Here is a 60945-nt window from a genome sequence, read left to right as displayed (position 1 = left end):
TATGTAAATTTGTCGAATTCTTTCTCCCGCTGTGTCGGCTTCATGCAACTCGGCCCTCTGCCTCAGTAAGGCTGCTGACCCCGATATGGAAGATGCAACTCAATCTATTAGTAACTGAACGGGCGACACGAGAAGAAAAATGCATTTGAGAGTGGAAGAGAACTGAATATATACAGACAAGTGACAAAAGAAAATAGTAAGTGGATATTGCTACAGTTATAGCAATATATATGTACATAACATTACATCATTTTAAATTCCTCAAAGACCCCTTGAGGGGTATTACATAAGGCGTGGGTTAACAGATAAAAATTAATTTTTATTGACACGAGTTTTCATTGTGAAAAATATGCACCTAGACAGTTGATCAAAAGATACTGATAGGCAGGAAATGGCGACAACATCATGAAGAAGGTCATTCCAGTCTTTTGCAGTCCGTATAAAGAATGACACAGAAAAAGTGGTCATTTTAATACGTGGACCAGTCAACTTGAAGTAGAGGACTAATGTGGTGAGATATGCTGGGCTGGTGGAATAATGTAGGAATGATGGAGTGGGCTGTGAAAAAATTTGTCAAAAAGGCAGAGGTTGGAAATGCGGCGGTGGACTGTGAAGGGTTAAAAGAACTGATGTTTCTTTTTGAGGGGCTACACTTAAATTAATAGGGTCTCATTAAATGTTAAAAAAAGATTGAAATGAAAGTGGAAAGAAATACAATGATAACAAAGCAACAGGAGTCATACTGAATAACACAGTCTGACATTATGTCCTCATGGCAGGCTAGTTTCACCAATTGGCTCTCCTAAACCTGTCCTGGTTTTTGGAATGTTCATTAATATATTGCATATGTACACTTTCTGAGAAATATCAGACCACTTTTACATACTGAATATTGCAGTGCCCCTATCCATAACCTGGCAACGACGAAGACAATGACCAACCTGCTTGAGAGCGCGAGCACTTTCTGGAGAAGAGGAACACGTTCTCGCAAACTTGGCTCTTAGATCTGTGTCTCCAGTATGATGGAATACTTCTTTTACTTGTGGTAATAAAGCCCCTGCACTCAGTGAACAGCCGCACTGGCGGTGAGCAATGATGCTGTTTGGTCTCTTTCGTGTTTGAGAAGTTATGATTCTGCTGCACGTCGTGCTGGCTCATGATTTGAGCGATTCAGAGACTGATGCTGCAGATTTCACTCAGCACGCTGAAGAAGCCACACAGGTTGCACGCATCAGAATAACCAACCAGCAGGAACGTGGCATCCAACACAATCTTCACCATTGATTCGTTGTTTATCAACCCGGAAAAAGGGTCCGGGTATGGTCATCTGCAAGGTTGCCAGGTCGAAAAGACAAAAAATAGCCGAAAAATCGGGAAAACTAGCCAAGAAGTACCAACACGAATCAAGCGCAGCATAAGCAGCCGCAAGTAGCCGCGCGTGTGTGAAAACAACTGCAATGTTTTTTATTTAAATGACCGAATGCAAAAGCCTTTTGGTAAAAATGTAAATAATGACAGCATAAGCCCTTCAAAATGAGAATTGCTGAGACTCAAGCATAAATTGTTGACATTAGCAATTATTTTGTGCTGGGTGACAAAGTTTCTTGCGCTGTTTCAAAAATTACGCTCTCTTCATGCATCTTGCATGACTCTTCTTAAGAGGACTAGAAATAACAGCCTTGTGGCACGATAAAAATGAGCACGGCATGAGTGTGCTCAAAATCAAGGTTGCTGGGATTAAACATAAACTATAGTCAACATTTTCACAATAATTTCTAGCGTGATGAAGAAGTCCGAGCAGTTAATATTCCTGAGTTGCAGTCTGTACAGTCGCGCTCAATATGACTTGCAACGTGAGAGCGCGTGGCCTCATGAGCTCAAAGACTGAGCATGGCTTCAACTTGCCCTTATTTTATGAAATAAACGCCGTTCTCGCACTTGGGGATGATCCCCATTGCAGAAAATATCGTTTCGTTTTGAAAATAGGTGACATTGAAGCGATGCGCAATCTTTGATCTCGTGAGGCCACGCTCTCCCGTGTTGCAAGTCATATTGAGCGCGACTGTACATAATCCTAAGAAATGACACAAGCAGTTGGTCTGATATCCGGTTTCAAATGTTGATGAGTGGAGAGCGCCCAGGATGTGGAGCACTCTCAATTGTCCTGTTCACTTTCAATTATGATTTAAAGTCGCGTTCAGCAATAGGTGGTCTGCAAAATGAAGCCCTATGCAACAGTCTTCCCTGAGTTGCAAAAGCCCTTTCTTTTGTGTAATGAAAGTGCTAAATTTATTTCTGGGAGCTGGAAACACGCCTCAGCCTCCATGTTTTAACACATACATATTCGAACACCAACGGCTATGACACCACCGGATATTGATAATTCGGTTCAAATCCAGGGAACAAGAAAGTAACCAAGACAATTTTTCTGCCACTGCCAGCCTAGTAGAGAAGCCAAGTTAGTGCAAAGTAGCTAAATCTGGCAATGCTGGTCACCTGTATGCATAGGTTGGCAAAAAATGTGGAGCTCACTCGGACTCAGACTAACCAATATTTACTTCAACTGGACTCACTCAGGCTCAGACTCACAGTTCAACCTGAGTCTGAGTGAGTCGACTGATGAGTATGTTAGCGTATATAATTAACTTTTTCAACCAGTGTCAATGCTCTTTAACACCAATATGTAACATACTGGTGCTCTACTCAGCGCCTCTTGATCTCTTATCTTCAAATTCGAGTTATCAATGGTTGCAATCCACTAAGGACATTCTTATTGAAAGAGATGACTCACACATGTTATTTTGATCAAGAACTTCCCATGAAAGAGATTGCGGGGAGGAGGTCGAGGCAGCCCCCCCCCCCCTCCCGTAGGTCATGCCTCTGATCAATAAATAATGAGCTGGCGTATGAACACTTGTCCATTAAGTATGTGTGAGTAGACGTGAGTATAAACGTGAGCCAACATAAGGCTGATAGTAATGCTGAAGTTGAGGAGATAGGATCATAAGACGGCAAAAAATGTGGAGCTTACTCAGACTCACTGAAGAAATATATTTTGTGCTTAGGGCTCACTCGGATTCAGACTCAGCAAAATTTTCCTCAACCGGCCTCACTTGAACTCAGACTCACTAAAATTTTTCTCAACCATACTCGCTCGAATTCCCCAAAATATGACTCACCCAGACTCACTCAGACTCATACTCACAGCTCGATCTGAGTCTGAGTGAGTCGACTCGTGAGTAAGTTTTCCAAGCTATGCCTGTACGACAGTGGAGCCTCTCGGAGAAACTTTTACACAGATTCTTTTGCCCTTACAGGGTGCTGCGCCGTCTGAGCAATGTCAGCTATGAGATCGTTGCTGAGAGCCCATTTTGTTTAAAAGGCCACCAGCATCTGCCAGAGACAGAACACGTGGTGTGCCCTAAGCCATTACCTTTCGTAGGAATCTGTCCACTTTTACAGCGAAAGCTGTTATGACATCATTTCACCGGCCGTTTTTGGCGCCGTAGTTGTCCGCCGCCGCCGGTGTCCATAACCAGTATCGCTTGAAATAAGAAAGAAAAACTAAATAAGAAAAAAATTACCAGGATGGAACGAGGTTCGAACCTGGGCCCTCTGCGTGGGAGCCCAGTATTCAACCTCTGAGCCATGCCGGTGCTTGAAACTGCTTTGCAAAAAGGTCCTGTACAGGCTTCATGTCGGGAAGGAACCACATTAGCATATGCAATATAGCGTGGTAGAAGAGTAAAATAAGCACCAAGCGTCGCACAACGCGAATTCTGTAACCAGGCATCACACAATGCGAATTGCGCAACGAGTAGGTTGTTGAATGCTTCCAACCCATTACAAAGGGCTCTGCCATAATTCTTCATCGTCATCAGGCACAGCATTAACAAAGTGCGCATAATGCCTTACATGCGTTCAGCAGGTACCACGGCTCTCCATAGAATGACGAAAATTGGCACAGTGCCTGCTGCCCTACTTCTAAAAATTACAATAGTAATTTATAGCGTAGTGGGTTTCTCGCAAGCGCACTTGTATTGGTTGCCAAGGAAGCCCATAAGTGCATGATCCATTTCCTCGGGGTCTCAGTAAAATTACAATGATTTAGAGCGTAGTGGGTTCCTCGCAAGTGCACTTGTATTGGTTGCCAAGGAAGCCCATAAGCGCATGATCCATTTCCTCGGGGTCTCAGTAAAGTTCTTTGCCCCCCCCCCCCGTCCTCTTCCACGTCAACGTATGTTATACAGCATGACGGGATAGGGAAATAGCGACCGGGCGTCACCCAATGCAAATTACATAACTGGTGGGCCGTTTAAAGCTTCCAACCCATTACAAGGGCTGAGCCATAATTCTTCATCGTCATCAGTCGTCGCGTCAACAAAGTGCACATAATGCCTTACAGACGTGTAGCTCGTGCCTTGCTTCTCCGCAGAATGACGAATAATGGCTTAGTAGGTGCTTCCCAACTTCACAAAAATTGTGATTTATGGCGTAGTGGGCACCTTGCTAGTGTACTTGTATTAGTAGCCCCAAGAGAGCTTACAACGGGCTCTATAAACGCCGCTCTTCCAGCTTTCGCTGTGACTGTGCTGCGGTTTCACGCAGGCCTGGCGTTTTTTCACTAGCTGCAGATTGACTACCATTTAGTGAGCATTGCGATGATGCTCTTGTAGGGAGGATAATCCCATGTCCATACGCATACCCAGAAAACGATGAAGACAACCGACCGACCAACCTGCTCGAGAGTGCAACAAGCACTTTCTGGAGAAGAGCACATTCTTGTGAACTTGTCTCTTAGATCTGCTTCTCGAGTATGAAGGAGTACTCCTTGAACTCATGGCAATAAAGCCCCTGCACTCGGCGAATTGTGATGATATGACGTGTTTTGCAACAAAAGATACGAGAATCCAGCAGAAAGGCAGAAAAGAAGCTTTTAATTTCGAGTAAGCCGCAGCTGAAATAAGACATCACTGCAATTATTTACGGATTAGAATTTTGGAATAAATTAATCAGAAGCCTTACACTATGAGCATACAGGAAACAAATCGTCATACTGAGTGACCTTTGATTAGTTTGAATTTATCACAAACATGACGAATGTAGTTACAATAAGATTTCCCACTTTAAAGAGTGGGTGCAGCGAACATGCAGATGCAATATTCCATATGGCAGAACACCGTAGATGTGAATTCGCTGACATATCCTGTAACTGCAGCATGATTTGGTATACGTACACGCTCTTACGCTTCTCTGCAATTTTGCTATGTGTATCATGAAGCGGTATGAGCCTTTGGACAGAAGATGAAGAAGCACGAGAGCCGGGGAAGGAAAGAAGAGGGGGAGGAAGTTGGACAGAAGATGAAGAAGCACGAGAGCAGGAAAGAAGGGGGAGGAAGTTAAAAATAAAGCAGTTCCATACTAAGATATGCTGTTCCGTTCTTTTAAAGGACCCCTGACACCAAAATTGAACCTCGAGATTTTTGTTGTTCTTTTGACTTTCCTGACGGGGGCACATCTGATCGATTGTTGTGACGAACGTTGCCTTTAAGATATCATAATTTGGTTTTAAAGTAAGCGTGGAGTGCTCACTTGAGTTGGCTGCACCTCGCGACATCCTGGTACGATGTAGATAGAGGCCCCGCGTAAAGCAAGTATGTGGGAGAAGGTTGAGGGGCGCACCTCGAGGGGGAGGACTATTGTGTTCCGCACCCCTCTTGCTTTGTTGTCGGCCTGCTTGGAGGTAGTTTTGGTGAGGGGACACGCGCTTAACAGGTTTAACCCATACCGAGGCACCCACGCTTTCAACGTCACCACAGCTTGTGTTCACCTGGACGCAGTTCCTACTGAAGCTTTAATGCTGTTCCATTCTTTTAAGTAGGAACATACATTATTTTGGCGCAGCCGGCCATCGAAGCCATCATGTGGGTGATGTTCTTCATTGACGAGACCTCCGCGGAGAAGATCATCTTTTCGAAATACCAAGTTCAAGATGAAGCAGCGGTAGACCTACCTCGTGAGCTCAGCTCGGAAGAACTCGTGAACATGGTTGTGGAAAAGGCAGCCGTGGACACTACTGAACTACGACGGAAAGGTGCTGTGAGAGTGAACTTGTGTGTGGGTACTTTCAACGACCTAGTTCTTGAACCAATGCGTGGAAAAGACTCAGGATCACGGTCTTCGACGGAAGAGGTGAGCCTCGTTTTGAAAGCTCTTCAGCTGCAACAGGAACAGATTGTTCAACAGAACCAAATAGTGACATCTCTGATAAGCTCTCTAAATGCTGAGAAACCGGAGACTAAATTCGTCCCACCGGATGCACTCCAAATGAGACTGTTTATGTAAGTTGCTCTAGCCTACTTCACATTCCCATCAAAGTAGGAGACAAGGATATGATGGCTCTGGTAGACAGCTGGTGCTTCTGTGTCTATTATAAATGCCAAGCTGGTGGATGCAAGTCGCTTGCATAGTGGAAGAATCCTACTGGGTACAAGGCTATGATGGAAAAGTAACGTTGCATGATCAGTGGGCCTTTGTAAACATCGAGTTCCAGGGTCAGAAAATAGAGAGCGAAGTGTTGGTGATAGAGGGAGTGACGTACGACTTCTTGCTATCAAGACCAGATATAAAGAAACTAAGAGCAACGTGTACTGGGACTGATGTGGTTCTAGTAGAAGGAAGTAGCAAGGAACGAGACAAATCAGGGTAGACAAGATAACCTACAAGTTGTCAAGTGCGCTGAGGATATCGCAATGACCTACCCTGAACTTGTATGTGAGGAAGCTATCCTCAGGCGATGAAGTCACACAAGGTTCCTTTTGAACTCGCTGACAAGACTGTCATCCGAAAAGCACCTTACAATATGTCAAGGAAGCGAAAGATGTGGCTCAAGAAAGAGTTGCAGGAGATGCTAGACGCTGATATCATACGACCTTCGGTATCACCCTTCGCTTCTCCCATAACGATCGCACCGAAAGAAGACGGAACCTTCAGATTGTGCACCGACTACAGGGTTCTCAATCGTCAGACAGAACTCATACCATTTCCCATGCCGAAGATTGACACAATTATAGATGAGACCGGTGGTTGCCGACATTTTTCCCGCATCGATTTGTGCAAAGGTTTCTGGCAGATCCCACTAACCGAAGAAACAAAAATGTACACCGCTTTTATCACGCCATTCGATCTCTATGAGTACAACCGGCTTCCTTTCGGTTGGAAAAACTCGCCAGCGTGGTTCCAGAAGATCGTGAACGACGTCCTAAAGCCATTCCTTGGTGTTTTTTGTAATGTGTACATAGATGACATTATAGTATTCTCCAAAACAGAGGCTGAGCATCAGGACCATCTGTCTCAGGTGTTAAATGCCTTGAGCTTGGCACATCTCAAGGTTAATTTTAAGAAAAGTGCATTCTTTCAACGAAAAGTTATGTTTCTTGGAAGAGTCTTCGATGGGAACACCAAAAGCACAAAACAAGAGTCCGTCGAGAAGATCTCGCAGTTGAAGAAACCATATGACGTCCATTCACTGCGTGTGTTTTTGGGATTGGCAGGACATTTCCGATCTTTCATAAAGGACTTTGCTGTCAAAACCAGATGCCTCACGCGCTTAACGCAGAAAGAAGTTCCCTTTGAATGAGTGATGAATGTGAGAGAGTATACCGTGACTTGGAGCACAGAATTTCTGCTGACCCTGTTCTACGCATACCAGACTTCACTTTACCCTTAGAATTGAACACTGACGCCTCACATTATGGGACTGGTACAGTGTTGTATCAAAAATGTATTGAAGCATCCGGTCGAGAAAAGCGACACATAGTAGGTTACTACAGTTACACCTTCAAGCCATCTGAAACTAACTACACTACTACTGAAAAGGAAGCACTGGCTGTTCTGAAGGCCGTTGAGTACTTCCGTACATACCTGAAAGGTACGAAGTTCACTTTGTTCACCGATCACCAGGCCCTCACTCATCTCTTGAATATGACCCAAACTAAAGGACGTATCGCCAGATGGGTGAATTACTTGCAGCAATTTGACTTTACCATCTCGCACCGACCAGGACCGCTTTTAACCGATGCAGATGCTCTATCAAGATTGATGGTACAAAACAACACAGAACAATCCGAAGAAATCAATGAAGTGAATCTGTGGGAAGGCTCAGAACAACTGGTTTTTACTGAAGGTCGGTATCAAGTCCAACCAACGCTTGTTTCCAGAGTGCTTTATTTGTACCACGATAGCCCAGAATCTGGAGGACACGACGGATTTTGGCGCACCTACAACAAGTTGGTCAAGAGGTTTACGCGGCCTCACATGAAGAAAGACGTCAGTCAGTACGTTCGTTCATGCCATGTGTGTCAAGTACACAAAGTCAAGTATAAGCAGCCTACGGACACTATGATACTACCTTGCCACTCGAATGTACCTTTTGAAGTAGTTCACCTGGATTTCGCCGAACTTAATAAGAAACGGGAAGGAGTCAGAAAAACACAAGCTTTTCTTCTGGCCATAGATGAATGCACCAGGATGGTCGCGGCACGAGCAGGAAAAGAAGATGCAAATAGCATCATAACCTTTTTTCGAAAGAGACATGTTTCGAACTAAGCGAACAAATCGTATATGATAACGGCCCTGCGTTCAAGAGTGAAAAGCTAGCAAGATGGGCTCGCGATCACAATGTATCGATCAAGTTCTGTGCGCCATACCATCCTGCGGCGAATGGGCTTGCAGAACGTGCCATACGGGACGTGAAATAGTACATCAAGATGTACGATAGTTTTCCTGGTGGATGGAAATGTTCTTTAGAAGCAGCCGTAAAACATCATAACAGATCCTACACAAGTGGCTTGGGGTGCAGTCCACAGTACGCTTCTACAGGAGAAACCCCTATTCTGCAGGCAGACCGTGAGTTGGGACTCTTGGAAAACCTCAAGATTGTCGAGGAGAGGCAACAAAAATCACAGGAGGAGAGGTACCGAAAACGAATGAAAAAGAATTTCAACAAGAGACATTGAGCAGACATGCCAGACATTCAAGTCACCGACCTCGTACTATTGAGGAAAGGAATAAGAGACTCCAGTGGCAAATTTTACGGTCCTTACTCTGTGACCAAGACAGCCACCCAGAACGGAATTTTGAGGACTGTCTGGTACACTGGTGAACGTGGATCAGTTGAATGTGCTTCAACTGGAAATGTCTTCAAGTATTACCCCAGGAGGGGTAATATAAAAGAAACCGGGAAGAGTGAAGCGGTATGAGCCTTTGGACAGAAGATGAAGAAGCACGAGAGCCGGGGCAGGAAAGAAGAGGGGGAGGAAGTTAAAAATAAAGCAGATTAAGATGGACGCCAGTTCCATACTGAAGCTTTAATGCTGTTCCGTTCTTTTAAGTTATCGAAGGTGCAGTCCGCAGAAGCAGATGCAGTAATAAACAAAAGCTGTGCCAAACTGGATACAAGGCTGAATGATTAGACTTGACAAACTAGCAAATATTTACGAGCTATGCTAATTTTTGTGCCTTTACGCTAGAGCACAGCCACTTAAGGAAGATTTCTGAAGAGTGACTGAAGATGAACTTTCTCATGGTGCAATTACTATGATGCGTCGGAATGAGGAACCTGGATCTTCAAATATGTCGGTGAATGTCAGCTGTCATATTCCAAGTTTAACAACTAGGCCATGAGGAAAATGCATGGTCGTTACACAGCCATGATTGGCACAATGCAGTGATTTCTTTCACTTGTGTTTCTTATTTACTTATTCAAAGTAACTCACAGGCTTCAGTGTTTGAGCATTTTATGGGGAGGAGTATGGTGAAAATATACGTATTGTACGTGGGTACAGAGAACAGAAAAAATTATGCAGGACGTCCACAGGAGTTGTCTAAGTACGCACAGGCAATGCAATCGGTGATGCAGTAGACCGATGCATTAGAGGTGTGTGCAGTGCTTGATGATGATTTGACATGTGATATCACATGGGATGTGACGTCACGTGTATAGCTGTAGTGCTTAAGTGCTAGATGTATACGAGCCTTTTGAAGCTGAGAAAGTTTAAATCACCCCTTTTGTAAATGTGATTGATCGCACTGCAGCTGACCCTTGTTGGATTAGATCGAATGCCACCGACATCCGATTGAACCTCTTCGCACATATCCAAACCTTATCAGTCTGACTCACTGCAACCATTAGTTGAGCTTATCGACTTTATCGAACTCGATCGAGCTACAGATGTGTCGATACGCCTATGTTGCACCTTTTCGACCACTTCAGTATACTATCAACCGTAATTGGTCCCACATGACCCATTACCAGTGCTTATCATCATTGTCAATTCTTTAGTACATATTGATTTGTTTCTTAACCAATAATAGTTACAACAGCTATAGATCAGCACAGGGGCTGCAGAGTGCCATGCATATACATCATAGTGCACATATATTGCTATGGAGGAGTGTATCATGTCACACATTACAGACAAACTTTCTTAGGGGAGCCATCCAAGAAAACTTAATGCTTATTCATTAACGTAAACAGGATTAATAATTCATGGGGTCTTACTTGACGAAACCACAATATTATGATGCACACAGTAGTGAACTTCAAATTAATTTTGACTGCTTGGGATTCTTTAATCTAACCACATGGGTGCTCTTGCATTTTGCCAAGTGAAGTGCAGCCACCGCATTTAAAAAAGGAACATGATGCCAGTAAAGCATGAATGATGCAAGTACTGACGTACATAGGCATGCGCACGAGGGGTGCAGGGGGGCTAACCCACCCCTTCCTAGCCATCTGAAGGGGAGCGCCAATTCTGCGCCATATCTTTACTCAGTAGTACTTGTCCTGTCATTCTTTACAGTGTGAGGTTATGGCCATTCGGTTTTTTTACAATAACGGCGGCCGAGGACCACTGATGTTGCATTCCAAGCGGTTTACTTCCCATTTTTATCCCTGGAAAGTGCGGTACCAAAGGCAGGCCATTGTGGAAAACACGTCATCGCTTCATGTGCATTCTTGCATCCATTGCAAAGCTTTTCTTTTCATTTTTTTTTAACTCAACCAAGGGGGGGGGGGTGCTGCGGTGAGACTACTGGGGAACGCTGCACACACCTATGCTGATGTAGCACTGTAAGAAATGACCAAGCGAGCTGGACCGGGGGCGTCAAAACATCTCGTTGTGCTGTTCCCACGCGGCAGCTTGTTTCACGACACAGTATAACCTCTGGGAAACAAAGCTGGAAATGACTATGGAAAACCTAATACAATAAATTATTTATGGTGGTCAGTGCTGTGACACTTGCAAATATTATTTAATGGTGTTGAGGTCCCAGAGTGTTGCTTAACACAGATGACGAATAGTTGGAAATATCATGTCCGTACCCCTTTAGCGGAAAATGTTAGCAAATAAAAGAAGTCTTTGTAAACATGAGACTACCTTCATGTCTACACCATTTTCTATGCGGCTTTCGGGTTCAGACTTGAGCAGCCAGTGAACCACTTCATCTGTCTCTTGCTGCATCCCTTGATGCTTGTTTGTCCGGCTGACCTGAAAGAAGGAAATAAAAAACAAGGTGTGGCATTGGCACCATATACAGATAACTGGAAGAGAAGGAGGTGATGGATGTCATAAGCTACAGGTAAACGCAACCTTGCAAAGGTGTTCTGGCAATTTATGCACCCGAGCATCTCCTGTTTTGGGGCTAGCTAGACGAGGTAAAACATGGTGCGAGTGTGTCACATATCAATAATGATGCCAATGACACAACAGTAACAAAGTGAACGTAGAATGCCTCTGCTCCACTGAGCACCTATCCTACGTATTATATAGATGATTAGCATGCACTGTTGAACATTGCCACTTTACAAACAAATCGGTGTATCTGAAAAGAAGTTTAGTAGGAAGGGGAAGAACATCATCTTGAAAATCAAACGTATTTGTGGAAAGAGTGAATCCTTTGTGCATGAAGGTGTTATACATTTCCACCGTGTCAAGAAGAGTTTTTGAACTCTGAGAAAAATGCAACCCTAGCTGTTGGAAAAGGGGCCCAAATTCGACACGCACATGCATGCAGCACCGATATCCTTGAGATAAAAAAAAAAAAAAAAATGAGCCACAAGTCAGCGCTTCCATCTTAAGTGTTTCCTTTGTGCCTTTAACTGTGCAGGTTGGACTATACAAGAAAGTGGATAAACATTTTCTTTTAGTTATACGCCATCACAAAATTTCATCAAAATAGAGGTGAACCTAGCGAGGATTACGCATGTAAGAGACCTTTGTGAGCACTTTGGTTTTAGTTGTATCTGTACTACGAGAAACTATAGAGTCATTGCGTTTATTTCGTCTTGTGTTTGCGGCTCTAACTAGCTCGAAAATACAAATTTGCATGAACAGATACGAAAAGCTCCGCTTAAGAGCACGAAGCTACTGAAGCGGACACAGGTACGACAGTCGAGAATGAAGTTATCTAATCTAAATACAGACTGGATAACAATCGGTGTCGGTGGAACGCTATTCGCGAGTTTATCACCATTGCTTCAAGCTTTCACCACTGCGTCAAATATCTGCTCGTATGAAGTAGCGTACGCGCAGCTATTTAACCACTGAACGACTTTCTTGAGCTACACGACATCGCTTGTCAATGCTTTTTTCTCGTTCCGGCATTCATTTCGACCTCTCCACGAAGAGAAACGAACTTACCTGCTTTCTCAACAGCACCTTCAGTCTTTAATTTTTTTCGTGGAGGCATCTGAAACCGAATGCACAGGGCTTAATACCTTGAGATGCGCTAAAAATTATCGATCTATCAACCCTCAGAAGATTAAACCGCGGACAATCAGCGAGTTCAAACGCGCGCTTTCTTGCAGCTCGTGGAAATTGTGCTGCCTTCTGTCGGTGATAGTATGTACTACATGGCGCTTTCTTGCCACGGCAAGATTGCAAAAACGGTGCAACTGACATGTAACGCTTTAAATAGTATCCATGAGCAAAACGTAATTTATTACGCAAAGACACAGGTACGTTCCTACCGTGGAGCAAGGAAGTAATCACACCGCTTCAATGGCCATACCAACGGGCCATACAACGTATGATGGGGACCCTGAGATTCGTTACCCAGCGAACTGAAGCGAAACTAGCGAAACGACGCAATCAGGAGACAATGGATCGATAGACGTAGGCGGACACATCCGTGGCATGAAGCAGAAAGGTCGCGGCGCCATTCAGGTGCGCGTATAATACCTCCTCGAGTCCATCGCCTTTGTCTGGGAGCATACAGTTTCATACCACAAAAACTACGATAAAAAGTCTAGAAAAGAAGTGTGGCTCCATCTCCAGACTTGTCGCAATAACCATAACAAAAACGTCAGGAGAGAGCCTTGTAAGGTGTGACGTTAGAGATGTGTACGGCAAATATGATGACGATGTCAGCGAATCATCTACCTCTACTTGCTCACGTCCAGGCGAACGCTCATGAACAGATTCGCCTGCGACGATTGCGTCGCGTCGATGATGGTCTCGTTGCCGCGATACGCATGTTTCGATGGTACTGGTCACGGTGGTACTGGTTATCAACGTTTCTAGAACTTGTGTACTGCTGCAAAGCGGAGGCACACGTGTGAAATGTAGCAGACACCAGGCACGTAGCCAGGATTTTTTTTCGGGGGGGGGGGGGGGGGCAAGGCCTAATTGTTCGAAAGTCTTTCCGTGGCAAAAACAAAATATAGAAGGCTGGAAAAATTTCGGGGGGGGGGGGGGCAATTTCGGGGGGGGGGGAAGGGGGCAGACACCCCATTGGTTGGTTAACGACACCGCTCTACCCGACGTCATCACCGCTCTACCCGACGTCATCACCGTCTACTTCACGACGTCATGCTGCAATCATTATTCGTCACTGGGAGATTTCCCACCGTTTGGCAGGAATTTGGAATCAACCATAAAATGCGCTGTGTAAACTATGGTGTAAACTGCATAATATTAAATTACTGGTGACGCTATCCGCACTTGCCGGTCGTTGGTGCCCTGTAAACGACCTTCGACATGAAATAATAAAATTATCATGAAATATTGTCGTGTCTAATGTGTACAGTCCTTTAAGCAGCGAATGTAGCAATGAAAGCATCGGCTGGTTATTTCTGTGAACCTCAGTACATGCGACCTTATGTCCTGCATTCACGGCAGACGGCACGCAAGAAGAAGTCACATGGCCCTTCAGGCATTTGCTTAAAACGACCAGAATGCGAAATCCATCGCCTTTTTTTTTTGTCAGTCGATTGCATTGGCACAATGTTCTCTGCTGTCACCCTCAGTACACTGTAGCATGCACTGTACCATTACCCAGCACTCCAGTTCCAGTAGGTCTTGCACTGTACCATCAGCAAACGCAGAAGAAGACGAAGGCTATCATCGTCTGATCTGTATGTTTAAAAAACTATTATTGCACTCTTTCATTGATGCGTACGTGTTTTTTTTTTGTATATGCATTGCTATTATTTATTTATTTATTCTTTTTATTGGCATCAGCATTCAATACTCAAAATATTATTTAAAAAAAAATTTTTTGTAAGACAACTTCTTGGCCAATCCCCCTGAGTGGGTATGAGCCATGCAGTAGAGGCTACTACTACTACTACTACTCATGAACCGTGGTGTCTAGGCGAACAAGAACAATTCTGAACGTATGCTGTCGAGGCCCTAAGTCGCTTCGAGGTACGGAACGACTCGGTCGTCGTCTTGCAAGTGCATGCGATGGACGGGACGACTACTTGTTACAAGGCTGAACCGTACGCTGGGAGAAAACGTCTATTCGTGGTCATAGCACTGGTCTGTCTGGCCAGCATGATACATTTTGCGCGATGGATGGTGCCCGGCAACGGAAAGCCGCTGGCTGATGCCCGGCAACGGCCTCCCGTTCAACACAAGAGTGAGTGTTAACGTTATTTTTTCTCTTGTTGCAGGCTGAAATCAGACGTGTGAGATTTGTCTTCGTTGCTCGTGGATTCGTGGATCTCGGCTGGTCGCGTCAGAGACTACGAGCTGTATTGACAGAACAGCTGCTAATGTACTCTTGTGCATGTCAGGATGATAGATAACATCAACATTCTCGCGGAACAACAAGCAAATAGTGAACAGCATCTCTCATATACCCAGCCAACCATCTCACATCCAGTGGACATTACATAAATATCAACCATGAGATATTTAATCGTCAGAGGATGTCCACAAATTTATAAAATATTCAGAGGATGTCCATTTTGAACAAAGTGGACATCCATAGTTTGTCCACAGCAGTTTCACACACAATATTGATATGATATCGCCAATATTAGTACAATATTTAGAGGACGTCCATTTTCACAAGAGTGAACATCCATATATCTATACGGAGCCTCAATAAAGAGACAACATCCTCAATAAATATTTAGGACTGGCACCATGGTGTTATGAAGTAGGGTAGGCCTTCGGGTGCGCAGCTCGAGATACGGGATTGTGGTATCCCACCGCTGCCACCACTGTAAGGATGGGGGTTGCATGACGATGAAAGCCGAGAGGTTGGCGAGCCGATGTAGCCGAAGATCGGACTATCGCTTATGAGCAGGACAAGGATGCAAAACGTTTACAAAACAGAAACAACGTTTATAGCAGCTATAGCAGGTTATAGCAGTACAGAACCTGCCAGCTCGACCAAGTCGGCTGGCCAAGTCGGCTTGACCAAGTCGGCTGGGGCGTCTCTTCTCTCACAACGGACCGGCACGGCCTTAATTTGGGTAGCAGTCCATTGTGACGTGTCCTCTCTAGGCAGGTGCTGGCCGGTTTCCCGCTTTGCTATCCGGTCTCTGCCGCTTTGCTATCTGGTCTGCTGCTTTGCTGTCTGGTCTGCTGCAGCACAGGTGTTGCCCCTTTTCGTGCTCGCAGGTGTTGACAGGGCTTTTCCTTGGTCCCAGGTGTTGACGGGGCTCCCCGATCGCAGACAAAGCGTGCATGGTTTGATCCCTGCTTCCAGGTCGCAGGTGCTGGCCCCTTGCTTCAGGGGCGTAGCCAAGGGGGGGGGGAGGGGTTCAACCCCCCCTGAAAATTTTCAATTTTGCTTGCGCATATACACGCACACATACAAACGCACGCACGAACATACATAAAGTATGGTTGAACCCCCCCCCCCCCCGAAAAAAATTTCTGGCTACGCCCCTGCCTTGCTTGGTCGCAGGGCATACGCTGACCGCGATGCCGTGGACTTCGAACGAAGTGCCGGTGTTTATTCGCTTCCCCGTTCGGTCAGGTGCTCTGGCACAACAATGGGCATCAGCACGATTTCGTCTGCGGGATAGGGGGGGGGGGGTGGAGGCTTGAGGCTGGTGAGGGGGAGAGGCTTGATGGGGGAGGCTTGGGATGGGGGGGAGCAATGCCCCCTTCGCACCGTCTGCCGACGCCCATATGACTGGCACAAATTCTGTAATTGCAGTTCTAAATAAGTCTATAAACGCCATGGGAGAAACACGAAGACGTGTTACAAATGCTTCAAAAAGTTGCAGTGGCTTAGCTCGGCTATGCCAGGATATACGTAGAAGGTTCAGCTGATTATTCTTAGCTTTCCTGGTCGTCAAGCTTCTCCGCTTTTCTGCGCCGCTTAGCAGCATTTGCGCCCTCCTTCTTCGTGGATAATACCACACTGGCAAACGCCAGCCAGCCGGTCTGACAGGGAATGGTATGGCATGGATGGCAGCGCGAACAGATCGAGGTGGTGGCTATACTCATAAAGGTCCCCGGATTAGCGGCTTCACTCTGATGAAGCTTTTCAAGTTCTACGAGTGTGCGTAAGATGGTGTTCAGGCGAAGCTTGTATTGCATCAGGTGTGTCCCTCGCGTTGTAGGTACATGTGACCGTTAAAAAAAAAAAGCCCGGTGCCTGCGAGCTCAAAGAAATGAGGCCCTCGATGGTGCACCGGTAACGCGCATATTTGCATGCGCCGTTCTTTAATAATTGATGCTTCTCAATTGTGGGCTTGTCGACGACCAGCCGTTTCTTGCGCGGAAATCTGATCTTTCATCGAGGTCATCGAGGTGACTTGTGATTTCGCGTTGCCACATTTCATTGCTGCCTGGATATGAACATGTGACCGTAGTTGTTGCCTGGAGAAACTAAAGTGTTGCGCTGCTGTTCACGGGGATTGGGTCCAATTCCCGGCATGGAGGAAGGAAACAGCGAGGAGATTGCGCAGCGTGATAGAAGAAAGAAGGAAAGAAAAGTAGCACGTCAGGCACGCACACGCCAAGCTTCGCTTGCACGCATTTTCCCGTTAAAGCAAGGGCTCGTGAATTTTTAGGAGCTGCAGGCTCGCCAGGTTCTTAAGCTGGGGCCAAGTCCCGCGCCGTAACCTGCATCCATCCATTCAAAGCGTCGTGGAACGCGAAGAGGAACGCTATGCGCGTCGTGTGTTCCCTCTAGCCTGGCCGTTAATTCTCACAGGGCGAGCGGGGAACGCGGTCGACAGCCAGGCGGGCGTCGGACAGCTATTTTTAGGGCCACTTTATCATGCGCGTCTCGAGGGCAGTTTTCAAACTGAAAGAACATTAGGAGCGTTGCGTCTGCAAGTGTACGACAATGGAGAATCAGATGCTGTTAGATATTTCTTTATATATATATATATATATATATATATATATATATATATATATATATATATATATATATATATATATATATATATATATATATACTTCATCAATGTTCATATAATTGTAAATTGTGTATATAGTTCATGAAAATTGTAAATTAATAAGACATTGTGTATATATGTATATATAACAACGTGTGTCACGTCTTCATATGATGGTAGAGGACTTGCACGGAAGAATCACGGGTTTTCCCGATCTTCTCCGAGCCAGCTCCTCAATCATCATTCACTTCGTGGATATGACGTGATTTTTGTTTTTCGCTGATTCTAGTTGTGACTAAATAACTAGGTCACACTGAAGTTACTATGCATTCTTTTTAAAAGGCAGGCCAATCAGGCCTGTAGCCCTACACATAGCAGTGGACGGAAAAACATGTGATGCAATATGATTTTTCAAGCCACTGTATACGTAAAGGCTATAGTGCTAGCTGATGTGCAAAGTATCAGCTATCTTACTGTTACACTGCCATACCTGCAGCATACATTCGGCTGGTTGTAAGTGGCTATGCAGTTATGTGTTCGATTTTACAAAAAGAGCAATAACAGATGCTAAAATATTTATTTCAGGCCAACCTTCAGCGAGGCCGAGTCCGCGTCGCTCCAATGTCACTCGGACCAGTGTTACCTTACTTAAAGGCGAGTGTAAAGTAAATCCACTTCGGAAATGTCTGTACCTTAGAAAATAAGTCTGATATTACTACAGAAATTGGTAAACATTAGCTGCTCTGAAAGTGACCGGCAGAACCGCTTCTTTTACTGTCACGCCCAGAGCAAGATATTTCTGATCAAACTATCTCCACTATAGTCAGTGCAGCTATGGATGTAAAATCTCGCCTATTACGGTATCAAGATGAACTCTCTCATTTTCACACGTACCATTGAGTTTTATTTACCTCGAAATACATGGTCAACGAACGCGGTGTGATTTAGGAACCTAGCGCGGAAAATTATGCACACCTCTAAAGCGCGGTGGCCCATTACGTTTTAAAATTAATTCCCAGAATCTTTTACGAGTGTGAAAAACTATACAAGAAATGAGTGGGGCTGTTGTGAGCACAAATGAAGAGTATATATATGTGACGCTATGAATGGGAGACGTGCTGTGTCTCAGACGCCATACTTTTATTTCACTGCACGCGCACTTCTTCCTTCTCGGCTTCTACCAGTCATCCCTGCCTTCCTACGTCACAGGATTCCCCCTCCCCCCTAAAGAAGGCCTGAGTTACAAACAACAATGAAAAGTAAACAAGGAGAGGATTAGAAGTGACAAATGGGGAAATGCACAGATCGTTGCATGTCCCAGTGGAGTTCCGTAAGCTCGCAAAAACTTCAGGGCAGAGTGCAGCAGTCCGGTGATATTGAGAAGAGCTCTGGTGGGGACAGGCAGGCTGTTGCGTCCTGGACAACATACCCATGCCCTGCGCACGCACACTGATGATAACACTGTTCGCAGATATGTCACGGCTGAATAATACTGGATCACCTTGTTGGATCGAATGCCTGTATTTCGTACGCGTCGGGTTGTTTGTCATGGCTGATACAGAGTCGTCGCTTCCACTTTGTGTTCGCGTTGACCGAGACTGATGGCGCGATGTCTGAGTTCTTGCGGAGTACAAGGGCTGATTTCGCTTTGTTCTCGGCGTTTTCTGCGGTGTTGTCGTAGTTGTAATCGTAGCAGCAGTCTTGACCTCTGCTGCAGAAGGCATCTCTGGCGACATTCCTTGGTGCGATGATGTGTTACATCTTGAATTTGCCTTCGGGTCGATTTAAAGACCTTGTTTTCTGATGTCCTTGGAGCCATGAGCGCGCTTCCGTTGAGGTTTTCGTTCGTCGTTGCCTTGGTTGGAGTCTCTTGGCGTCGCTTAAGTTTATTGACTTGCCTCTGCTGACCTTGTTGATGGTGCTGTAGAAATATTTGATGGTGTACATCGTTGAATGAACATACACTGTTGGTAGTTTCATCATAATTTAGTAATCGCATGTAAGCATGCTTCGTGCCAATGAAAGTAACAGCCGCCTTTCCTTTTTATCATTCAAGCTTGTATTGCATGGTGACTCCATAGTGCTTCTACTTTCGGTTGGGTCAACACCTGACGATGACATCGCAACAAACATTGCTTGAGCTGGTTCTGATTCCGAGTGTTTGTCTCTTTGCGGAACAATTGAGCTGCAGACATCTGACGAAAGACTCCGTTCTGGAAGGTCGCGACATGGTCTGGTATTGTGGGGATTTACCAGCTTGTCCAGAGCGAGTGTAACGATCTTTTGAGGCGTGTCGTCAGGTTCATCGGTAATATTGACGTCAGATGATGCAAAGCCACATTGTGTGCCTTGTATGCGACACGAGGTGTCAAGTGCATCTGGGGCTTCAGTAATGGCTTGGAATCTATCGGGTGTTGAAGAGGTAGGCAACGGCAATTTTCGCGCCGGAGCGAAACCTGGTGGAACGTTGGGTCTTTTGTGAAACTTGCTTGAATGCATTTCAGTGAGCTGAGGCTTTACTTTGCATGTTGAGGATGGTAAATTCATACTCGGCGTTCGAATGCGTGAAGACTCCCTATGACTGTGACGACTGAATTCGTGTGTATCCAGATGGAGGGTTATAATCGAGTGTTCATTGTATTCTTTAAATCGAATGATCATTTCTTCTTTGATTTTTTCGCAAGAATTGTTGTTTTGGAAGATGTGCGTGAGGTAAAAGCGGAAGGCCTCACCGGTGACTTAGTATTTCAAGTTTTTGACCCTCTCCCGTTCTGACCATGATGCAGCGGTAGCGTGGACCTCGAAAAGGTGGAACCAGTCCTCTACGGGTCCATCGTCCGCCGATCCTGCGTACTTCGGTATGTCGAGGTCTGCCGATGCTGCTGCCATGAAGCTGGTCACAGTATGCAGCGATGATCTGCTCAGATGGCCTGTATGTGGTCAGGGCGTCTTGTTGGGAACGTTGATGATGCGTGGCTGATGAAGTGGCTGCCAGGTCTTCATCCTGTCGACTTCTGTGACGCTATGAATGGGAGACGTGCTGTGTCTCAGACGCCATACTTTTGTGTCACTGCACGCGCACTTCTGCATTCTCGGCATTCTACCAGTCATCCCTGCCTTCCTACGTCACACACACACACACACACACACACACACACACACACACACACACACACACACACACACACACACACACACACACACACACACACACACACACACACACACACACACACACACACACACACACACACACACACACACACACACACACACACACACACACACACACACACACACACACACACACACACCACACACACACACACACACACACACACACACACACACACACACACACACACACACACACACACACACACACCACACACACACACACACACACACACACACACACACACACACACACACACACACACACACACACACACACACACACACACACACACACACACACACACACACACACACACACACACATATATATATATATATATATATATATATATATATATACTTTTTAATACCATAAAAGAGTCGGGACGCCTCTCTCCATATATTACCTGTGAAGAAGGACTGCTGCACGATGTATGAATTAAGCTCGCGAATGAGCTGGCGTCCTTTAGATAAGTTGTAATAGAAGAATGGGTGAATCTCGGAGACTGTCTGACAGGAAGGTGGGCCGATTCCGGACATTGAGTAACTTACACTGGTTGCATGCGTGAGCGCGTGTAATTTGTGGTCGCGTAACGGGAGACGCGTATACATTTTGCGTAAGTGCGCTATGTCATATATTCATAGTGTTGTAAAAGGCCATACATGATATGCACAGTTACACAGGCTTTGTAAAGAATGAAAATGATACAAAATGTATTCAATGCTTGTACTTTATTACATGATTTGCTCTCCCCATCCATCCCGCTTGTTGCACTCTGGACGAAGCGTTCAGTTAATCTTGCAGCCCTTCCGTCATGCACCCACCCTCCCCCCTGCCATATCTATTCTTTAAAAAATACAGCTAAGAATCTTGCCCAAAGGTGGCATGTGCTCCTGCGCTGGTACTAATCTATACGGTAAATCAATGTCTCAACGAAATGAAGGGTTGTTGAGCGCACATTCGCAAGAGCCGCGACCACAGCTCTTCTGCTCTCAGTAGTGAGAAATTCCTTATGAGGGGCAAAGAATGATATTACTGAGTGAGACGCAGATTAATGTTTCCTGCAGATACCGAGTTGATTCGCACTAAAGTCACTGAATTCTTCGATTTTCCTTTTGATTCTCTGCGCAGAACCTCCACGGAAACCGCAATATCCGCAAGCTGAAGATATATGGTTCCTCGAAACATCTGGTCGGCGGAAACTGAAGGCCAGAGAAGCCTGCAGCATCGAGTCAGCCTGCCTGCACAATAGCAACTACACCGTGCATCTACTTTCCGTCGGAAACATCAACTCCTCTTACTGTCCTTACCATCGCGTGCTTTCGAAGCTGCCCAATTTTCGGTCGGCCGCGCTCAGCGCGAGCACCGAACTGGCGGGGACTCCGTTGTCCCACTTGTACGCGAAAGGCGGACCACTGCACCGGAGCCCTTTCTTTACGGAACACCTGAGCGACTTTCTTCGTTACGCCGTGATTTGGAAGCGTGGCGGCGTTTACTTGGATACGGACGTGATAGTTCTCAGGTCACTGAAAGGATTACAAAACAGCATTGTTTACGAGGTCGATGGCAGACACGTGGCTAACGGCCTGCTCTTCTTCTCGAAGAATCATCCCGTTATTGGAGCGATTATGCTTACGTGTTCACGCCAGTACCAAGCCGGATGGTGGTCTACTTGCGGGCCTTGGTTGACGTCACATCTACCTAATCTCCCCGAAATCTCTCGGTTCGTAAACTTTCTTCCATCGTGGACGTTCTTAAAGTCTAAATTCGACGACTGGCGATGGTTCTTTGACCCCACAAAGGCCCAAAGCCTGCTAAGGGTGGTAAACAGCAGCTACGGCGCCCACTTTTGGAATCGGGTGAGCAAGCATACGATTGTTATGACCGGATCTGGCAGCGCGATGGACCTCCTGGCTCGTGCCCACTGCCCTGCGGTGTACAGTTTAGCCTCTTCTGTGGGATACCTGTAAAGTACAGCGCAAGGTATGCGGCCACAAAGTGGCTGCGGCCATGGGACACCAATAAAATGTCTTGCCTGCATTCTCCAAATATCGTTTCTAATTAAGGGACCGACAACTTGCCAGTATGTGGGATTGGAGCCTGATGGCAAAGAAAAGACCCTGAATTATAGTGACAGATTCAAGCATGCTTTTCGCGATTTGAGTAGGATTATCCTGTCGGTCCCTACGTGGGAGACGCCCGCTAAGCGCGTCCTGCAGGACAAAGTTTTTTTTTCCAGTCCAGTCCAGGCCTGCGTGGAACACGCAGCACAGTCTCAGCGAAAGCTGGAGGATCGACCTTTCAGCCCGTTGTGAACTCCCTCGGAGCTACTACTACAAGTATACAGTTTCAAGATACCATTTCAAAATGTTAACAGCGCATAGAACGATTAGGAAGGGATGAGACAGCAAAGGTAAAGAGCGCTCTTTACCTTTGTTGTCTCGTCCCTTCCTAATCGTTCTATGCGCTGTTAACATTTTGAAATGAATCCACACCAACTTGCCCAAGCGTCAACCGTGGCAATCAACATACCAACTACGCCATAAATCATTATAATTTCTCTAAATAGGGTGGTATCCACTATGTCATTATTCAACAATCTGCGGAGAAGCGAGATACCCGTACGCGGCTGCAATATATGTGTACTTTGTTGATGGTGTGGTGAAGAATTATGGCTGAACTCTGTGTAATGGGTGGGAAGCTTCAAACCAGCCACTAGAAACGCAATTCGCCTTGTGTGACACCTCGTTGTTATTTTACTCTTTTACCACGTCATATTACATATGTTAACGCGATTCCTCGCCCGACATGACGCCTGCGTAGGATCTTTTTGCAAAGGAGTTTCATGCATCGGCATGGCTCTGTGGTAGAATACTCGACTTCCACGAAGAGGGCCTGGGTTGAAATCTCACCCGATCCTGGATAATTTTTTCTCGTTGTGCACTGCACGACAGCAGTTGCGGACACAGGCGGACAAGTATACGCCACCAAAATCGGCTGTTTTTGTGATCGTGTAACAGCCTTCGCTGTAATATAGCCACACCGGATAGCTTTCACCTTCGAGTCGTCATGCATAAGGGACCCAGTGAATTTTTAACGCGACAGCTTTAAAGCCCACCTAGCAGAAAGCGTCGACAACGACGCTGCCGCCGCTGTCGGCGTCGGCGGCGCTGCCCGTGAGCGAAAAATCCCTGAGGATGCAAACAAAAAATAATTTAAAAAATCGGCAGATCCCACGCCTTGTGAAAATCGGTTTCATGCGAAGCAGCCAGCCAGTAGTTGTCTAGGCTGAATATTTTTTTTTGGCTTTGAGCCAAACGTTAGGAGGTAGATCGACGTGTTTTTTGTAAGTGTAATAGTTGTGTGCACACCGTGTGTTTGCCAAGAATGTCGACTACACTGGCGTTTAAAGGGCAACTTACGGTCGAACGTAACGTCAGAACTCACGTTAGAGCACAGACGTCAGTATTATGGAAACGAAGTCCACTTTACGGTGCGATGATGTGAATATCATACGTAACTTTCGTTAGCGTGTTCCGCCGGGGTTGAGCAACGGTTGAATAGAGCTTGCTGATTCATAGCAATACAAATGTAATGTTTATTAGACTGTTATGAAATCGGAGTCAACACTGGAACCACCATTGACGTTAGCCTGACGTGATGCCTTTATGGTAGGAGTAAATGTGTAATGTTTATTGCTTTGTTATAGAATTAGATAGTCAGCGCTGCAGCCACAATTGACGTTGCACTAACTTTGCGCCTGCATGAGCTCTTTTTCCAAAGCAGTTTCAAGGCCTGGCGTGGCTCTGCGGTAGAATACCTGACTGCCACGCAGAATGCTTGGGTTGGATTCCTGCTCGGATGCTGTTCTTTATTCTTTCCATTCGTCGGGTCAATGCTTCCGATGTCGGTTTTTCTTAACGCTCTCGCACTTAAATTAACCAGTGCCTGTTCTCCCCGTTCCTGGGTAGATATACCTGTGGCGCATACCCGCACACCGCGGCCCGTGGTATGCGGTTATGCGCCCCACGTGTCTGGAGGAAAGGGTTTTACGACGTACGCGACGGGATTTTCACGTTATTCATGGCGTGACCCGACAGTCATATTCGTCAGATACTCTTACCCTCCCACGCCAATTTTGGTCTACACCAAGTTAAGGAAGTGATCACGAGAGCACCCAGACGTAGGCGGCTAGATAAGTAAATGGATATGTAGATAGAAACGCTCAAAGCGCCTTACGTTCGCTAAGAAATGCTTCACATTAAAAAAAAAGAAAAACACTTGGAGGAGGCTTGAGGTTCGCCTCCAAGAGGAGAACGCGATAGCGTAATCGGGTCTCGTTCCCGTCGCCTTCTCAATAGCTAGCCTCGCTTCGCTTCCCTGTGAACACCGTACCGAAAGGAAAGTAACATTTGCGCGCATAACATTGGCCGTTTCAAACTATCCTATAGAATGCATACTGCAAGTACAGTTGCCAAGTGCTCACTACGCCATAATTTTTCCTCTTGCGAATTGGAGAAATATCCACTACGCGTCTGTATAGGCAACACGCGCAACCTCGGCGCTGGGCACTTCATTGATGCTGCAGCTGCTGATTAATTATGCTAAGCGCATTGTAATGTATGGGCCCTTAAACCGCGCAATCGTGGCGCAATTCATTTTTTTTTTGACGTCTGGGGCCATTCTACGCTCCCGTCACGCAATATTACATGCGTTAAGGATACAGTTCGCACTACGTGACATGCGTAGGGTTTCTTTTCGGAAGAATTTTAAACATTGGTGTGGCACTGTGGTAGAACGCCTGCTTGCCACGCTGATAAGAACTGGGTTCGATTCCCACTCGAACAAAAAACACCTTTATAATTTATTTACTTGCATCTAGCTCGATTTTCCACTCACAACCAACTACGGCGCCGCCGACGCCGACATCGGAATTTCTGCGAAACGAGCCCTTTAACGCTATCGCTTTAAAATCAGGGGTTCGGGCCGGAACCAAACCCACGCATTCTGAGTGGCAGTCAAGTGTTCTACCGTATATTTTGCAGTTGTGCTACCACAGAGCCACCGTATACTTGAAACTGCTTTGGAAAAAGCCCTGTACAGCAGTATAGAGGCGTCATATGTCGGGCGGGGAGTGACACAAGCAATATTTCGTGGCAAGAGCGTAGCATCGCACCTGACGTCACACAACCTGAACTACTCAACGAGTAAGTTGTTCAAAGGTCCACAGATTGCAAAGCGCTAAGCCATAATTAATAATAATAATCAGCCACAGCATCAACAAAGTGTGCAGTTGCATAGATGTGCGAAATCTTTTACGGACGCGAAGCGGGTACGTCGCCACTTCTCAAAGTCATGAATTATGACGTAGCCTAGTGGGCTCTTCGTAAGTGCACTTTCATTAGGCTCCCAAGGAGAGTTTAGAGCGGTCACTGTCACGCCCACAGACGTTCCTTTCCTCGCGCCACGGTTGAGGCGTCCGCCGAGAAGCTAAGCGTGGCAAGCGAATGAGCAGGCGACGCGAACGGGGTCGGGTCGCGCTAGCGCGTTCTATTCTTGAAGGAGACGCCTTCAAGCATAGAGTTTCTTACCTTCAAGGGTGGAAGCGTCCTCCAAGTATTTTTTTTTATAGGCGAAGGCCTTAGATGCCTCACCAAACGCGAAAAGAGACCGTCGGCGTCACCACGAGGGATGCAAGAAATCGTCATCACGCGATGATATCATCATGACGGCACAGCTAGGTCGACAAAATTTGTGGCGTCATGATGAAGACGTCACTATGACGCCACAAAACGTGACACCACATGATGACGTCATCACGTGACATTGTCGCCTTGTCAAAAGTGGGCCGATTCCGGCGGCACTGCAAAAGCACGTGAGGTGCGAAAGCTTCTAATGCCTCCGATCTCTGAGGCAGTGCAAAACCACGTTGGTTGCACAAAGCTTTTTTTTTGTGGGGGGGGGGGGGGGGGGATCAATACTTATAACAAGCGTGCATAACTTATTAGGCCATATCCAACTGCCCTAACTAGGGAGGTCGAGATGCGCGAATAATGTTTGGCCCAAAAAGAAAACGTTACAAACTAACTACTTCAGTCTCATTCATAAATATATAAAGTAAACAAATACTCTTTCGCAACTTGTATCCCTGATAAAACTTCAGTGCTTTTGCACGCGTATCCACTTTTCCACTTCTTGAGACTCGCTGAATGACTAGCCCTGCGAACGATAAATCGCATATCGAAGTTGAGCTGAGTACACCGAAATTAAATGGAAAACGAAGGTCATTCCGTGTGCGTTGCGACGGCAGTTGCGAGTGCAGTGCAACGAAGATAGCTTGCCTCTAATCTCTTCCCTTTAAGGGTACCGTAACGAAAGGGAGAGACCGCGTGAGATACGTTGTTTGCCGCTGCCTAATTACCCGCATACAGATGCAGCACGCTCCGGTGCTGATCGAAGGAAAGGGTCCAAATTAAGCCTTCAGCCGTTTAACGCCCGACCAAGGGAACGGCGTCTGCGCCTATCTCCAAGACACGGTTGAGCTGTCGATGACCGTGAGGCTACGTTGCTGCTCTGCAGCTGATATCGGCCGACCGAAAGGCAAACGCGAGCACACCCTTCTGGTGCAACTTAGGTCGCGCATTATAGCCGCTAAGGTCTATATAAGAGAGCTAGCTGTATTAGTGGCCAGTGCATTCTCTGTTCGAGGAAGGACGGTCTAAGAATTCTGCAGACAAAAAAGGTGGGTGCGAACCGGTTTCAGAGTTGAGCCAATGCCGACGTTCAATCAAATGGGGCCGAATAGACGGACCAGCCGACTTTATTAGTTCTCCCAACTTTTTGTTTCGTCAAACGAAGCGATTAGTACTTTCATACGAAACGACCAGTACTTTTATGCTCAACAGAGAATGAACACAGCAGTAAAAAAAAAAATACCAGTCCGGACTTGCGTAGACAGAGGTCAATGATTAAGGCGTATCATCGTCGGGAATACCTTGATACTGTGGGTCACTTTGGGCTTCATAGAATATAGCGTTTGACAATACTCTCCAAACCAGAACGGTATGGGCTATACAGTTGTTGCTTATGAACGCACTATTGCGTTTTTTGATCAACGGGCTCGTGTTATCGCCTTCCAAGAGGCAATTTCCTTGTGCGCGCATGACAATTACGCATTATATTCTACGAGATACTCTCATGCGCGCATCAATGGTGACAGTAATTTACTGCAAACCATAACCTGACTACATATGTTCGCTGCCGATAACCTTTTTGATTCCATCCAGTATATAATTATCACGAAAAAGAAAGGCATCCAAGGTGACAGAAATGTGCTAGACTATCGAAGCTGCATTGAAATCCCACCTAGTAAATTCATTTAATTATGATTCCATTGAAGTCCTTCGTTCAGATTAGGTCGAGTCTTAATTCTTTTGATGCATGTAGTCGTTTGCACTACTTTTGTTCCCTACATTAGCGCTTATGTATTTTTTAATTTATTCGTTTGTACGGCATAATATTTTATTGTTGCACATTGCTGTCCAGTCCAAGGCTGTTCATACTTGTTTCTGAAGTAGCGTATTCGATTGCTTGTTCCATTTCTGTTGTAACTGCTGCAGAAGGTCTCAGTCGTATCCGATTTTGGGAGCGTCCTCCGTGCATTTCCTCGTATGTTTATTATTCTGTTAGACGTTAAATTAAGTTACTTGACACGAAACTAATTACAGCGGATATTACTTAACGATGATCTTCACATTCAATACGCACAACATCGTAGTTGATGAAGTCTTATTGAAAGTATTTATCTGCGCTCACGTCCGAGCGAACGGAGACTTCAATAGGAAGTCAGGCTGGTGATCTTACAATGAATATTTCCTTACTTGACTTTTTTTCCGACGAGCTCTGTCTCGTCAAGCTCTTTCTGCTTTTCCTTCACAGATGTATGAACTGCAAAACGTTACTCTGCGGTTCGTGGGCCTAACAGTGAGTACACTTGTCACGGTATTTTATTATGCAGTTAAAAATAATAAATTTTAGAAGCAGTTGGCTAGCATAGTCATGACAAAAGCGCACGTGAAACGCGGAGATGCATGCTCGGTCGCCAACACCACGAGGATGAAAGAACGCCCTAAACGAATCTCTCCGTAGTTTCGTAACGTATACATATAGCATATACAGAATAAAATGTGAGTACTGGAAATGTTTTCGTGGTTGTAGTTTGGGGCAGAGCTAGAAACTCGGTTTATCTTTTATCACGAATGTGCATCGATTAACATTGCTGATCTATCATTTTCGAGATGAGACCCATGCTGGGAGTGTCGGTGGTCAACGGTACAGTAACCTTCGATGGCCTAGCCTGGTACATCATCCAGTGTCTGCAGCAGTCACTGCGATTCAAGTAAGCGTTCACGATCCGGATAACAGCGATCGCCTATAAGCCTCATGCTATGGAAAAAATTGCACTAGAAATTGCACACTCGCCGTGATTCGCAACAATTATTTTCATTTTCTAGTCTCTTTCTTGCTATCGCCATCGGCATGCACTAAACGCTGTACAAAACGATAACTTTTCATCGCCCGAAAGGGTGAAAACGCAAAAGGAAGGGTGAAGAATGAATATCGCACGCAAATAATATTTCAGCCACTAAGAAGCTAATTATTAATAAATAAAATGACTGTCGAGGAGCAAGCACAAATAAATAACTATCTCAACCGATAGCTTATAGACTAATATGGTCAGTCTAATAAAATACATGAATCATACAGGCTCCGCAAAAATTAGTAATAATAAATATCAAATAAAAACGTCTACTTATAATGACGTCGCTGCATTAGAATGCAAATTACGAATACTTTGAGGAATCTAAAAAAAAAGAATACTTGGTGGAATTCGCGAAGCTCTTAGTAAGCACTCCTATAGCATTCACTGATTTGTTGACATGAACTCAACCCTATCTATTTACTTTTCCCACGCTCGATTTATCTCATCACCATTTTCCTCCTCCTCCTTCCCCCACTGCAGGGTAACAAACCGAAGCCAGTCTTGAATGAATGATGAATCCGTACCAACTAGCTCAAGTTTCAATTCTCATCCAGTCTTCTAATTAACCTTCATGCCTTTTTCACCTCATCTTCCTCAATCTTTCTCTGATTGGTGGCATGAGCGGCTAACATTTTTTCTCGTTTATTTACTATGAAACGCAAGGTACATGAGTGATAGTTACAAACACATTCGTTTCGAGCAGTTAGTTTAAGAGTAAATGGTAATAATGTACATACATACTGTTTTATATCGGAAACGTGAATACACACGAACACGTTTCAGCGTAAGAATTGTTTTATGAATATAAGCCTTTTTTACCGGTCTTGATTATGCAAAACAATATTTCGGAGCTAAACTGGAAGTTTCTAGCTACTTTAATTTCTAGCAGAAGCTTATTACGAATATTTGCTCCTTTAACGTAATCGTTCTACCGAGACACTGTAGCACGTGGAATATCTCGCAGAACTATGGCTGGAAAAATAAAAGGCAGGTTAACATCAACACTTCCTGCTAATACACATCTGCTTTTGAAATGGACGCACGGTGGTAAATTAGGCACCGTGTAGGCCAAAGTGAATTTGCAACTTCTCGTGGTTTCCGATGCACTGCCTGCAACGCATGACAGGACACAGCTACAAACGACTGACGAACAGATCTGGTCCAGCCGACGTGCCACTGGAGAGTGGGGAGGTCCACTTGGAATGCTGGAACGAAACGTGAGTATCTGACTACACATATTCTTCTTAATCTTAAAGGAACACTGTGAGGCAGCAGTAAATTATCTTATATCAGTAAATAATTCACTTGAATCTCTGTTAATCCATTCGGTGCGTGATAAAAGGGGTGGCTATGAATGTGCATAAATTGGACACAGACTTGCTTTACCTTAAAATTTCGCGGCAACGTGAACGCCAGTACGCCATCACGATTTTCAAATTATGCAGCTTCGAAGGACATGCTCAGCACACACAGAGAGGGGGGGGGGGGTGTTCAGTTGGCACGTGCAGTGAGGGTAGCGTAGCTTTACGCAGGATAGTGATGCTAGTTAAATACTAAAGTGCCGAGGTGGCAGGGGGGGGGGGCGAAGCATCAACCTGCAATTAGGCATAGTCCAACAGCAATTCACATTCTTACACGCTTCAGCAAAATGCGAATCATCACGAGGGTCATGTGGGAGGATCGGTCCCTGCTGCAAAAAAGCACTCCAGGTTTCCTAGTGAACGGTCGCCTCCTTCCACTCCTCATCATCTCCTTTCGCTTTCGCATGTGCTAGCATCGGCGGAATTCAGAATGCTTGGCCCTACGCCTCTATCACAGATGCAAGCCGCCGCTGTATAGTCCCTCAAGGGAGCCTGGATGGTTTCGTCTTGGGGCACTCAAGCTAAATGCAATTGCTCGCAGGAGTCCGACATCACGGCGCACCCAGTAATACCGACGGCTGACCGCCTCACGGTGGGCACACCGCTACCATCATACGTGTACTCCAACCCGCGATACTTCGCCGGCACGCCCAACGCCTATATCACCAGCGTGTTCGGATACCTGATGAGCTTTGACTTGGAGGTGAGTGTGCGCTGCGCGTGCACAACGCTGCTACGGCTTGCCTGCGCGCACACGACTTCCTAAGGCGAAAGCCTTAGGTGCCTCATCAAACACGAAAATCGACATTTGGCGTCGGCGTCCCGCGGCGTCGGGGACAACACGAATGACGCAAAAAAATCATCGCACAGTGACGTCACCATGACGTCACTGATATCCAAGACTTGTGACGTCATCATGACATTATCATGACGTCACGTGGCGTAACGTTACATGATGACTTCAGCACATGACATCGTAGCTTGGTCAAAGGCAGGTCGATCACGGAGGCAGTACAAAACCAGGTGAGGTGACTCCGATCCTGGAGGCAGTGCAAAAGCTACGTTAGGTACAGAAAGAATTTGGAGGGTGGCGAGGCAGGATCAGTGCATCGACTGAGAAGAAAAAGATGACTTTCGGCTTCGAGCCGTCTCACTTGAATGCATACCATAACTTCTGTGGTCGTATAAATATATTCGATATATATTTGGTTGGTATAAGGGACACTGTGAGTGTTTGCGCGCTGACATCGGTAACGATATGAGGAAGTGACGATATTGAAGCACATATGAAGCTGTAATATTCAACACGCGTCATGCACGATGTCACATGAGTCTGATAAGAGTTTGAATAACACATGTAATAAGTATATAAATAGTCTGCAATCATAAATATAAGCCAGCATAGACAGTGAGAACCAAGAAAAGCATGGAATATTGCACGAGCACGATGATCAAGAAAGAAAATCAGAGTGGACGAAAACAGAAGTGACCGCCGGTGAAAAATGGGCCCATGTCTTCATCCATTTTCATTTTCTTCGTTATCAATTTCTTTTCTGAGTCAAGTAAAAGTTAAGTAATTTTCCCATAACTTCTTTGGTCGTCAGTGTCAAGTGGCTTCATCATGATTGTGATTAACATAGATCGAGCCCCTCGGCGCCCCTTCTAAGTCATGGCATTACGTCATGACGTAGCATCCCAAGATTTATTGGTCAGTCCTGACACCTGCGGTGCATCCGTCGCCATGGCTTTCAATTGTGGTGTTGGCTGTCACTCGCAGAGCTAATTCCATCACACGTAATTACGCCAGAGATGTTGCGGAAACAGCTCCGCGGTCGCTCAGGACTAAGAGCATCTCACGCGAAATCCGAAGACGTGGGTTCGTCTCCCACCGGCGACCATTTGTTGTCAGAGAAGTTATTCGCACCTAAAAAAAGAATGGTGCGTAGATGTTTTCGCCGACAGTATAACTATCTATATCTATATATCTATGTCTATATTGAGATCTTTTTGTTTGTACTCTTACCTAGTCCAATGCCCTTGGCCTTGAGGGTCTGGTAGCCGGCGGACCTTGAGGTCCACCACATGGTGCCGAAACCCAGCGGGATCTTCCGAACGACGCCTCATCGATTCAAGGTGTCGCGTTGCGACCCCTGAGCCGTTGGCGAAGAGTTCCCGGCTGCCGTCTGACCCATGGAACGGCTTCTCCGACGACGCAAGTGCCTGCGCTCGCAATTGGATGGCATCGTCCAAGAAGCGGAAGGCCTTCTACGAGAACAAGAGCTGTCATCGTCACAGGTCAGCGTTTCGATTGAACGAATCAACGCGATCTACGCACAGATAACGAAGATAGATGAAAGCCTAATAGACGAGACGCCTGACGAGCTGATCGAGGCAGAGATGATAGACGCGAACAATTATGGGGACAAGATTGTCACATTGACGGCAAAGCTTCGCTTTGCGATTCTGGACAATCAGGCGTCTCAAGCCTCGCGCCCGACGACGAGCCAAGCCTTGACGACGACGAGCCAAGCTTCCGTCAGTTTCAGGTCGAGACTGCCGCAACTAGAGCTCCAGAAATTTGACGGCAACTGACAAAAATGGCATCGATTTTGGATGCAGTTCTCGACGGCAGTGCACAACAACGACGACCTTAGCGCTGCCGAGAAATTCAACTACTTGAGCACGCTTGTCACTGGAACTGCCGCTGCAGCCATTTCCGGACTCCAGGTAACGGGAGAGTGCTATGAAGACGCAATAGATATCCTCAAGAAACGCTTCGGGGACGAGAGGATTATCGTTCAGGAACACCTCCGAAGCCTCTTGGATATCAGGCCAGTCTTGTCTTCTAGCACCACCGAACTTCGAGACCTCTACGACGAAGTACAAGTACACGTGAGGAGTCTCAAAGCGCTTGGAACAAGCCCCAATACATACTGCTCCATGCTACGGGAGATTCTCTTGCGAGTCATACCATCCGACTTGGTGCTCAAGTATCATGAACTTCACAAGCCGACGACAACCGCGGTATCAACGATGCAAGCGCAAAGGGACCCACAGGACAGAACGACCGAAATCGAGAGAGAGCTGCAAGATCTTCTGGACTTCCTCGAACATCAGCTTCATTGCAGAGAAACTCTGGCGGTGTGTGCGTCTCCAAGAAGACCTTACATCCCTAAACCAACTCGAGAGATGCCGCGACGAGTTGGGCATCGTACTATGTCGTCAGCAGCGTCTCTGCAAAGTGTGCTGGGAAAGCCTGATCCATGTCTATTTTGTAAGTCGACGAAGCATCGTGCCGAAGTCTGCGACGATGAAACGAATTTGGCAGTCAGGAAGCAGATTCTCACCAAGGCAGGGCGATGCTTTCGTTGTCTCAAGCAAGGTCACCTGGCACGAGGCTGCAGGGGAAGACAAAAATGCGACAGATGCTCTCGACGACATGTAACATCCATGTGTGACCCGGACTTCCGGAAGAAGGCAAACGAGGCTTCTGCGACAGCGGTCAACCTCCTCTCGGAGCGAGAGAGCCCTGTTATATTATTGCAGTCCTTGACAGCCAAGATAGCAGGCACGATGTCTTCGAGGTACTACAGGGTACTCTTCGACGGAGGGAGTCAGCGGAGCTTCATCACCATCGAAGCATCTCGCCAACTTGGTTGCCAGCTTTTGCAAGAAGAAACGGTGACAGTTGGAGGTTTCGGAGGTCACAAGACGCAAAAAACAATGAGAAGAGTCCGTGGGAGCATTTTCGAAGAAGCCACGAAGGAACCGATTGTAATCGACGCTTTAGAGGTAGATGAGATCTGTAGCGAGCACATTCCAATTCCAGGCGAAGAAGTCACAAAGAAGATGGAGGAAACTGGGTTGGACACGCGAGCCCTTTGTCTAAAAGGAGAAAACGAAAACTCCATTTCCTTACTCGTAGGGTCCGACTACTACTGGCGTTTCGTAACCGGTGACGTGGGAAGCGTGTGCAACAGATGGAAAGATCTAAAAGCTGTGCAGACTAAACTAGGATGGACTGTGCAAGGGCCAATTCCTTTCCCAAGCAACAGCACTCACTGTTCCACAGTCATTGTACTTCGGACATGCACAGAAGAGGACTGTGCGTCTGACGCTCTCACAGATATTCGGGATCCGGAAAGTTTACTTGGTGGAGCTGATGAAGAAACTGCGTTGGGCAACGAAATGAGGCTACTACAGTTGACTAGAAATCAGACGAAAGAGGACGGCCGCTATAAATTTCGACGCCTTAGAAGTTTGATGCGAAGGTTTGACAACGACCGCTGTCACTTGGAAAATAAGAACAAGATCATTCGTATGTACCTGGATGAAGGACCAGCTGACAGATTCCACACCTACAGGACACATCGACCATTGAACAAGAAAGACCTTCGTCGGGAACCGGGTGGCCAAAATCCACAAGCCAACGGAGCCTTCGTGCGGCGCTTCTACCGAGGCGAAGAAAATCCGACAGACTTACAGACAAGAGAGATATCAGCAGAGAATCTACAGCAGAGAAGACTGTGGTGGCATGAACCAAAATGGATGTGGGGTTCGTCAAGGTGGCCGGAAGACGTTGGTCATGACGTACGAGTAGGACAACCAAAATGCGCCGCCACGACGTTTTCTCATGCTGTCAGCACGAAAACACCATTGAAACGAATAATTGACGCGGAGTGGTTCAGTTATTGTATGGATGTTCTACGATTCACCTCGTGCTTAATGAGATCCAAGAGAAAGCTGACAAGAGAGCCGACTTCATCAAAGGGGCTTTTGACTGAACTTCAAGAGACTGAATGCTACCCGACACATCTCAGACTAAGGCCACCTCGTCGACAACCTGACGTGCCTTCAAGAAAGAAGGCCTATTCATATGATGACCCAGGTTAAGTTCATCTCGACAAGGGCAGAAAAGTGTGTGTAAAAGGCGTGCTCCTGTTTTATTCGTCTGCCGGGCTCTACCCACTGGAAGTCGAGTGACGCCATCTGTTGAGCGCGGGAAGATGTTGTAACTTCGTCTTCACCAACCTAGCAGACGAAACGTTTTATCATCATCGTGATTGCTCCTCACGAGCTGCCGCTCGCTGGAGGGCACGAAGCCATCTTTTCTTTTTTTTCATGTTCCATTAAAGTGTTCGTTCGGACGTGCCGTCTATTTTAAATGCGAAGCATTTCTTAGCGAACTTCTGCGACTTTGACCGTATCTATCTATCTATCTATCTATCTATCTATCTATCTATCTATCTATCTATCTATCTATCTATCTATCTATCTATCTATCTATCTATCTATCTATCTATCTATCTATCTATCTATCTATCTATCTATCTATCTATCTATCTATCTATCTAGCCGCCTACGACTTTGTGCTCTCCTGGTCGCTTGGTTAATCGAATGTGCACCAAAATTGGTATGGCGTAACATGACTATATGACGAACATAAATGACAAGTCATAACATGAAAATCATGTACAGCCTGATTTACATGCTACGCTCATGGTGCGCTGGCGGCCGTTTCGCTAGCTTGATATACACCAAAATTGGTATCTTGTGACGTGACCTTGTGACGAACATAAATAACACGAGTTATCATGAAAATCATGACACGCATGTCATGTACAGCATGACTTACGTACCACGCTCATGGTGCGCTGGCGGCCGTTTCGCTAGCTTTATATACACCAAAACTGGTATCTTGCGACGTGACCTTGTGACGAACATAAATAACACGAGTTATCATGAAAATCATGACACGCATGTCATGTACAGCATGACTTACGTGCCACGCTCATGGGGCGCTGGTGGCCGTTTCGCTAGCTAGATCTACCCCGGAATTGGTCTTGCGCGACGTGACTGTGTGACGAACATAAATAACATGAGTTAACATGAAATTCGTGACACACGTGTCATGTACAGCATGACTTACGTGCCACGCTCATGGTGCGCTGGCGGCCGTTTCGCTAGCTTTATATACACCAAAATTGGTATCTTGCGACGTGACCGTGCGACGAACATAAATAACACGAGTTATCATGAAAATCATGACACGCATGTCATGTACAGCGTGACTTACGTGCCATGCTCATGGGGCGCTGGCGGCCGTTTCGCTAGATTGATATGCACCGAAATTGGTATCCTGCGACGTGACTGTGTGACGAACATAAATAACACGAGTTAACATGAAAGTCATGACACACATGTCATGTACAGCATGACTTACGTGCCACGCTCATGGTGCGCTGGCGGCCGTTTCTCTAGGTTGATCGACCCCCAAGTTGGTATTGCGCGACGTTATTGTGTGACGAACATAAATAATAGGAGTTAACATGAAAACCATGACACGCATTTTCCTCAATGACATACAAGACGATGTATGCAGCTCTTTGCTGGCTGCTTCGCATTACATCGATTCCCACAATGCGTGGGATCTGCCGGCTTTTTTTCTAAACGACAGTCTGGTAGCCGGCGGACCTTGAGGTCCACCACAGAGGGTAAACAAATGAAACGCTCACTAGTAGGCTGTGGGAGCCGGACTCACCGCATATCCGCATTACACGCGTATTGCACAGGCACGTGGCTGCTCCCTTGTGCACTTTTTTCGGTATTTATTGCGATGTACAGGATTTAGCTCTGCGGAGTGTTCTCAAGTCTTCCCCTAGTCATCTCTGTGGCTTCACTATCTTTGTCTGTGAGTTAAATAAAAATGCTCAGGTTAATTATAGCTTAAGAAGATTAGCACTACACAAATGCGTGCCTAAATGTTCTAATGACACCACTTCCTAATACCATATGTTTTACTCGTAAGTTCGATCAATGCTCTAGTTCTCTCCGCCACCGCTGTTTCGCACCGAGGAATATAGCTAAACTTGCTTGGTGACCAAACGGTTGTCCCTGCAGGTCTGGCTGGGACTGCTGCTGTGCTGGCCCCTGGTGAGCGCTTTCATCTCCCTAATCGAAGCGGCACGGTCTCCAGTGCGGTTCAAGGACACCATCACCGACAACCTCTTCGACATCCTCGGCATCATGATGTTCGAAGGCGAGCGTTCTTTCTTCGCGCTGTTTATCTGTGCATAATGTCACTTGAGTTTTTAATTGGGTAGTTGTATCCTGGTATGACTCGTAGGGTGTGTCCGGCTTTAATCTATGTAAATAGCCGGTTACGATGAATCTCATGGCACCCTTCCAATATCTTAGCAACCAACGTTGCTTACATAGATGCCAATTAATCTGAGAAAACTGCTTGAACCTATATATATTTTTTGTATTACATATCGTCGTACGTGAGACCTGTCGTAGTGCATATATTGGAAGTTGCATTCAATCATTTTCAGAGCTGCCTCGCGACTGTTTACGTAAAATATCATTTCCGAGCATGAATTAAAATGCACGCGACACCACACATGTAGAAGAATTATAGGCATATTATTTTTACCCGCATTAGAGAAAATGAACACTATATACGGATCTCGACCGTTCTGTCGTTCCACGGCATGACATTGAAATTATGGATGGGACATGAAGAGGCTGCCCTACCAAACAATCTTTATTAGTCTCAGTGCTTAGAAACAGAAAAAATGCCAGGCCTGCGCGGAAAGCGCAGCACAGTCACAGCGAAAGCTGGAAGAGCGGCATTTCTAGAGCCCGTTGTAAACTCTCTTGGGGCTACTAATACAAGTACACTAGCGAGGTACCCACTACGCCATAAATCACAATATTTGTGAAATTGGAAAGCACCTACAACGCCATTATTCGTCATTGTGCGCAGAAGCGAGGTTCCAGCTACACATATGTAAGGCATTATGTGCACTTTGTTTACGTGACACTGATGACGATGAAGAATTGTGGCTCAGCCCTTTGTAATGGGTTGGAAGCTTTAAACGGCTCACCAGTTACGTAATTCGCATTGTGTGACGCCCGGTCGCTATTTAACTCTCCCACCATGCAATATAACATACATTGACGTGAGAAAGAGAGACAGAGAGAGGGGGGAAGAACTTTATTGAGACCCTGAGGAAATGGATGATGGGCTCATGGGCTTCCTTGGCAACCAATGCAAATGTACTTGCGAGGAACCCACTACACTATAAATCATAATTTCTGTGAAGTAGGGAAGCAGCCACTATGCCAATTTTCGTCATTCAACGGAGAGCCGTGGTACCCGCTAAAAACATGTAAGGCATTATGCGCACTTTGTTGGTGTTGCGCCTGATGACGATGAAGAATTATTGCAGAGCCCCTTGTAGTGGGTTGGAAGCATCCAACAGGCAACTCGTTGCGCAATTCGCATTGTGTGGCGCCTGGTTACAGAACTCGCATTGTGTGGTGCGTGGTTGTTATTTCACTCTTCTACCACACTAAATTACATATGTTAATGTGGTTCCTTCTGGACATGAAGCCTGTATAGCGTCCTTTTGCAAGGCACTTCGAAGCACCGGCATGGCTCTGAGGTACAATACTAGGCTCCCACGCAGAGGGCCCAGGTTCGAACCCCGTTCCATCCTGGAATTTTTTTCTTATTTCGATTTTTTTCTTATTTCGAGCGATAGTGGTTACGGACACCGGCGGCGGCGGCGGACAACTACGCCACCAAAAACGGCCGTTGAAATGATCTCATAACAACTTTCGCTGTAAAAGTGGTTTGGCGTAGCAAATTTAGGAAAAAGTTACCTTGCCCACCTACATGAATACGTTACCTTCAGTACCTAACTGCGACACCTAAAGACAAGATCATTTTTTACAGCGAAAGCTGTTATGAGATCATTTCGCCGGCCGTTTTTGGCGCCGTAGTTGTCCGCCGCCGCCGCCGGTGTGCGTAACCAGTATCGCTCGAAATAAGAAAAAAAAAACGAAATAAGAAAAAAATTCCAGGATGAAACGAGGTTCGAACCTGGGTCCTCTGCGTGGGAGCCCAGTATTCAACCGCTGAGCCATGCCGGTGCTTGAAACTGCTCTGCAAAAAGGTCCTATACAGGCTTCATGTCGGGAAGGAACCACATTAGCATATGCAATATAGCGTGGTAGAAGAGTAAAATAAGCACCAAGTGTCGCACAACGCGAATTCTGTAACCAGGCGTCACACAATGCGAATTGCGCAACGAATAGGTTGTTGAATGCTTCCAACCCATTACAAAGGACTCTGCCATAATTCTTCATCGTCATCAGGCACAGCATCAACAAAGTGCGCATAATGCCTTACATGGGTTTAGCAGGTACCAACGCTCTCCGTATAATGACGAAAAATGGCACAGTGCCTGCTGCCCTAGTTCTCAAAAATTACAATGATTTATAGCGTAGTGGGTTCCTCGCAAGTGCACTTGTATTGGCTGCCAAGGAAGCCCATAAGCGCATGATCCACTTCCTCGGGGTCTCAGTAAAATTACAATGATTTATAGCGTAGTGGGTTCCTCGCAAGTGCACTTGTATTGGTTGTCAAGGAAGCCCATAAGCGCATGATCCATTTCCTCGGGGTCTCAGTAAAGTTCTTCGCCCCCCCCCCCCCCCCCCGTCTCTCTGCCACGTCAACGTATGTTATACAGCATGACGGGAGAGGGAAATAGCGACCGGGCATCACCTAATGCAAATTACATAACTGGTGAGCCGTTTAAAGATTCCTACCCATTACAAAGGTCTGAGCCATAATTCTTCATCGTCATCAGTCGTCGCGTCAACAAAGTGCACATAATGCCTTACAGACGTGTAGCTGGTGCCTCGCTTCTCCCCAGAATGACGAATAATGGCTTAGTAGGTGCTTCCCAACTTCACAAAAATTGTGATTTATGACGTTGTGGGTACCTTTCTAGTGTACTTGTATTGTAGCCCCAAGAGAGCTTAACGGGCTCTAGAAACGCCGCTCTTCCAGCTTTCGCTGTGACTGTGCTGCGGTTTCAGCGCAGGCCTGGCGTTTTTTTTTTTTGCATTTTCGTCCCACATGTCAATTAGTAAGGAGCACATTAAAACGACCAGATATGCTCCTAGGTTATCATTTTGATTCATACAGAATAGGCACGAACATATTCAGCAATACCTTTCAGATGCCCATTTATTTGCTAAAGTGTCCTTGAAAGTAAGCAGCATTCTTACTCGTGCACTCATAAACCTATACGGGCATAAGCGTGCGCAGGGATCTCTATTTAGGAGGTGGGGGCGAGGGAGTCAAAGCTTCACCGCAGCACCCCTTCGCCCTCTCCCCCCTCGTACGTCGAGTCCGAAAGAAAAAGAGCTCTGCAGTGGACGCAAAAATGCAAATGAAGCGATGATGTGTTTCTCACAAAGACATGCAATTGGTCTCCGGATATAAAAGTGTCAAGTAAACAGATCTTTGAATGCAGCATCAGGCGCCCTTGGTCGCCATTATCGTAAAATAAACGAACAAACATGCGTAGCCATAACCCTGCGCATTAAAAAAATGATGTGAAAGACCCGACTTACAGTAAAGACATGAAGCAGGATTGGCGCCCCCTTTAGATCATTAAGGGGGGAGGACGCGCCCCTCCCCCCCCCTCCCTTGCGCACGCCTATAGATACGGGGGCACATCCCTGAGGCCAGGTTCACAATGATAGTGGTTCTTATGTGTACCGGGTTATTGGCTGGCCAGATTGGCTATAATTATATGCCTCGTATCAGGAACGGTCGGAATTGACAAGTACTGCAGATTGGGCGCGTTGGTGCGCTACATGGAGGAAGGAATACTAAGGAGAGGCCCTGACGTCACATTCGTGAAGCCTCCACATCGCAAACACCCGCATCGCCTCCTAGCGAAGGAGCAGCGAAAACATTTTGCGATTTCCGTCGCGACGTTTGCAAGCGCATGCGCGCATCGCGAAACTTTGCAGCCTTCTTTTGTTTGTTTTTCGCCCTGCAAGCGGCGTAGTCGATTCACGCGTGCTGCTCCTACTGTGTGTTCGTAAGGAAAGCTACGCAATGCCCAGCTGTTGCGTATACCCTGTGCAAATCGCGTGCACAGCGGACAGTACCGAGTGTCACTTTCACTACGGCATGGTATTTGCATGCGGAGCTCTCAGATGTGCGCTCTGTTGCTCCTTACTCGTTGTGTCAACTCGGAACACACGTGAAATTTTTGTTTTTGGCGTCTGACGCGCCGTACATACCATGCGCTGAAGGCATCGTACGTTTTAGAGGCTGTGTCGTTCAAACGAAAGGACAATAAACTTTTGTTGTCGTTATCGGACTACGTGATGTATGTATTGTGCGGTGTGCGCTCGCTGCGCGCTTGTGCTGTGTGCGCACTGGAATTACAAACTTTATGTGCACGATCGTGTATACAATTCAGCGGTGTCCTCTTTTCGACGTGAAGTTACGTCAACTATAGGTTGGCGTTGCGCCGAATAGCTACTGTGCTCACTCCATATACACGAGCAAAGAACCGCTAATCGGGCTACAAGAAAGGGAAAAAAAGGCCTAACGCCCAGCAGAACGCATAAGTCACTGCTAGGTGAATTCGAATACGATGAGGCAGGGGCTGAATGTTTTTGATTACGACACGTACCGGTACTTTCTGTACTGTTGCACAAAAACGCTCCACGAAGAACTTCAGCACGCAGCGCTCGGGCCTGCCACGCACGAACAGCCTGGTAAACGTCTGCTTGCAACATTTTACTGCGTGAGAACCGCACAATGCGTGCTAAGTTTACGCCGGGACTACAAATTCGAGCAGAAGCGAACCACCGCGGAGAGCACGCCGCGGGGCGTCTGCTGTTTTGTTTGCCCCATATTGGTTTGTTTGCCCCATAAATCTGACGTCACTTCCGCCACACTTTTCGCAATGCATTGGGATACGATAGGGCCTCTCCTTAGTTTTTCCTTCCTCCATGGGTGCGCTATAATGTCGTCTGTTATTTCCTTCCTTGCTATTTTCTCTTTCCTTCACGCTCAAATTGAGCTGCGCTACAGCAAAACGACGGTCGGAATCTTCTCCCACGAAGAATTCGATAGCTTAAGAGCTCCTTGAGGAAGCGGACAGGAGGTTGATAATCAGTACAGTACTGGTAGAGCTAACACCCTTGACGGGAAACGTGTGACGCGATTCCTCGTCTTTGTGTTGCCTTTTTTTTTGGGTGGCCCTGCGCAGGCACTGTTCGTCCCGTGCGTGACGTCATAGGCCGCGTGGTGTTCTCCGTGTGGTGGCTGTCGGTTCTGGTGCTGATGAACTCGTTTCAAGGAACGATGAAGGCCAGCATGAGCGTCAAGACACCGACGGAACGCCTGGAGACCTTTCACGACGTCGCCGTGAGGCCGCACCTCAAACCGATCATCGTACGAGGAACGACGTTCGAGCACCAGTTCAAGGTGAAGAGAAATACATCTACACAGCCTGGTCAAGAGCACGACCACCCGTTAAATATGTTCGCTCTGTAATTAAACACGATGGAGCATACACAACACAGGAAAGTAAAGAGCAAAAATTGAGGTCACCATAATATGCTTGTGCGATGGCAGTAACATCCACATTGCTTAGCAACAAACACAGTGGGATCTACTGACGAAGCTAGAAGAGGTTAGCGGTCTCGAGATGTTTATGACTTTATTGTACGATAAACACAAGAACAACGTCCTGAAAAGGCTCGTTGATGTACGCGGAATACCGCTTATGAAAAAGAAAAAGAAAAGCCTCGCGGGAAGAAGCTATTGTGAAATGTCTCCCAAGCAGTTGTCAGACTCAAGTAACGAAGTACACTTTGCGTATTAGTTCAACTCACTTTGTAACATTTCTGTGTGCAGTCACTTAGCGTCACTTTGACAGTCATTGCATTTCGAAAGTAAGTGAGGGTGTTCGAAAAGTGAAAAGTTCGAATTAAATTTAACAACAATATTCGAGAGAAACAACAGTTGAATATCGTACACTTTCAATTTTTGTGCACAGTCACACATAAATGTTCCATGGAGTCCGCTTAGCAAGAAAATGCTTGTTTACATTATTTTATGCTTATATATAATGCTATTAACATTGTGTCAGGTGAATTGAAAAGCTTGTAAACAAGGAACGAATGAAATTTCCTTTCTTTCAAAACGAAACAGCACGTCACTAGAGTACAGTGCTCCTTGAAGGAGCTAAGTGCAAAGCTGAAGCACCGTAGACTGTTTTCGAATAATCCTAGCATAGTCAGAGTCAAACAATGATTTTTTTTTTCGTAAACTGAGATAAGAGATTCGCAGGCGGCCTAAGGCGACGCATACTTTTAAAGACCGAAAGCTTTTGTACAGAGGTTATCACCGTGAACTCAAAAAAATTTTGCATGGAATACAGCCTCAGTTCTCTTTGTAGTGAGAGGAACCAAAGGAGGCTGGACTTACATAAGCCTTTCTCTCTGAAGTCTACGACTACTACTGCTGTGCGTTATAGTGATGGAACGCAACACATATGTGGCACGTCCGAATAGTGCATTCTGTAATATAACACGAATAGAACACGAATGCGATAATTCGCATGCACAATTTCTCGTATCAGCATAACCCCGATAATAAATGAAACAGCACTCATAGAATCAGAACTTGCTCCCGTCTTATCTCCTTTGTTGAATAAAGTGGGTTCTGTTGCGGCCCTAGACAGAACGTTCCAAGAATAAGAAAGTATGCTGCGTTTCGTGTAACCACGTAGTTACAACTTTTTAACCACTTGTAGTTTAGGAGATGGTGGCACCTGTATTCGGCGCCATCTATTCTTTGTAACATAACACGGAAAACAATGTAGGCCCCAGACGTGAACAAAACGCATAACATAAAACCAACTGGAGTGAGTAAATCAGCCAAGCACCGGTTATTAATTCAATAACATAAAAAAAAACGCTAGAGAAACATGAATGCTAATCACACGGACACGGAATACGTGCACAGGAAGGCACGAGAAGCTAGGAACGTAACGGAAAAAGGTTAGGTGAAAACGAAAACACCCAGTTCACTTACTCTGTACGTCGAATTCAGTTTTCGATACTTTTTCGAGAATACCGGTTGCTTCCAGGAATCTCTTGTGCTCTACTAATGCCCACTTTTGCAAGACATGTGTCCGCCATGAACCTAGGATTGATTACTGCATCTGATTATTAGAGGGTCATTCCACACTAAACGTCCCAGCCATTTCGGCGACAGTCTCAATTGTATTTAAAAAATCTTGACATTGTATTGCATTGAAAGCAGTAAATGACAAATATTTCGGAGATGAAAAAAATTTTGGACGCGTGGGAGCGTTCCGAATTTCTCAGAATGCCGTCCGAGTGTTCCTTGTCAGAAAATGTATTCTGAGATTATCGTTTCTCGTTTCAGTACCGGTATTGGACAACACTAAGACGACATTCTGCGAAATTCGGATGGCTTCCACGTGGCCAAATAATTTTCACTCCGAAATATTATAGCAACTCACCGTTTTCAATGCAATTAATCAACTCGATTTTTTTTCGAATGTTTTTGAGATGACCGCTGAATGGCTGGCACGTTTGGTGTGAAATGACCCTATGCAGCAACTTGATTTGTGCATACAATACGGGTCCTCGTGCAGGTCTCTCCAGAACCGGATCTGCAGAAGATTCTGGCGACGGCACGCCGTTGGGGATCGATCCTTCCTGCATCGGTGGTCTTCACGCGTGCCACATTCGACGAGATGGTCGCTCAGCGGGCTGTCATCTTTCTGGAGGACAACGCGATGCACAGCCTCGTCGCGGCCCTGTATCCTCAGAAGCCGGGACTCGGCATCATCTATCCAGCCGTGCAGCACACCATATCGGCCCAGTTCTCCATGTTCATGCGAAACACTCTGGACCCGAAAATTATGAAACTTCTGCACACCAGGTAAGAACGGCTCGTGCGCAAGAACATTGGTACGTATATGGCTGGCATCATTCATTCATTCATTCATTCATTCATTCATTCATTCATTCCAGGGGCGTAGCCAGAAATTTTTTTCGGGGAGGGGGGTTCAACCATACTTAATGTATGTACGTGCGTGCGTTTGTATGTGTGCGTGTATATATACGCAAGCAAAACTGAAAAATTTCGGGGGGGGGGGATTGAACCCCCCCCTTGGCTACGCCCCTGAATTTCATTCATTCATTCATCAAGAATATAGTTTATTTCGTTCTCCTATACAATGTAGTTTCCAGCTATAATACCGGATACCTTGCTTAGCCGCCATCCTATACCTTAGCAGTTAATGTGTGGCTCCGCTAAGCTGCAGGGCGCAGGTTCGATTCCCGGCTCCGGTGGCTGCATTTTGACGGGGCGAAAAGTAAGAGTGCCCAAATGGTCCAAGTTTATCTGGAGTCACCCAGTATTGCGTGGCTCATTATCATATCGTGGTTTTGACACGGGAAAACCCCGAAGTTGATGAAGTTCTCTCACTTGGGCAGTTATAAAGGGGGATTCTTTTAGAACTGACTTATTTCATGGGGCTGTAGTTTTGTTACAAAGTACCCGATCTTAATGCGCTTTGCGGCAAAAGAGGAAGAACGAAAATATAATGAACACTCCGTTTTTTTATGTGCAAGGCAAAAAAAAAAATCAGAATAAATAAGTAATAACGAAAACCGCGAAATGCTATACAATTTAGTCTGGTGCAGCGTTGGCGTCAGCGAACGCCGGTAGAAGTTAGCGACGCCAGGTCCATCACGTTACGTTGACGCGGAAACCGAGCGCTCCACATACTCCGACGCACGCGCCACGCCGCGTTGCCTTGACGCAAGCGCATTTGCGCGCGCCCGGCGTGCGTATCGTATCGAATTTCGCGGTTTTCGTTATTTCTTATTTATTTTTCTTTTCCAGCACTGCACGACAAAAAACGGGACGGGCCATTCAATTTCCATCCTTCTTGAATCTGTTGCCGCAAACCGCATTAAAATAGGATAATTTGTAACAAAAATGCAGCCCAATGAAATAGCTCAGTTCTGAATGAATCACCCTGTAGAAAAGGACGCGAGAAAACAGAAAATAGACGTTATCAAGAAAACAACGTCCCATAAATCTACTTGACATTGCGTAAAATGCGACAGCGATTGTTTCTCAAGCAACCTGGACGTATTCCGTTCTCGCAGATGCCGTTGGATGCACGAGTCCGGACTAACGGAGCGGAAGCGGCTGCAGTTACTGCCGCGCTCCTGGTACCTGACGCGGCCTTCTTCGTCTCAAGTCCACTCCCTATCGACGGAAGATACGGCGGCCCTGTTCTACATGGTGTTGCTGGGACTAAGCGTGGCGATGGCTGCACTCGCAGGCGAATTGATCCTTCACCGCTTGATGGGAACGCAAGGACCGATTCGTGGAATACGGACTAGGCGGCTCGTCAAGAAGCGACCTCGTCTGCGTTTAAATAGGCCGAAGGGGAGCGTCGTGCCCATGTACTGAGGTCAATACAGCTCTCTAGAACGCCGGAACGGCACACTGCGGGACGTTCCAGCACGCTACGGCACTGTGTATACCGATAACAAGTAGTTTGAGATAAATCACGCTTAAGAATTCATCCTAAGCGGCCATGCATGCTAGGACTTGGGCTCTTTCAAACCAGGTGTAATCGGCAAACGTAGTCAGTGTAGTCCGGAGCGTGCCGTTCCAGTGTTCTAGGCAAGTGTGTTGACCTCTGTACTGCGCTCATATTATGACAGCACTCCCTGTGTTCGCCTAAAAAGTCTCTCACGTGCTAGTTTTAACTATACTGGAATGTAATTCGAGTGGTGTGTCAAATACGTAAGCAGACTCGAGAGTCTGGGCTTAAACTAGCAAGCTGATTCGTTAATTTGATGTTAGCGCACATAGTGTTATTGAGTAGTGCAATATTACGGCTCGTTTGGTTTGACACTAAATAAAAAGAAAACGTACGCACATGGTACTTTTGCCCTGCCTCTCTCTTCTCACAGTGTGCATAAAAGTGTGAGACGCCCTCGCTTTGCCGGCCATGCTTGAACAACATTTTCTCGCATGTACCTAATCAGTATAACCCCGTGCAACATGAGTAAACAAATAAATAACCTCATAAAATCGCATTTGCAATACTTCACTTAGGTGTTTTGCATTAAAAAGAACGACCTACACCGAAAACCTTGCCGTTCAAGCGAAACCGGTGAGTGATTAAGACTTGTCAACGAGTCCGCGCAACAGTAACGAAGATGTTGGTGCTCGATAGCTGACCCGAAGGTTGCGGGATCGAATCCCAGCTGTGGCGGCCGCATTTCGATGGAGACGAAATGCGAAAGGCCCGTGTACTTAAATTTAGGAGCACGTTAAAGAACACCGCATGGTCAAAATTTCCGGAGCCCTCCAGTACGGCGTCCCTCATAAGGATATCGTGGTTTTTGGACATAAAACCCGACTAATTATAGTAACGAATATGTTAATGTCGCTGTCTTCTAAATGAGTGCACGGCCATGTTGTGCTGGTACTCCGTAGCAGATATAAGCAGCGTGAAACGAGATAGTGGCCATCTATTGTGCAGATTCCGCGACCCTTCCATGAGTCACATTCAAAAGAGGACAGTTCAAAGCTCGGAAGGGAAAAAGTTTAGTTGTCGGTCATTCTCGGTTGAAAGACACATTGCATCTCTTGGAGAGGTCAATTGAATCCATATAACGTAGTGGTCTGCAGGCTTCGAAGCCTCAAGTGCGAAAAAAAGGCTTCACAAGTGACACTGTCATACGCACATTCAGGTACGATTAACATACTTTTGTTGCTGTAGAAATGTCACGACGTAATTGACGTTATCAGCGGAAGAACGCCAACGTCGGAAGCTGATTCTTTCTTCAGGGTAAATTTTTGTGGTTTTCAAGGTACTAACGCATACATACTAGCAACGTTGCATGACGTTACTGGCGCAACTGGCAAATGAAATTTAGCCAGCACGATGTGAGGTCTTGGTCCAGTAGAATTTACTAAGCGTCTTCAATGCCATTGCTCAGAAATTGTGCCGTCGCCCCAAGACTGGCTGAAGAGATCCAGAGATCACTGTGGTTTCATATTCATGTGACTTAAGGCGACGTACGTTATCGCACCGGGGCCTGGTGATGGTGCGCGCCTGCATGCTGTCAGAACGGTTCGCAGTGTTTCTATAGAGAACTGTACGTCCACACTCTTGACTAGTGTGACAGGAACGATTATTCCCGGAAGGTCAGTAAGAATACGGTGCCAGTAACCTCGCCAGCGAGAGTTACACAAAGATCTCCAGACACGACAAGGCCTTGACGGATCTGATGTACATACATTTAGCGTCGGGGAGGGGCGACAGAATTCTCAGCACAAGGGATGAAGGCCTGCTAGTGTTTAGCGAATAGTGGATTGCGTAGAGCAGGCAGTTATACTTCTCAGAAGCACCGCGGATAGGGCTCAAAAAAGTGTCTCGCATTCTTCTGACATTTCTGCGCGGTAGTGGACTTGGCGAATCGTGGTGCCACACATGGCGTGGAAAGAGACGCTTAGGCATGCTATCTGCTGGCCAGGCCTACAAGGTTAATCCTGGCTGCTATTACGCCCACTACAGCCACCACCGCTTCGGCGAATGGTCAGATGCATATATAATTCAAAGTTAATCTCCGCGCTTATCATAGATGCTCTAAAGGAACGCGCAAAAGCTTGTGTGCAAGCAGAACAATTTTTAAATGATAGCGATGTATCTACATCACCGAACCTCTCCGGCACGGAAATTCGATATCATTGAAAATTAACTTGTTGGAGGTCTCGGGGTGGCAAAGGCGTAGTTTTCTGATTTGCCCCTGCGGGGTGGGAGAGGAGGGGAGTAGTCGAACGGCTACCCATGCATTCAGGGAGGCACAGAAAACATATCCGTCACGGTTGCGGTCAAAATGTAGAAGTCCACAGTTCATTCCACCAGTGTATACTACATGTCTACAACAATATGCAGCTGATACGTAGCCACCTGGCCTATGACTGGGCTGGTAAAGCTTGCGGCCTCAGTAAGAGTGGGAGAGGGATAGGGGAACAGTACCGTAAGCGAGGAAGTGAACAATGGGCCTGCGGTAAAGTATAACACACCCGGCGCTGTGTTCGTTGCGCCTGTCCTTTCAAGTTTGCCCTCTGCGTAGCGAGTTTTTGCAAATCTATTTGCTTATTTTTACATCCCTTCACTTGTACATGGGGTAAGGAGCCGCGAGTGATGAAATTGATCTCATACGTGCGCGCTATTCTTCGGGGACCAATACACCATAAAGCGGTATGTAATGTCGCCTTCAACCAAGTTGTGTCATTTCATGAGCGAAAGAATTCTTATCGCATGTCTGGGACCTCCATTCATTTTTCAAGCGTGTTTTCAAGCCGTATTAGCACGGATGTCGAGCAAAATACTCTATCGATAAGAACCTCTGTTCCTGTGTCGATACATGCTTAGAAATAAACTGTCGGTGTCGCATCGCGTCTCTGCGTTCACTCATAACAGAGTATTAGCGGTGGTATCGACCGTAAAAGCAAGCGAACTTGTGATCATTTTCGCACACGCTGTTCTTAGTTCCTCTATATAGCCATATCATTTTTGCGAAAGAAGAGCTTGGCTGATTGTCAAGAAATAGAGAGAAATGGGTCCACGGTCCTCCTATCTAGGTTGGATATGCGTGAATGCGTCCAGATGTACCAACATCGGACCGTGACGACGACTGCTTCGGAGGACTTCATTATCCAGTAAGGAGATAAGTCTAGAGTTGAAGAAGCGTGGTATACCTTGAAGGTAATCTGACACACTGGCGTGCCTTCTTTTCTTGTGTATTCTTGTATTTAGTGGGCGATTACTAGCAACGTATGCTGGCCACGTACCTACTGAGTCCACATGAAACGTTCGTTCGCGAACATTAACGATGGCAGCGATACCGACTCTAAGCAGCCTAGAAACTGCCGCTAAACTTTCCGTTCAACCGAAGCGATACTTCATTTTTAAGGCATGACTGCTGCCCCTCACTTTCACTCTTGATAAGACTGCGGTAGTACAAATAAATAACCGTTATATGTAAACCAAACTGCGCGACATAAAACACATTCATGTGTGGCACACAATTGTGTGTATTGGAGTCGTACGCTATGCATGCGTATGAAAATTTCAGTCGCACAATCGTCGAATGCACCTACAGTCTAACGGGTGATGAAGAAAACTTAATGAAACCGCAGATGTAATCGAGGATAGTTCTAGCTTCGTTAGCGATTTTCGCAATGCGATCGCACCAATATGAGAGATTGGGAGTCACGATAAAGCCTACCAATAATTTATGAAATGACCCTACGGAACATGTTTCTTGATGAAAGTGAAATTGAGTCATTGAGGCTGTTGGGCTTATCACATGCATGTACGGTAAGCCGTTTTTGCTACCGAAGCCCATGTGTTAGACGGCAGGGGAAGGCCCATTCACCCGTAAAGAAGTCTTTAAAAGAATATCACGACTAACGCTGCCTACACACACGATATATTTTTCAAGTGGCTCCGAGACAGACAAGCTGCGAGTGTCAACGCTCGTGCCCGATGAACACATTAATGTCAGGAGTCATGCGGAGCTAATTTGTGCCACCACATTTGGATTTGCGCAGAATATTCCCACGACAGTGTTCTTAAATCCAGTGGCGATATGAAGCGAGAAAACAAGCGGGCTGGTTGGTTGACACTACTCTTGAAAGCTCTTTGAAACGCCGCGAGTCGTCTTGTTGCACTTCTAGAAGTTCTGAAGATGAAAACCCTAGCAAATCTACTACGATCTAATCCTTAAGCTCACAAAGCTGTTGTGACGTACAGTAGTTAAATTGACTTGCTTCGTCGTGGAATGACTTGCAGCTCAAAGCAGTGAGAAAACGGACAGTAAGAGAAAAAAGCACAAGCGCTTCATTCGTGTGCATTCGAACGGGACCATGATGAACGCACACTTATGAAAAATTAGGAAAACGCGCGTATAAGTCGGAAGAACAAAGACTGAGCCAAAGTTGCACTTCATCCAAAAATTTCCGAAAATTCCTCAAAGGGTCGTAGAGTCTCTCCATTTTTTTTATTAAATGTAATTAAGAACAAGTTGGTACACATGTGTGGCACCGGCTACTCACTCATCTTCTCTTGCACGATAGTTGTCGTCGTAAACTAGTGGACAGTCACAGAGCTACAAATAGGCACATGGATGAACACTCACGCATTTATACCTATTTCTTCAATGCAAACACGTCCACTCAACACAAGATATCACAAAAGACAAATATTCACACAAACTAAATTTTCACACGTAACATAAATGCTCGCCAACATGTTCTCACAGCAGATCATTAGACACTTGCAAGTTGTCTCTTAAGCGCTGCATTCTAACTGTAACAGTCATGTTTTCATAAAGAAATGTTGCACAGGCGCAAAAATACAAGAAACATGCAGCCAAGAATGCCGGTTGATAATAAAGATGCGAGCAATATTTTGTCTGATTTAGTATCTATGTGATATTTCTGATTCCTCTAAAAATCCCACTAATGCGCGCCCAGCAATGTTTTAAATATAATCTCCTTCCCTGAAGTTCTCTTATATTTGATTCAAGTCCAAGTCTAGTGAAACTTCCAAGGACAGTCGACCAATCGCACATTCTTGCCTTTACACCGTGTGTAGAAAATGTCCTTTACGGTTTTCTGTTGTAAATTAATTTCTAAACATGTTCCAGTACTCGGATGTATTAGGCGCTGCCTGGCTTCTCACGTGCGCGTTGGTTCATTGGCATAAGTATATACGAATCCCATTCATGGCGGCCGCTGGTGGACTTTATTGTTTCTTCGTCTAAAGCAGTGGTGAAGCTAGAGACATCGAGGTGGCTTGACGATTACAATAAACAAGTCGTGGACGGTAACACTCATTATCGGCGTAACGCAATAGACGGACGCTTGGACATACAGCAAATAGTTAGTCCACAGCGCTTCATTGCAGTCGAAATATCAAACTATTTAGTCATTTTCACAATAAATAAGCAATCAGAAAGGAAGGAGGATATGCGCGGAATTTAGCTAATAAAGGCTTCATGCAGAGCTAATAAAGGTTAAACACAGAGCTGGTGGTCTCTCGATCAAAAGCGATTAGCAGCATGTATACAGTGTAAAAAGCACCAGGCCTGCGCGGAATACGCAGCATATAGCCACAGCGAAAGCCTCATAGTAGAGGCCTTTCCAGAGTCCGTAGTAAATTCTGTTAGGGCGATTATTGCAAGTACGCATGCAAGGTACCCACTGCTCTATAAATCATCGTAACTTTCATGAAGTAAGGAAGCGCGTACTATGCCAGAATGTTCATCATTCTGTGGAGAAGAGATGTACCCACTACGCATCTGTAATGCATTGTGTGCTCTTTGTTGATGCTGTGGCTGATGACGATAAAGAATTATGGCTCAGCCCCTTGCAATCGGTGGGAAAATTTAATTAGAGGCTGGGTCCGAGCTAATTGGTATAGTGACATACTGAAACCGGTAAGCGCACCAAGACAGAGACAACGAAAACGACACACAAAGCGCTTGTGTCATCTTCGCTCTGTGCGTCGTTTTCGTTGCCCCTGTTTTGGTCGCTCACCGGTTTCGGAAGGTTTAAACCCCCGATTCGTCATGCACTTCGCATTGCGTGACGCCTGGTTGTTATTTCACTCTTCACCACGCTATATGACATCTCTTAACGCGATTCCTTGCCCGAAATGACGCCTGTGAAGGGCCTTTTTACGAAGATGTGTCAATCACCGGCTTGGCTTTGTGGTAGGATACTCGACTGCCACGCAGGGGTCCTGGATATTTCCTTGATCCTGGATATTTTTTTCGCACTGCGCGCGAAAGCGGTTACGGACACCGGTGGCGGCCACCAACTAGTCCGCCAAAACCGGCTGTTGTTGTGATCTCGTAACAGCTTTCTCTGTAAAAAAAAACAGTGAATACTGGACTCAAATACCGTTTGATTCTACTACCACACACAATCTAAACCCCCGATTCGTCACATGGTTTTGCACATGGTTTTGCACAAAGACGTACTTCACGCGAGGCTGTTGCTCTGGGAACACGTCCATGTATGTGCACATGTGCGAACTTTTACTGAATATACGGTTTTGTTTTTCACGGCCAATAACAGCGGCACACTCAAAATGACTGCAATGGAAAGCGTGTAACACAGCACAGGCGCCGTTTTCATTTTTACTGGACACGTCATTAGATAAGGCAAGCTTCGACCAGTCCACTTACTCGCATCATCGAATCTCACAAAAATAACATAATTTTTACAATGGCAGTAACGCGCACTGCATAATGATCTTACAGCTATCGCGAAGATATGGCTGAATGATTCTAAGACGGCGTCGCTTGCAAACATTGATACCGACCTTTCAAGAGAAAAATGAAATATTTATAAAAATCCGGAGAGGGAGAAGGCGTGAGTACAGCATGACCTTGACGTAAGCCGAAGGCAACGTTCAGGATATGTAGTCTACAGCCTGCAAGAAATTCACCTTATAAGGAAAGCGTATCGCTAAGCGAGCGCGTCTTCTGTTCAACCAGGCGGAGAACATTGAACATTCAAAGGTGGGTTCAAAGTATTGTACCGTGAAAGTTAGCACGCGTTTTCTCACTCGAAGCTAAGCTGATAAGCTAGACAAACTATTCGTGGCCGCGTTTATTGCTTCTCCAGTGTTTTTTGTCTTGTGCTGGCTTACCGTTGGTGATAACGCCGAGAAAAAGGGGTTGGAAGGACTCAGCCGCCCGAGACGCTCTGTACTCATCAACCGAACTTGTTTTTTTTTGTCTTATTGTGTATTCGTTCCTTCTTTTCGCTACACAATATATTGAAGCCTTTCGCTATCGTCTAAGTAAATACAGACGGCTACTTTGGGATCGACCATGCATGATTTTACTGTGTAGCCAACAAAATTAACCGGCTTTACGCCTTGTCTAGCACACTCACGCCGACAAAGAAAATGCAAAGTTTTTCTATTCATTATAGAAGCGTGAGCATTTCATACTTCTCATTATTAACGCGACTGCTTTAAAGAGCACACTTCGCCGAAATTCTGGTGTCGGCGGCGTTGTCCGCAAGCCAAAAATCCGGATGGATGCAACGAATAAGAATTACGTTTTCGAGCCCGAATCAAACCCAGGCCAACCGCGTGGCAGTCAGATGGGGTACCACAGAGCCACGCCAGTGTTTGAGTATGCTTCGGGCACGGTGGCTTCGGTATAAAAACCACATATAGGCGTTCTCAGTGGCGTAGCCAGAGTTTCTTTCTTTTTTTTGCTTTATGCTTTATGTACGTTCGTGCGTGTGTGTGTTTGTACGTGTGCGTGTATGTATACGCATACAAAATTGAAAATTTTCGGTGGAGAAGGCATGTACCCCCTCCCCCCCCCCCGCCCAGCCTCCCCTGGCTACACCAATGGGCGTTATGTTGTGTCACGAGTCTCGTTGACAGATGTATTGCGTGGCAGGAGCGCAGAATCGCACGATGTGAATTGCGCAACGACTGGGGGGGGGGGGTGGGTTCTAAAGGCTCACCCATGGCAAAGCGCTCAGCCGTAACTAAGCATCACCATCAGCTACGTGATCAACGAAGTCTGCAGCTGCGTAGGTGGGCGCAATTTGCTACTTTGTAAAATGATGAATTATGGCGTAGTGGGGGCTTCCGAAAAGTACTCGCAGTAGGCACCCTATAAGGCGCCCTATAATTTACGACCGCCAATCTCCCGTGCAAGCTCGTTCCTTTCCTCAGGGTGTGGTTGAGGTTAAAAGCGAGAAGCGAGAATGAGAAGGTGGTGCGAACGGGCCCGATTAAACTATCGCGTTGCATTCATAAATGCGAAGCACTCTTAAATGCGAAGCCAAAGCGTCCTTCAAGCTCTTTCTTTTGCATTTTGGGTTCTTTCTTTTCAGATGCACGAGCTTGAAAACGTCACTCTGCGGTTCGTAGGTCTTTCGGTAAGTATTTATCCGTTGTCCAACGGCAGGCAATAGCCCGTTGTCATGGCAGCAGAAGTGAACGTATACATCTGTGAAGCACGAGTGCTAGTTTCACCCGCAAAAATAACACGTGACCACGTGTTTCACGGGCGTCTTATTTCTCAATATTAGAAAAAAATATTGCTCAGACAACCTTATGCGCGACCGATGCTCATGGTGGAAATGCAAACAAGAAAAAAATACGACCACCGTTTCGATGAGTCCAGCTTGCCTCTGTATGTACGCGTGCTATGTTTGCTTTGATGTGTTCGTTTTATTACGAGAAACATACACGAGAACTCGAACCAAATTCGCGACATCGACGCTGTCGTGTTATTTTCGTACTAACGGCGCGCGCGTGGAGCTTCCAAAGGCTTCCAGAGGCATGTTTTGCTATCGCCAAATAAAAATAAAAATAACAAAAATAAAGAAAAAGGAATGAAACTCACGAAATAAGTTTGTGTGATACTTATTAAAAATCAAAACTTATAAAGTTGGGGCATTATTTCCTTTTTGCGGTCGTCTATCTTGAAATCTCGAGTAAAGTACTCAGGCAAGCAGAAAAATAGGAAACAATAAAGAAAACCTGTCAACACGCAATACACAAACACATGCAAACCATAAACACGAAAAAAGTGCCACTGTATAGACACTGATGCTAACAGAATGGTTCTAGTGATTGCATATGGGAGTTACTGCGGGTGGTATATTGTAAAGCGTCGTTGCTTGTTTATGTCATCTTATGAGCTTTAAAAATCATCATAGAAGAAAAAGAAACAAGCTAATTGAGCAGTAATTATAGAAAACATCGATCCCACCTCCAGAGGTTCTGACCTCATATGGACGAGTAATTTTTTCTTCTCTCAAACGAAAGATGTAATTGACCTCGCCATTCAGGAGACTCTGATTACATGCGCTCATGTTCCGTAATATACTCACCCAAGAAGGTAGCCTGCCATGTCTGTGGTAAGTGAGTCGCCAGCGATGTTGCAGACACGCTAATACACGCAAATGATCGACAGTGCTCTCATGCTTGCTGCCAGTCAATTTTATAGCGGTAAAGGCAACTTCAAAAATTTTTGTCCTGTGTTCACATATAATTGTGCACAGGGGTGAAGTGCGAAACCAGTGCTTAAAGTATTCTTTGTTAAAGCTCAAGTTCGAGCATTGCGCGGTGGAAAAAAAGGAGGGGGGGGGGGACCCACATGCGCTACTTGTATGTTTCTATGGGTCTGATAGATGGAATGGTATATGTGTTTGTGTGTTTGCATCTATGCTGCATGGGGTGCTGTACTCCTCCTGAAATGTAGGTGAAAGAGGCTGGTGTCCCCCATCACCCCCTCTTAAGCTCCCCGTCCTTGTTTCCTATTTCCTAGACTACTTTTTTATGATATGAGACTTTGAGCGCAAGTAAACGACGCAGGACTAAGAAGGGAAGCACACACCACAAGCGCGCACTCACAACTTATACAGGTGGTGTGTGTCTCCCTTGTTCGTCCGGCGTCGTTTATTTGCGCTCAAAGTTTTATATCATAACGTGATACCAACTAGCCCACCTAGCTATCCTGTTACTAGCTTTTCGTCTCGTCTCGTCTTTGATTACTCTTGTAACGGCGAAGCTGGCGAATCTTGATGTAAAACGGATGACCACACAAACACTATCATCATCGTGAACTGGTGTGTGCCATAGAAGTTGGGCAAATCCCACTGCTCACCGCTGGTCCACTAAAACTGAAAATTGGCGCACTCGCGATTGGAAGGCGAGCGTCCTAACCCCTCCGCTATCCAGGCACGCTAGCAGAGCATAGCATAGCCTTGTATAGTCTAGTATAGCAAGTGGGAGGGAAAGGATAGTGAGAGCGAGGAGGGGAGAGAGTAAAGCTTAGAAAGAAAGATAAAGAAAGATAGAAAGAGAAAGAGAGGAGCATATAGCATAAAAAGACAGAGAAAGAGCGAAATCGACAGAAAGAAAGGGAATAAAAACAGAAATAGAAAGAAAGAGAGAAAAACAGAGAATCAAAGAAAGAGGTAGAAAGAACTAAATAGATCGAGAGAGTGAAAGAGATAGAAAGAAACTAGCGGGCGTTAGCCAGAGGGCATGAGGATCGAGAAGCTTCGCTGTGCAGAGCTTTGCTCGACATAGTGAAATATTTTCCCACCTATTTTTTTTTGTCGTCGGGTTTTATTTCGCGCCGCATGACCTAGTGCTATTAAACACCAACTAGACCACTGTGTTAATAATCTAAGATCTGTAGGCGAGCACACTATTACGCGGCTTTGCTGGTAATCAGTGTCAGTTCCTCTATTTCGTTTGTCTCGATCGGTTCTTCCTAAGATGAAGCCCATGCTGGAAGTGTCGGTCGTGGATGATGAAGTCGTGTTCGGGGGCCTGGGCTGGTATATCATCCAGAGCCTGCAGAGAGCCCTTCGATTCAAGTAAGCTTTCCCGATTTCGAAGTATATAGCAGCAGATGCAGTCGGTTCTAGATGCAGTCGGTTCTACGATATTTTCACTGGGTCCATTTGGCACAGGCGTCAGCTGGCTCGCGGTGTATCATTTGCATGATACCATGAACATAGATTTAATTGACACAAAGGAACATTCCACATTAATGATGTAAAACAAGGTGCTATAAATCACAGGAGACACCATGTATGTAGACGCCACATCGCGGAGCGCCATCCATTAGCTCTCAAGACGATAATGCCGATTACAGTTGGTTGGTAAAGTTTTATTTCGTTGCAGCGCCAAATTGAAAACGCACTCACACAGACAGCATCGAACAAATGGGACGAGTGTTGAAAAATCACTCGTCTTTCCTATATTGTTTTTCTCTATGTGCGTTGTGGGCTTACTACTTACAATAAATTATAAATGACATTATGAGTGCCATTAATTCGCTTTACCTTCTCGTCAAGGTAGAGCTCCAGGCGTAGCACTTTGCCGGAAAGCTTATCTGTCAATTTATTCATTGTACCCCTTCAGCACAGCTGTTTTGCCGCCCCGCATTGCAAATCAGCCGAAATGTCTGGCGAGAGAATAGATCAGGTTAGGCTGTCTCCAAGTTACGATCAGTTTCATTGCCTTTTGCTACCGCAAGACACAGTTGTCAACTATCTTTATCAGAATGTTCTATTTAATAAAAAGTCATCCAAACATCATGCAAGGCTGGGGCCCCTGAATAGAGCAAACTTCGGCGAGGGCCAGCCAGGCTACTCTAGTACAGGTGCAACGAAACTATGAAAGCTTGCTGTGCTCCGACAAGACACTCCCTTTCCAGAACAGGCATCGGCCTCCTTGGTTCATTATTTGGCCACCACCTCCATCACGACACTCACAGTTAAATCCTGACCCTTAAATTCCTAGCGGCTGTGGAGCATCTGACCACAGGGGTGGCCAGACCATCAAAGCGGAGGGTATTAATATCGCCGTTTCCAAACAGTCCCCACTGGAAAAGTGATCTTAGCACCTAACCTCAACAACAACAACAACAACAACAACAACAACAACAACAACAACAACAACAACAACAACAACAACAACAACAACAACAACAACAACAACAACAACAACAACAACAACAACAACAACAACAACAACAACAACAACAACAACAACAACAAAATTCAAAACTGAAATGATGCATGCATTTATTCGCACAAAGTGTTTTGTTTGAGTAGATGCGTGTATGACAGCGTGCAGTTGCAAACGACGGACGAGCAGATCTGGTCCAGTCGACGCCCTACGGGAGAGTGGGGAGGTCCTCTTGGCATGTTGGAACGAAACGTGAGTGCTTCGGTCAGAATTATGCGATGTCTTATCTCAGTGTTCAATTTTACCGTCGCGTCAGCTTGTTGACGCAGTGTAGTTGAGAAAAGCAATGCTTACTGCTGTATCTGGTATATTCAAGGATGATCACGTATATTTATCCACTTACACTACTGTTAGTTTTTCATGCACATACATGATATATATATACATAGGAGTACAGCTGCAGCTTGACCAGGCACGTGCTTTCACAAATATTTCCGAAAAACAAAGATAAACAGTCTTATGCAACCTACACTTAAGCTTGCAACAGCTTTGGTTTAGAACTGGACTAAACGGCGACAACACAAGAAATTAACCTCGCATGCCGACGTCGGAAGACCAATAATACTGCGAAATGTGTTGCTCTGAACAGCCGTGAAATGTCGGCTCAAATTATGTGGTACGTCCCAAAAGCGTGTAAATACATTGAAGTAATTGCATATTGGGGAAATATGCTAGAAGTATTTATTTTATTTTTTGCTCTTGCCGTATTTCTTGAAACGGTTGCTAACGACTGTTTATACCAGGGGTCTCAAACACGCGGCCCGCGAACCTCACGCTTGCGGCCCCCGGCCCGCACATCACTGTCTTCGCCTCATATTTTGTTATTTTCTCAATAAGTATGTTCGTGAGCTACATAGGCATTAATGGTCTAAAGCATTGTTTTCGTGAGGCACCCAATGTGGTCACCATGTGTTGGAACATAACCGTGAAAGAAAAGCAATATTTCAGAATCGGCGTCCAGATTTTAGTCATTTTTGAGATCGGTGTCGACATGTCGCTGGAATCCTGGCGAAATCTCCCTGAGAAATGACCAGTATATGAGATATGGGAAACGCTTTCTTTCAAATGGCAACGTTTGCTGACAATTTGTAGCAGCAACACCCCCCCCTCCCCAATTCCCCTCCTCCGCTCCTCTTAACTACTTCGCTGCCCCAGCCCTCGCGGGATTAAATTGGGTGACTACGGCTCGCTGCCTGTGGTGAGTTTGAGACCCCTGGTATATACGCACTGAGTATCGACAATGCCTGGGTCAGACATCCGTGGAGCATCCGTGGTAGGACATCCGTGACATACGGGTAATGCATTCGGGCATTAACATGTGCTTCGTATTTGATAACTTGAGGTATAAAGTGAATTGTAGCCGATCAACTCATGTAACGTATTATGAATACAGATTACCGCATGCTCACTCTCAGTTCCAAGAAAGTACTGTAGCCGTCAGTCACAGGGCGCATGACAGTGTTGTAGCACATTTCACTGCAACGTATCGACTGCGGCGTGCACTTTGCCACGACTTTCCGAAACGCAGGAGTCTGACATCTCGGCGCACCCCGTGATACCGACAGCTGACCGCATCACGGTGGGCACACCGCTGCCAGCCTACGTATACGCCAACCCGCGGTACTACGCGGGCACGCCCAACGAATACATGACCAGCGTGTTCGGCTACTTGATGAGCTTCGATCTCGAGGCAAGTGACGCGATGCGTGGAC

General features: G+C 45.9%; 4 protein-coding genes across 4 annotated transcripts in view; all 4 read left to right on the top strand.

The window, feature by feature from the left end:
- The first annotated feature begins 14837 nt into the window (after window positions 1–14837).
- LOC119381862 (lactosylceramide 4-alpha-galactosyltransferase-like) lies at window positions 14838–22801 on the top strand. Its single transcript, XM_037649616.1, has 2 exons — window positions 14838–14922; window positions 21963–22801. Exons 1-2 carry the CDS (start codon window positions 14838–14840, stop codon window positions 22799–22801), a joined length of 924 nt encoding a protein of 307 aa, XP_037505544.1.
- A 6327-nt stretch (window positions 22802–29128) lies between these two features.
- Window positions 29129–43113, top strand: LOC119381861 (probable glutamate receptor). The gene is made up of 5 exons (XM_037649615.1): window positions 29129–29229; window positions 30500–30590; window positions 31276–31437; window positions 37635–37773; window positions 42827–43113. Exons 1-5 carry the CDS (start codon window positions 29129–29131, stop codon window positions 43111–43113), a joined length of 780 nt encoding a protein of 259 aa, XP_037505543.1.
- A 2076-nt stretch (window positions 43114–45189) lies between these two features.
- Window positions 45190–47554, top strand: LOC119381272 (uncharacterized). The gene is made up of 2 exons (XM_037649190.1): window positions 45190–45537; window positions 46776–47554. The coding sequence occupies exons 1-2, from the start codon at window positions 45350–45352 to the stop codon at window positions 47083–47085; spliced, it is 498 nt and encodes a 165-aa protein (XP_037505118.1). The 5' UTR covers window positions 45190–45349; the 3' UTR covers window positions 47086–47554.
- Window positions 47555–57973: 10419 nt separating this feature from the next.
- LOC119381860 (probable glutamate receptor) overlaps window positions 57974–60945 on the top strand; it is a 7286-nt gene continuing 4314 nt past the window's right edge. Inside the window, exons 1-3 of the mRNA XM_037649614.2 lie at window positions 57974–58074; window positions 59320–59425; window positions 60762–60923. Coding sequence (XP_037505542.1) covers window positions 57974–58074; window positions 59320–59425; window positions 60762–60923 — 369 coding nt within the window. The remainder of the gene's footprint in view (window positions 58075–59319; window positions 59426–60761; window positions 60924–60945) is intronic.

Source organism: Rhipicephalus sanguineus, chromosome 2, assembly GCF_013339695.2.
Source record: "Rhipicephalus sanguineus isolate Rsan-2018 chromosome 2, BIME_Rsan_1.4, whole genome shotgun sequence".
Classification (NCBI taxonomy): Eukaryota; Metazoa; Arthropoda; class Arachnida; order Ixodida; family Ixodidae; genus Rhipicephalus; species Rhipicephalus sanguineus.
Note: the sequence above shows the minus strand (reverse complement) of the source record. Positions and strands in the feature narration are given on the sequence as shown.

Excerpts from the sequence above, each read along its gene's own strand:
- LOC119381862 (XM_037649616.1), top strand. The coding sequence starts at position 14,838 with ATGATACATTTTGCGCGATGGATGGTGCCCGGCAACGGAAAGCCGCTG. Across the intron at positions 14,923-21,962 it reads GCCTCCCGTTCAACACAAGA|AACCTCCACGGAAACCGCAA; the intron begins GTGAGTGTTAAC and ends TTCTCTGCGCAG.
- LOC119381861 (XM_037649615.1), top strand. The coding sequence starts at position 29,129 with ATGAGACCCATGCTGGGAGTGTCGGTGGTCAACGGTACAGTAACCTTC. Across the intron at positions 29,230-30,499 it reads CAGCAGTCACTGCGATTCAA|GACACAGCTACAAACGACTG; the intron begins GTAAGCGTTCAC and ends AACGCATGACAG. Across the intron at positions 37,774-42,826 it reads CGGCATCATGATGTTCGAAG|GCACTGTTCGTCCCGTGCGT; the intron begins GCGAGCGTTCTT and ends GGCCCTGCGCAG.
- LOC119381272 (XM_037649190.1), top strand. The coding sequence starts at position 45,350 with ATGGTCGCTCAGCGGGCTGTCATCTTTCTGGAGGACAACGCGATGCAC. Across the intron at positions 45,538-46,775 it reads ATGAAACTTCTGCACACCAG|ATGCCGTTGGATGCACGAGT; the intron begins GTAAGAACGGCT and ends CCGTTCTCGCAG.